Source organism: Lycorma delicatula, chromosome 5, assembly GCF_047948215.1.
Source record: "Lycorma delicatula isolate Av1 chromosome 5, ASM4794821v1, whole genome shotgun sequence".
NCBI classification, from domain to species: Eukaryota; Metazoa; Arthropoda; class Insecta; order Hemiptera; family Fulgoridae; genus Lycorma; species Lycorma delicatula.
Window position 1 is genome coordinate 93923260 of NC_134459.1, and position 60948 is coordinate 93984207.

Here is a 60948-nt window from a genome sequence, read left to right on the forward strand (position 1 = left end):
TCTGTCTTAAAAACTAATCATATACTACTAACTTACTAACCATTAACATTAACAATTAATTTGGGTACTAATTACAGTAGTTTATAATCAAATTAACTGGTGGTGGGTTTTTATTTATATTATTTATGTTGCTATAATATATTTAAACCTAGATTTAAGTTTAAGCATAACTGCTGGTGAATTTATTTGATAAATTTATTTTGATCAACTAAGTGTTCAAAGAATTAACTAAAATCTGATTGTTTGAGGTTAAGATAAATAGTTATTAATTATATGAGAAACAATTTGAGGCGCTATATCTTTTTTCCCTTATGTGGATCATAATTTTTTCCTTTTTTTAAGATGCTCATAGTAGAATCCTTTAATGTAAAATGTAAGAACAAGATTATTCTTAACTGATTAACTTCTTTATCTAAAGTATTACTTTGGATTATTTTTCAGAAATATTTAAATTTATTAACTTTGTTGATTTTTCCATTTTTTGAATTGAATCTTTGTTATTAGTCATGGATTCTTCCTTATTGAAGGAAATTTTTAGCTCTACTTTATTTGTGATTTCTTTTATGTGGTTTACTCGTTCTGGTACTGTGTGAGATTTTTTTAGAAAATTGCAGTGTCGTTAGCAAAGGTTTGACAGTTAATTGAAATAACTTTCAATTTCAGACCCGGTTTTATTCTGTAGTGTGTTCCAATTTTTTTCAACTTCTTCTCCTATTCTCTTACTTTTTCTAAGACACAGTTAAAAAGAACTGGTAATAAACTATCCCTTTGGTTTACTCCTGTTTTAATTTTAGATTCTTCTGAGAATTCTCCGTGAACTTCTCTTATTATGATTCTATTTGTTATAATTGTACAAATGAAATTGTTGTATTTATTTCAGAATAGTTGTATGGTATTTGAAACTATTTTGACCCAGTTTCTATTATTGAAGTTGTTACATCATATAGGCCAGTAATTCTTTCAAGCATATCGCTCAAGTACTCGTTTAATCTATAAATATATTTCCATATTTCTGGTTTTATCAACCCGCAATGCAACAATATTCTTTTGTTTACATCTATTCTGATTAGGTGAATGAATTATTGATACTAATATTATTATAAAAATCCTTTTGCTATTGTTAATAAACTTTATTTTTTCATCTTTATAATTAAATTGTGCTTTAATTTATGTTACTTTTCATTGTGAATCACCTTCAACCTACTGTTGTAGCTCAAAAGTTTTTTACCTTTCATTCTTTTTAATAGTCAATTTAATGTATTTATGTTCTGGAATTGATCGATTCCAAATCTTTAGGAAAGTATTTTCCAAAAATGTTTATCCTGTTTATATTATGTTGATTTGTTTGTTATTCTGAGCGTAAATTCAGTAAACTTTTATTTTCTAAAAATTTTTATCTGTTTCATGCCATTTTATTACTACATTATCATTTTACTGTTTCCCTCTTATCACAGGTTGTATGAGTTTTATCTTTTTTCTAGATATTTAAATATTAACATTGAGCTACAACTGTTTAACCCAGTAAACTGACTGACTGTCCATGAAACATTATATTGCCCTTTATCTTTGCTCGCCTAATAATTTTCAGAAGAGAATCTTCTTCCATTCTTATAGTATCGCAGTTTTCTTTATTAGTTTGTGTAGATAAATTATATTCTAATAAAAATCCATTTTTCCTTAAAGTATATTGTAGAGATTGTTATTTGAGGATAAGGTTGAAACGGTTTGGGTGGCGAAGCATGAAACAGTATGTGGAAGCTTGTAGAATGACTGGAAATGTTGAAAATAAAAGCATAAATTTATTTTTGATTAGGAACTCTCTGTGTAATATATTTTTGAGTGGCATATTTTCACAGTATAACTTGTGACAATAATAATGATAATAATATCTACTGCTCTTTATCGTAATGAATTTGATAAATACATTGGCATTAACTTCATTATAACTCAACATTTTTCACCGTAAAAGCATTCATATCTGCCACATGAATGTGAATATTGTTCTGGTCTTATGCTCCAGTTAGGGTGAATTGTAATAAGATTACAATTCAATGTTGAATTAACAGTAACCAGCATAAATATTTAGTACTTGAGTACAAAACGTATATCAGGTACCATTATCTGTGCTCTGCTTTGCAGTGTACAATGTAAATGGATAACTGAATGTTTCCTGCCTTTGCAGGGAATAGTACATATCAGCAAAAACAAATGTGCTCTGATTACAGAATACAAATGTATATATCTCTATGATATATTACACAATTATGGTCTTGCAAATATTGGTATATATGTTCTGCATGTAATTAATTTCATTGACTGATATGTAATAAGCATAAATATGTTGTAATATTTCAATAAGTGAGTGCGCGACGCGTACACGTTTTCAACCGCGTCGGACACCGGCCGTTTTCTTCGATACGAGGTTAGGCATAAACCGTAAATGTGGATACGCGAATGGTATAAGATGGGTGTTACTAATGTTAACACCCATATGTATTTTTGTGCTGTTTCTTTACAGGTCTGACTGCAGCAGTTTCATCAGCAGTAGTCCTCCCGATTATCCACCCGAAAGACACATTTCGTTTTTTCAAAATTGAATTTTTATTACATCAAATAAATTTTTCCTTAAATTTTATTTATTTTCCAGTTTTAATAGCATTTTTAAATTCAATTTTTAATGAAAATACAGTAACTGTTTTAAAAAAGGTTTTTTTTAATTTTTTTTAAATTAAAAATATTTTTAAATACATAATTTTAAATTATTTTTTATTTTAAACTTTGTTTAAGAAATAATCTAATTTTATTGAATAAGAGAATTTATTTTCATTAAGGGATGTTATTTTTTATTTGTTAAAATAACTTTTCTTTATATTTATTTCCTAATTTTAATAACATTGGTAAAATTAAACATTTAATAAAAATACCATTAATAACTTTTTTTTTAATATAGGTTTTTTTTATTATTCTTTTTAAATAAAAAAATTTTAATTTTCTTTTAATTTTAAATTTCTATTAAGATAATTTTATTATGGGAAAGTATTTTTGTTAAGGGCATCTCATTTTTTATTTGTCTAAGTATTATTTTTTAACATTTAATTAATAATTAATTTTTATTCAACATTAATTTATTTTTTTAATACTTAAATAATAAGCTTATTATTTATTATTCAATAAAGGGGGGATACTCCACCTTGGCCCTTTACCCCATCCAATGAGCTACAGTCTACATTTTCCAGTTCATCGCTTCAGCATCAGTCCTCCCGATATCCACCCACGGGGAACACTACTTTTTTCAAAATTATAATTTTTTAATATTTAGAATGTTTATTTAATTTTTCTTTTCATTAGAATTTATTTTACATTTAACATTTTTATTTTAATTTATATAAAAGCTCATTTTTAGTTATGTTAATCTAATTTTATTAAGTGAATTAAAATTTAACAGTAAAATTAATTATAAAATTTGCTTTTAAAGCTTTTTTTTAATTTAGATTTTGCAGATTAGTTTATTTAACTGGTAGTTAGAAAATAATTTAAAAATTTATGTAATTAATGAAAATTATTTAATTTCTTTTTTCTTTTAATATATACTTTTCAATAAAGGGGGTAAAGTCCACCCTAGCCCCTATTATCCTCTCAGCAATCTTCAGTCATCATCTGCATACTTCAGCAACATTATTATGTTTTTATTATGTGTTTTGTTTGAATCAGGGCAAGCTCAAAATCGGTGAATTGAATTGGTAAATAAGATATCAAAATGTTTTTAAAATATATAATAATTTTTTTATAATTCTTTTCTTTTTCTTTAAATAAGATTATTATAAATATGAAATAATTTCAATTTGAATTATTTGCATAAATAAATCCGTTATATTTTTATACATCTTAATTATTTTCATGTTGTTTCATGAAAATGGATTGCTTATGATCGTAAAAAAAAGAGCAAACCCTGATTTGAACTTTTAGTTTTAAGAAGGCATCATTATCCAGTTCGGCGGTACAGTGGTCTTCTTTGCAGTTCTTCAGCTTCTTATCCACCACTGCAAGTCTATACTGGTGGATACTGGTAGTCTATATCCTGATGTCCAGATGGTTCATAAAAGAGCTGGTCAATCATGTTTGAATAATTAGAAGAAAGAAGACGAATCAACCTGGTTGTTATCGTGGGCTGCAATTGAAGGCCTCTACCACCATAGGGCAATAAAATTAAGGTAATTTATATTACTATTATAATTTAGGGGAAGGGGTAAGGCTGAGAAACATAATGAGAAACATATTTTTTTTTTTTCTATGTGAAATTTTATCATTTTTAAACTAATTAGTTTTTATATCTGGATATCTTATTTGTCAATTTATTCTAACAAATGTATATAATATATATATATATATATATATAAAGAATAAAAATATTTTGATCTCTACAGAGATTTAATTCAATAAACCTGACTTACATGTTTATGTTTCTAAGCATTTTATACGTAATATGAATTTTATTAGTACTAAAACTCATGAATATCATCATCATATCAAAATATTTGCTACATATGGTAAATTTTTATGATTTTTCTTTTTCTTATAAAATTGATCTATAATTTTTGAATTAATGCTATAAATTTTTATTATATTATATAAATATTTTCCAGTTTAACAATCATTCAGATATTTACCCATTATAATGTATAGTTTACATAATAGGTGTGCTGTCGTTACTGTTAGTATAATCGATAGATTTTTTTTTTATTCATATATAATCCAACATATACTAATGAATGTGACGTTACGTACAAGTTTTTAGAATGTTATTTTACATATTGAAAATACTGTTTAAAAAGCAAAACAGTTATGAAAGGTTAATATTTAATGTATTATTATAATATATAATCATCATCAGTGGCGGCTTGCATATAGGCACTGTGAAACTGCAACACCCCCTATTTCCACGTGATATTATTGACAGCATTTATATAAAAAGTTACTAATAAATATAATTAGATATTAAAACTTGAAAATTCTATTCTGTTCAATTCAAAACAGTAAACATAACATGATGTCATAAAGAATACTATTTTATTTCTTTTCATTAAAAAATGCCCATTTTAATATTCAGTCTTCTTTCCTTTGCTCATCAGATGGTGGATTATTCATTATATTAATTTTTGTGGCGTTGATAATCTTTTTTTAAAAATGTATGGCCAATCGCAGATCTTCGAAATAAATCTTATTAATAATCCAACTTTCTTTTTAAATTTGGAATTTAACCTGTAGATTCCAACAATGGAGTAATGCATCAGAATAAAAATAATTTAAACAACTTTTTTCATTTTTTATTTATATTAATTCATTAAATAAATTGTCCGATGCTATAATACTACATAAAAAACAGATAAAATAATGTGTACTTTAGTAACCTTCCTTTATAGGTTATTTGTAACTGATTTTTAAAAATGTTGAGTATGATTTTACGTATGATAACAAGAAATCAAGACAAGTGAAAGTAATAGGAGTAATAGTGCACAAAGTAATAGTGTTCTGATTTCCTACCAAGTGTTCATAAATTCATGTAAAAACAGAACTCATATATTTAATTACAATATTTACAAAATTATTAGTATGCTAAATAACCTGGTAGAAGACATTTGTAATTACTAATTATGCTTTACCAATTGGCAGAGTCACTCTAAAAGATTGTAAAGTGTAGTATATATTATAATTGGACATAATTTTTCTTCCAATTATCCTCATACATATGAGGACAATTGTACACTTGTCCTAAGTTCTCATTCATTATTAATCCTAGTTCAAAATCTTCTTGATCATTTAATTCTCTGTTGGTTATCCAAGAATTTTCTAATAAAAAGTCCTGTTATTCTGTCCACCTTACTAACAACCTACTAAATGTAACCATATACCTTTTCATTTTAAATTATCAATCTTAATTAATCTCAGAATATTTCACATGCAAAAAATGTTGTGATCTTGTAATGCCCTTATCTTGAATAGTTTCCTGATATAAATCTGATAAGCCTATTTGTCTCTGGAATACTTTACTGAAGAGGATATCATCATAATTGTGCTGTAATTTATCTTAAAAGAAGTAAGAAAAAATTCTTCAGTATTCTTTTTAACATTGCTCTAGCTAAAGCTTAAATAGCTTAACTTTTTTTGTTTTTGTTATTCATATTACATAGCCTATTGACAATAACTGCAGATCTCAAGAACTTAAGAAATGACTACTTACTTCTTCTACATGAACATTAATTAGTCTGGTCTCATCCACCCAGATTCCAGCCTGCTATTTTAGCACTCGTGTCTCAATGTCAGTTATTCAAAAGCTTCAATAGCCAGGTCTCATGATTCCTAGAAATAGTATTTTATAAACAAAAGAAAGTGTTTACTTTCTGGGTAGTGATACGATTCATTAAATTACATTTGATGACAATATCTTATATCAGGCAAGTTAGGGAAAGTGAGCAGTGAAGTGATTTTCTTTTGTCTTCTTCACAGTCTAATATACTCTTTTCTATCGGTATTCCAGGCCTTGCAAAATGTCAGTGATATTCAGCATTCATTCTGTTCATTACAGTGACTTATTTTGAAATGTATGTCATTAATCTCAGAAAAAGCTTATTAGTACTGCTTTTACTGCAATTGATTTATGTGCATGACAGATGGTAAAGCAGCATTTACCTATATTTTAAAAATAACTATATTTTAAAAACTAAAATAACCATATTAATATATCCACATTACATTGTGTGGAGCAATGTTTATTGGTTTCTGTTTAATGGGTTGAATATATACTTCCTCCACTTTATTAAACAATGTTTATTATTATAATTTAAACATTTTAAAGCTAATTTTTTGTTTATTTTTTACAGGGAAGAATGGATACTTGATACAAAAAAAAATTGATAATGAAGATTTGATATTATTTATTACAGCAAGTTGATGTAAATAGGTGTCAAGCATAATTATGTCAGTTCTTTGCAATTTAGAGTTTTTTGAAATATTTAGCTGGGATTTCTGCATTGTCTTTATTATTGTGGGCTAGTTTACAGTTTTCATTCTTTATTACTAGGGTTGAGGGTTTATATTTTTGGAGCTGATTTTTTAAGGTTTTGTAGTAGTCACTCAACTGCATTTTAGTGAATTCTTCTTCTATTAACTTCAGTGTATTTTTTTATTCTCCTTAGGGTTCGGTTGGTTTCTTTTCTTTGTTTTACTAGATTTTGGAAGGGTGTTTCTGATTTTTGGAATTGGTGAAATACCATGGCTGATGTCTTTTTTCCACTGTTTTGTCAATTTGCTGTTCCACAGTTGATCATTATAAGACCTAAGGTCTCAATGATACAAATTATATTAAATTTATATGTTGTAATATAATTTGCGTAATTTACTTTAACCCTAAGCACTGGCACAATGTCTGTTCTTTTATTAATGTGGTTTATTTTATGTACTTTATATTTTGTTATATCAATGCAAAGATTTAAATTTTTGAAGAGATACTTCATACCCTTTTGCCAGTTTTCCTTGCACTTTTCTGTTTGATTAAAAAATTAATTTGTCTTGTTTTACATTTATTTACTATGTTTATTATAATACTTGTACTTTACTATTTCATATTTGTACTTTTTTATTATAAGATTGCACTTCAAATTGGTACTTTATTATTGTAAAAGTTGTAGTTTACTATGGTATACTTAAACATTTGTAATTTCTGTATGGAATTGAGGAAATAATTGAATTGAAAAACTGCCAAAGCTGTTTTTAGTTTCCTCGCTGATGAGCTGCAGTTGTGGGAAGCAACTTTAAAAAAATAACATGAATATGTATTTAGAATACGCTCATAATCCGTTGACCATCATAAAGGATGGTTATATTTTTTAAAAATATTAGTACTTAGATTACGATTATAATTATGTATAATAGCCTGATATATGGCTATTTATAATCAAATATATATATATATATATATTTTACTGTTGTACCGTCAACAATTAATCAATCGTCTATTTTACATTTCCATCTTAAATCTAATTGATGCGATACGAAAGTTGAATACCTTTTACGTACACAGCCTCCTTGACATCAGGTACTAAAAAGTGGTAATTCAATATGGCGGGCGATATGGTTGGCGTGTAATGGTGGATGATTGTAGTGGTGCTTTCGTGTTAGTAATTTAACAATGGTGTGGTGACAATAGTGGTGGAATGAATTAGCTACTCGACAATAGTCGTTAATGTTCGGAATGATCTTGGATAAGAATAGCATCCTATTTTTTGCATTGACAGTTGTGTTAAGGTTAAGTGTAGGTAGTGACATAAGCACATTAACTGGTATTCAATCTCAATATTTTTGTATTCTTCTGAGTATTAAATTATTTAATGTCGAACTATAAGCTGACGGCAATTTACAAGCAAAAATTGAGATGTAAATTACGAAATAGTAATAAATTTCTTCAGCCTTCATGCCTTTGTTATCATTGTTGGGTAGAATTCAGATTGCAGCCGTCGTCTGTAAAGGCTCAAATAAAAATGAAAAACACGCCAGTTTCTCACTGTAGTTGTGATGCGTTTAATAAAAGATTTGAAAAAATCGAAGACCATAAAACGACTGCCCCATTGCCACCACCACCTTTACCTGTAGCAATGGTTTCAGATTCTTCAAAAATTTCTGCAACATATAAGTCTGAAACTGTTGCGGAAGAAATTAAGAGACTATGGAAAAATAGAGAGTTAACTGTTTATGGTGAGGAATTTCCATCTCATTTTGCCTTCATTAAATTGAATCCTATTCTTCAGGAAGGACCGAAGTAAGTTATTATTTTATAAAGATCAGTGTGTCTGCACTTATCCACAAATTTTTATTTATGTAAACCTATCATATTTCAAAAATCGTGTTAGGATTTTTTAATTATCTGTGCCGTTTATATTTTAATGTAAAATATTTGTCTTTTTCCAGATCGTTGCTTTTACATTTCATCTCACTTTTATATTTGGAGACAAACCCTTTATCCACACCACCAATCAGTTCAACTGAATGAATGGCAATGAAAGTTTATTAACGTACACTGGATTAATAATGTAGAATTTGTATTTTATGTATGTATCACTGAAAATATTTTAGCTGAATTGTCTCTTGCATTCACTGTTGTATGTATTTTTTTTTTTTGCTCTAAATGAATGTATTGACTTCACTTAGTTAACCTTATAGTTTATTTAAAGTAGTTGCTTTTTGTATTTTATTTACACATTTTTAAAACCTTTACAAACCACCTAAGGTATTACTACAAAAAATTTGAAATTTGATATTCATTTTAGAGTAATTAATAAAATATTTATTTCTGATACTATTGTGTTGTTTGTAAAGGTTCTATTTCTTTACAAAATGCACTATTTTTAATATTTTAATGAATTACAATTTTTGCTCCAGGTAGAAATTAATTTATAGACTAGAGGCAAGAGGGCTGTACCCCTCATTTAATAAAAATAACATCAGTTTCTTTTCTTACAATTAAAGAGTGATTTAAATGTTAGTTTTATTCTTGCTATTTGAAGTTACCATTAGATGAAATTTGAAATTGATTTTATAAGTTGTTTTGAGTGTGGTTACAGATGTATTAAAGCCCTTCCACTATTAGGTTTATCAAAATCTTTATACACATATCTCACATATAATTAACTAATGATACATCCAATTAATCTTTATGGATGCAAGTTAATTTTTATTTTATGCAATTGTTTTTACCAATTCTAAAAATTCATTAATCTTTGAAAATATTTTTAATTTTAATATTTTTAACTTGAAGTAGTCATTGGCATAAATGACTTCATACTTTTAATGCCAATGCTGTCCATTGATTATTTAAATTACCCTTACAGTAAGGATTTTATGGTACTTCTGTTCCCTTGCTTACCAAAGCGAATTCATTACAAACCACTTGTAAGTTGGATTTCATTGATTTGGTCGGATTAGTATTGTTATTGTTTATACATTATATACTCTGACCTTACTTTTGTAAAATGTTAATACATTTTTCTTACTTCATAAAATGTTAATACATATTCATTAAAATCATGTCTGAACTGTAATTAATAATTAGTTTTCAATAATTTTTTAAATTATTTTTTTTTACATTAAACAATCAAGACATGACCCATAATTTGGTTATGATAAAAAAATTTAAAAAAGATTACACTGATAATGGAATTGTTAACATGAGTTATTTATCTATTTACTAACAGACTGTTGCTCAATAAGTTATCTTTTCATTTTGATGATTGTGATGAGAAATGAATGTAGGTGTAACTTTGTCTAATGATGTTACCCATAATCATTTAACTAAAGAGCTGTGGTTTGATTTATGTAAGTAGGCATATTAGTTTCCAAAACATAACTTACCCGTCTAAATTTATTGATATCGCATTTGCTAACATGAAAATAACATATTTATATGGAAAGGCTGTAGATTACTCAGTAGAACAATATGAGGCTCGTATTTGATGTGTATAATTGTATTTAATATGAACAGATCTCATTAAAATCACACTACTATATATATATATATATAATATGTTATTGAAAATGGATATTCAAATATCCCTCTTACTTTTTAACAGCCCTCTATTCTAAATCCAACAATTTCACATGATATTAGTCTAATTTTAGCTTTCATTAACGTAGTAATTTATTTACTGAAGATGTATAAATTAAACTGCATGTAATAGAAAGCCTACCAGAACTACTACTTGTTTTCAGTTGGAAGATTTTTAAAAGCATATAAAAATTTAATGACTTATAGATTTGGTTGAAGTCTCATTTCATAGCAAAACGCATCAAGTTTTGATTTGTGTCATCATTAGTAGTGAATTCGGCCACCAGTGCTGAAGCCATATAAACTAACCATAGTTCAACCACATTACAGATGATAAGTTGTTTGGCTGCAGTTTTATGAAAATGGTTAGAATTACAGGCAGTAAAACATTTTCAGACAGTGTGGCAAGGTGCCAAATATGGGGTAGTGAAAACCCTCATGAAACTTTTTTATTCATGATAGTCCTAAGCAAGTTTTTTTATGCCCAAAGCAGACTTTACGGCCTGTTCTTCTTTCAGGAGGCAACCATAAATTGTATCTTTTATCTGGACATGCTTAAAAATTGTCTAATTCCTCAATTAGATGATGATGATGATGATGACCAAGATGGACACCATTACTTTTCAGCAAGAAGGGGCATCACGTTACTACCACCTAGAAGTCTGAGGTTTTCTTGATACTCTATTCCCAGGTCAGTGGTTAGGTTGTGAAGGTCTAATTGCACGGCCATCTCATTCACCTGATTTCACAATGCTAGATTTTTTCTTAAGGTTTCATTAAAGATTGTTTTATGTACCACCTTTGCCTGCTGATCTTGTTGAGCTAAGACATCAAATTAACACTGTAGCTGAAAGGTAATGCTTGACTTGCTGGCTACAGTCTGGAAGAAATCTGCTTCAGGTGAGATGTATGTAGCATTGCAAATGGAAGCTGTATCAAACCAAAGTGAATGTTTGGTGACCTCAACAAAATCTGTAAGTTATCTAAATAAATTTTTATATGCTTTTAAATTTGGGAAAAAGTCATTTTTTAATCATCCGGTAAATGTTAATGAGAATGGATTAAGTGAACAGTGTTTCAAGTATATGTTTAAAATGAAAAAAAACTGGGAATAGATGAGAACATTTAAATATGTAGTATGATTAATTGAAATGGAAGTTAGAGAAATAAAAAGCAGGATTTTCAATGAAGAAGCAGAATTTGAAAAGATCAAGGAATTGCTTACAGCAAGAAAATTGCCAGTAGTAAGAGGTTTGTCTGGTGTTTTGTTTAGAGTTTAATGTTGTGTGTAGAAGATAAGATACAGAATTAACATTGAATAAATAAATTATTAAAGGCTTGTGAATGATTTCTTTGACATGTCTAGTTTTACTCATGTTTACAGTTCTGGAGGGCCCTAGCGAATAGGTTTATCTACAGACTGATTTTGAGGGAGAAACAAGGTAAAATAAGAATTTATGCAAATATCACTAAATGTATTGATTTTGCCAAAAATTGAAATCAAACCTTTTTAACCTTTAAAATATTCAAGATTTCTTACAATTGGTTGCTGTTTTACTCCGTATGGTAACAAAAAGTAAGCGGAGATATAAAATTTTACATTTTTTGATTGCTCCTCCTTCACTGAAAATGTTTCTTATGTTGATTTTTTTTTGTGGTTAAATTGTATTCTAACCAAAGATCTACGAAAAACAATTTAAAAGTGTTGTTAAAACTTTTTTCAAAATTTGAAATTACTTTCAAAATTGACCATAAAGATGATTTTTTGATAGACACTATTCTGATGTTCAAATATTAATGTTAGAAAATTGATTAATGTTAAGTAATGAATTACAAAAAATAAGACCATAGTATTATTTAAAAAAATTACTGTTAAAAAGTTGTATATGTAAACAATTTATGTAAATTTATTAAATTGTTTATTTATTAAATATAATAAATAAATATATAATATATATAGAAACTTATTCTGACAATGTTGTAATTGCCTATAAGTTAACAAGAGGCTTGCTAACAAAATTATGTTCTAGTGATTTTTATTTATCAACTTTTACATAATTATTGAAAAGATTTTTCAAAATCTTGTTATAAAATATGGGACTAAAATCCAATATTTTTTTATAAAAGTAACTTTTATAAATCTACCCTTTTTTTAATACATTAGACTTCAAATTTTTTAATAAAGGACTTATTACTGAAAAGCTGTACATAAACTAACGTATTCTCTTGTGTTGTCCAGAATCTTAAGAAATTAGTAAAATTAAACATATCAAAATATAAAATTTATTGCATTATCGTTATTAAATTCTATTTCTGAACTATTTTGAATCATTGAAGTGCAGCTTTGGAGCAAAAACTAAAATAATATAGGGATAGTTTACAGATTGAAGAGTTTAGGAAAATGTCTGATGAAAATATAAATTAGAGATGTATTTGAGTAGAAAGTGTATATACTCATACAGATGATACAGATGGTTGACTGGAGGTAAGAGAAAAGACAAAGGAAGGGTTGAGTATACAGCTATTAAACAAGTGATGTGTGCCCAAGGTTGAAAATATGGATATTTATTTTAAAAACTAACTTGACACTAGAAAAAGAAGTACATGAGAAATCAACTCTATCAAGTTATATTTAAAACAATGTAAGATTTTAAAAGCTTCTCAGAAGCAAAAAAACTTTAAGTACATACGTTTCATTTACTACTGTGCTTTTATGATTTTTACTCAAACATTTGATGATTTAATTGTAGGTAAGTTTTGTGGGAGGATATTTTTACTTTTGTAATTTTATTTTTTATTGTAGAGCTTTTCGATTTATAGGTATGCTGTATAAATGTACTATTTGTACGTTTCAAGCTGCAGCATACTTTAGTTAGCTGTTTTAGATTTCTGCTAGCACTTTTATCTTAACCTTCCACAGAATCATTGGTTTATGCTACTTATACCTTTTACAGGCTGAGTTAATTCTCCCCAAACTTTTGTTATTGATGGAGACTTAAATCATTTGTCTAGAAGAAAAATTTCCCCCTTGAGGGTTAACATTATTGCTTTAAACCTTTGGTTTAAAGAGAAATTAAAAATAAAGTTTTATCATATTTAGGTTGCTTTGGGATTAATTCATTAAGAGATAACATTAGAATTTAGTACTCATTAGTTTTACTTAAGAAATATTGTGTACAGTATTATTGTATTAAATATATTTATGTACATTTTTATTTATTTTTTGGTTGATGAAATTGCACAGAAGCTTTGAAGTTTGTATGTGTTAGTTACATATTTTTCTTTTTTAGTTTTTACAATTTCTTTTGTCATTATTACCCACAAATTATGGATCAGTTTTATATCTGGATTTACCTGACCAGTTAAGAACTTTTAAATAGTTTTTTGAAAAGATTGTCATTACTTTTTGAGCTGTGTTGCAATGAGCAAGGTCATGGTGAAAATTCTTTAATCATTTTGCATTTGTGGAACTATTCAATACCTTAAGTCTATAAATGATCATTGCATTTCATTGTTCCTTTCAACTGGTACTAGTGGATGATGTGAGGTGTTTCATGTGTAAAACTACTCATAACATTTTTTTGGGTGGAAATACAGGAGATATATATGAGGTAGAAACAATTTATTATCTGATGATTTTCTTACATAAGGAACCCTACTTTTTTGTACATTAGTCACACTCAAGTTTAATAGGCGATTGTCTGGAATTTATTATACTTTTTTTGACTATTTTTTTCCCTTTTTGATCAGAAGAAAATGATCCTGTTGATAAAAAACTAATGTAGAATTTCATTAACAATATAGCAATCTAATTTCTGTACTATTTGTCTTTTGTCATATTAGTTTACTGGGACAAGAACAATCTTAGACATTTCCTTGGAGTTTTATCCATTTTTATTGTTTTAAAAAAACACAAATAAAGAACTTACAGTATTTCTTCCAGTCTACTATCAAGGTAAACATAAAAACTCAGTTATTTCAATAATACTCTCAGAAATTCACTATTTCAATAACAGAAACTGCAACCCAAAACTGTAAATGAGAATAAGAAAAGTCAGATGCATCAGAATGAAAAATCACACGTTAAGTTAGTGGTTACAAAGGGTAAAAATAAAAATATTTTTTTTTTGCTGCTATATATTCTTATGCAATTAGAGAAAATTTTGTTACAAATACCAATGCTTAATATTTTATAATATCCAAATTAATGTCTTCATTTAAGCTATAAAAATTTGAAGGTGTGTTATTACTTTGTTGATACATTCTTAATTTTTATTGAATAACAAACATATAATAAGAAAGTATATACACCACTGTTATCACAAAAAAAACAGGAACATGTAGTATTTAAGAGTATATATCTATATTTAAAACAATGAAAAAATATGAATTTTGAAATATCACATGAATTTATGAATAATATATAGAAAATGTGTAAACAAAATTAGTAAACCAAGACAACACTATAAGTAAAAGAGAAATGGAAAAAAGATATTTAAAGCAGAAACCTAAGTAAGAAGACTTACAATAAAGTTTTATAGTATGGTATTTGACCCAACAGAAATATTGTAAAATAACACTTGTGTAATTTATAAAATTAAATGTGATGAGCGTGGAACATATTTATACAGGAAGTTAGTTTATTTAAACAAGATTTTGACTGATTTTTTCCAAATATTTAGTATTGCATAATCTTTTAAACTACTATTTAATTGAAAAAATAATATTTAAAGTTGTATTATCAGTTCATCTTAATTAGTTTTTTTTTCAGTTATTGATTAACAATCATTGATGGTTTTTTTTGTAATTGACTTCATAGGATAGGTTTTATTTAAACAAATATTATGAGAGACATTTGTCTTGTTTCAGTTACAGGATAGTGTTTTATCAAATAATTAAATAGAATTGTTAACAAATGAAAGTAAAGGTCTCTTAATATAAATTAACTATCTGACAACTTAGTTGATCACTAAAAAAATGCTCTTGAACACTGAAAAATAACAGTAGGTAGCGAGTTGATATTTGCATTGCAAAGATTGCATGAGGTAATAGGTTTGTGTCTATTCCACATAAAACAAAAGGAACTATTACAACGTTTGCTTTGAAACTGTAACACGATTTCTTTTTGTTGCTCAGACATCAGATATAGAATTAATGAATAAAAAAGAGTAAGTGGTTATAAGTTTGATATTAACATATAAAATTAATGATAAATATATGAAATAAAAGTGATGTAACATATAAAGATTATAAAGTCGATACATAATAACAGAAAAAATTGAATGTAATAAGAGAATGCAGAAAATTTAATAAATTAACCAGATCAATTGTTGCTATTAAGTCACACATCATGTACTTTGAATGTTGTTTTGTTTTTAATGCTTTTTAAGTTAAGTTCTTGAATTGCAGTATGACTTTTGAAAACAATACTATGCATTTTACAATATTGTATTGTGTTATAAATTTCATTTTTTATCCATTTTGCTTTATAAATAGCGTATTAAACGTCATTGTGAATGCACTATAGTAGTATTAATATGAATTTATGACTGATGTTGTGTCTTTTTTTTTAACAGCTTTGATATGAAATTTTAGTCCTTTGTATTCCTTCTACTCAACTGAATAGCTGGTTGGTTTTGAGTCCCTTAGAACAATTTTATTATATTTTTTCCAACTGTGTATGTTTAGTATATATATAAATTCTTATTAAAATTTATGAATCGTTGTTTTTTGACACATACCCATTTACATTTTATTCCTTCAATCTCATCTGTTAGCATAATAAGTGACTGAAACAATTTCAGTTGAGTGTATATGTGTATCGCCAATACAATTACACATACAATAAGTACGTAATTGTATTTTGTCACAAATATATATATGCAAGTGGTCTCGTTTTATTTTATGTTTTTATGGTTATTTATGGTATTTTTTTTTATGGTTTTATGTTTCATTAGGTATTGCATTTTTACATAAACTCTTGAAACGTATGGTATTGATATTTTAAGCTTTTTCGTAGATTGTTTTTAATGTGGTATCTTTTGAACAAAGACATGTTTTTGTATGAAAATTTCTCTTACTCTGTAAAATTTGTTGAAGGTTAGAGCACTATATATTTTTGTTAATCATTTCACTTCCTGAAGGATATTTTTGAAAATTTTGTATCTGTTAATTCCTGAGATGTGTGATTAATTGAAACTCACCCACCATAAAACACCAGTATCCGTGATCTAGTATTCGAATTCATATAAAAGTAACTGCCTTTACATAAGGATTTGAACCTTAGACTTTGAAATCACTGATTTGTCATGATGAGTTAACAACTAGAACAGCTCGGTGAGCTGCCAAATTATTAGACTGAATGTGTAAATTGCAAATGCTTTATTTTCTTAAACACAAAAATAATTTGTAATATTAAGTATGCATTCCCTTGTTCTTAATGAACATTGTAAGTCTGTTAGGAATAGGCATACTTTGCGCAAGATTTTCACATGTGGTCTTGATCACTTTATTATGGTGTCAAACTTGATTCCAATTTTGAATTTAAATTAATTCCTTCTATGGTGTAATTTTTGTTTTCGGTAGTCTTCATTTGACTATACCATATAGATGTTTTCTGTTGGGTTCATATCAAGACTGTTATCAGGCCAGGGAAGAACATTGATCTCTTCTTTCTTTAAAAATTCTTTAATACTCATTACTTGATGGCACGGGACTCCATCACGCATAAAAATGAATTCTTTGCTTGTATACCAATCACAAGTCTATCGTAATGGTTTAGTTTTCAAAACATTCAAGTACTGATCCTGCCTTATAGGTTTTACAACCATTGCTGGGGGTTATTTTTTGTTTTTCTTAGGTTTGCATGCCTGTAGTTCTTCCTTTAAAGTTCTTCTGACAGTCCTATATTCCCTTCTCTTATTTGGTCACTAAGAACCTTGTCATGTTTTTCTGCTTTCTGTTCATTCTAGGACTAAGAATCTTCTTTCAGCCATATTTCCCAATCCATCTGTGGATTCAAAGTTGTCATTTTTTCAAGCTTTTTCTTAATTCTACTAACCAATTTTTTACTTGATGCTATCTGACTCTTGTGTAACATTCTTGCAAAAGAACTTGCACTGTGGCAGTGTTTCTTGGTGAAAAATCAGAATTTTTACCCATAACCACAAAATTTTTACTTGTCTAAAAGTGAGGATTATATTAAAATACCTATAACAAACCCAATAATGAAATGCATAGTATTTTTAATAATAAAAATAATAATAATCACAAATTTAAGAATGTCAAACTTAAAAACACATGTTTACACGCAAAGAGGTGGTTATGCTTGACTGAACAGCTGGTAGGTAGGCAGGCAGTCGCTGAATGCTGAAAAAAGAAGCAGAAAGGCAAACGTATTGGCATACAATATTTAATATGATAATCTCTAATTCATAAACGAATAGTGCTGAAAAAACTTTAGTGAGAACTAAACAGTGATAACAGTAAATATTTAAATATTTGCTAAAAATAAACTGAATTAAAATATGTATTTTAATTACTTATACTTTAACCTTGAAGAAGAGGGGTATTTGTGTATGTGATATGAATTGATAGTTTTATTTGTTTGTAAAAGTTTTGTAACAAAGGATTTATTATACATATTCTTTTGGGTGACTTGTGATAATTTAAGTTTACGTATAGTTGTAGTGTATCAGCAGTGTCTGATGCAGGGTGCAGACTGCTGCTTATGTTAATGTACTTTTAACATTAAGAATACACCTTTTGAGGAAGATTCTTGTGAAGTAGTCAAAGAAGTTAGGACATTGATAAATATAGATATTTAACCTACTAAATTCCTATAATCTAACATTTTTAAAGCATGTGAAAAATGTCATGCCCGAATGGTATTTGAACCCAAAACCTTCCGGATGACATGTTTAACACTCAGGAAATTGGATAATGATGAACATTTTATTGACATTTTGTTCATAATTTTCTAAATCATTTAATTTTACCATTCTCATTTCTACTTATTCTCATTCTTCTTATTATATAATTATTTATTTATATAATAGTTTCTATTTACCAACAATCTTTAATAGTATGTTCGAGTGCTTTTGATAACCTAGACCTTCATACTGACAGGATGGATAAGGTTTACATTATTTTACCTTTTGACAATTGTTATATTTATAATTTTTGTTTTGACAATTCAAGTTAGTGTAATTAATGATATGTGAAGTAAATAATATAACACATTCAATGTTCCTGAGGATGGATTACTACTAATCCAGAAGTGCTCAAACATACTATTAAATATTGTTGTAAGTGGAAACTATTATATAAATAAATTATATATCAGTACCAACGAGCCATGATAAATAAAATTAATTATAAATGATTAAATAATTTTTTTTCTGTGAATTGATGTGCTTCTTTGTGGCTGTCTGTAAAGGAAGGTTTTTAATGATTTACATAGTTGAATTTAATCCAACAATTTTGAAGGATTTTGGTAGTGTTTAAGTACATCATGTTTGTTTTTTTAATATTTTACAGTAGTACATCATTCTTTAGTACCTACTTTTTTCTTAATTTTTATAAACAAATTTCTCTTCTAGTGTAATTTCTTGTTTAAAAAGAGTACATTAAATTTTTGCAAATACTTCACTTTGCCACTTAACTATATTTACATTGTATCATTAAAATGTTTTTGGTAAACTAAACTAATAGTTCCATTGACTTTTAGATAATCTTTAAGGATTAATTAATCCCTAAAAAAAAAAATCAGTTGTTTAGTGATTGAATGATGATATTTGTATTTAAGTTAATAATTTTTTATATAATATTTAATAATTACTTTTTTTATCCCTATTTATTAGGGGTATTGAGGAAAGTCAGCATAATACTAAGTATGAAATTTTCATTTTTCTTTCGTATGACTTTTTCCATTAAGTTTTAAAGTCGCCTGATAGTTTTAAGGCTTGTGTAGGCAATGTAATTTAAGATGAAAAATGAATTTTGTTGATTAATTTGATATATATCAAATTATCTTTGCCAACTTTGGTGGTTTGAGGTCCATACGTAATTGCTTTCCTTATTTGTGTATTGAATGCACTTGTAACTTGTTATATCTCTGGATTACTAAATTAGGATATTTAGTTACAACTATTTTATTACTTACAAAAATGAGTTTTTTAATTTACAGAAAATTTAATCTTAACCAAAAAAGTAAATTTGTTTGTTTTGTATCATCTAATAATATATATAAAATGTTAAGAATTTTTTTCTAAAGCTATTTGTGGTTTCAGTTGTGGGCTAGCAGCTCTAGCAATGGCTGCAACTGCTACACCAAGAAAACTTTCTCTGAATGAATTGTTTATTGAAGCCAAGAGTCAAAATTTTACTCATCAGGGTGAAATGTTTTCTGCTTGTGATATGGCTCGGTTAGCAAAAACTGTAATTCAGCCTTGGTTTACTGTTGAGATATTATCTGGTGGAATGTCTGCTAATTATGATTACATCTTACGCAGTCTGTTTGAGGGTGCTTTGATGCTCGTCCCGTATCCTTTAATATTCATTTATATTTTATTGTTTTGTTTTTAAAGAAAAAATAAAATAAAAAACAAGTTTTGAACTGAAGTATTGTTGTTTTTATAATGTATTCATTAATTCATTGTATTCATTAATCTGTGTTTTCAATCATCTGTGAAAAATGTGCAAAACATTTCTTAATGTGTATTATATAAAATTGTTATATTATCTTATGTAATTAATAATTTTTTTTAGATAGATAAAAAATTTGTTTTCTAAATTATCTGAATATATTTACCAGTTACTATTTTTATACTTAAGGGATAGACTTACTTAAGGGTGGCCACCAGAAAGATTAAAAATTATAAGGTATGTCCTGTATTTTCTTGACCATGTCAAGATTAAGTGATAGGCTATGTAATTTAAAATGAAAAATGGGTTTGTTGATTAATTTGATATTCTGGAAGTTTCCAACTATCTATCTTGACTAATTTTGTTGGTTTGAAGCTCATATGTAATTGCTTTTTGTATGTAGGATGCACCTGTAGTTTGTTATATCTCTGGATATTTAGTTAAAAGTTAAACATTAGAGTAGTACCTGTGCTATATTGTTAGCATTAAAGTACAATCAATCTGCCCTGACCTTGAATATGTTTTATCTCCTACTCAGGAAGGTAATTTCTAATCATCTTGATATAGTGAAACTTCTCGTAACAAACTTATAATGGTATTAATGGATAAAATACTTCTCAATAATGGATCTTTTAAGTAATGGACACATACAATGAGTTTATCTATAAAAACTGTTCAACCAGTTCTGAAAAACCAATAGCAGGAATAAAATTGTTTTTTTCTTGTTTTATTTTATACGTAGTGTGACTAATTTGTGTATTTGTTGTGAATTGGCATGATTTTTTGCCTAGACATTGATATGATTTCAATCAATTCATCATTAGTTATGTGCAAGTGTATATTGTTCATTGAACATGTGTATTTTGTTACAGTATGAACAGTATTTTTTATTGTAGTAAATTTTCTATACATATGTTTTACGTTCAATTTTGTGTTCTTATAAAAATTGTTACAAGAATTGTTACTGCAAGTTAAAACATCTCAAAAATGGAAATGCTTCATATTAAAAGAAACTGTTGCAGTTATAATGTCTACTAAAATGAAAAACTCAGTGTGCATTATATTGCAAAACATTTTGATATTGGGAAAAGTCACATAGGCAATATCTTAAAAAGCAAACCTGATAACCTAAAGTTATTGACTGAAAATGATAATCAGTTAAGCAAACATTCATTTCCTAAAATGCCAGGTCTAGCAGTTGACAATTTGATTTTGAATGATTCTGCAGGTCTTGTCCTAATAACCGGTCTCTGTAACTTTAATAAATAAGAAAACAATGTAAATTGCTAAGAACTCTGTTACAATGAGTTTTAAGGATCGTAGGAGGGGGGGTTAGATAAATTCTGAATTAGACCTAATATTTCATTTACAAATGTTGTGAAATGTCGGGCTGTAAATGAGAATTTGGTGTCATGAGTGAAAGCAAAGGTTAAATGAAATGTGTGAGTAAGAGTGAAAAATATTTTTAATTGTGATGAGACTGGACTTTTTTTGGGCATTGCCCAGTAAATAATGTGTTGAGAGAGGAAAAATGTACAAGGGGGAAGAAATCAAAAGAAAGACTGATTGTTATGTTGGCTGTGAATATGACAGGTGAATTTAAAAAACTAATAATCAGCAAAGCCACAATGTTTTAAGGGTATGAAAATAAATTCATTAGAAATAGAATATATTCAAATAAAAGATCTTGGATGATTAGGGACATGTTAAGTTTTGATCATAGGATGAGAAGGCAAAATAGGAAAGTCATTAATATTCCTGGACAATGCAAAATCTAATGTTAGCTTAGAAAATGTAAAATTGATATTTATTCTCCTAAATATTACTGCAATATGTCAACTGCTTGATCAAGGGATCATTCAGAACTTTTAAAATTTAATTTAGTTGCAGATGCTGATGAGCTTTCTAAAATCATTAGTGTGCTGGATGCAATTTTATTGATTCATATGGCAATAAAGCAGGTTCCTACTACGATTGTGAGAAATTGTTTTGTAAAAGCCGGTATTAAACTACTACAATTCCGACATTAAAAATCTTACTGAACTAAATTAAAATTCTGTGAAACAGAGTGAATTATAAGAACTTAGTGAACCGTTTGGAAACTAGAAAGAGTACCTGAATATTGATGATGCACTCAACTCAGAGGAGGTATCGACTGACATCCTGATGCTGCTGCCTAAGACATATCCAAAATGAATGAAGATGAACCCAGATTACAATAGGACAGAATTATTATTTTTTTTTATTAAAGTATGAACATAGAGGATAGTGTTTTATTCTCAGAAAAACAATAAAAGAAATTTGAATTTACACAAAGTTGTTAACTCATTTTAATTTACATGACATAAATATGCAATGATATCTACACGATAACTAAAGAAAGGTATTTATAGGTATAAAGAAAGAAAAGGTTTTTCTAGGTATCTACTTTTTTATTCCATTTTTTGATTGTTTACTGTACATGAAAAATGAATTTGTTCGAAGTAGATGTTCCAAATTAGTGAAACAGATTAAAAGAATAGCATTGTCTAGTCAAGACTAAGAAAATTCTAGTCAAATGGATTCAGAGTGTCAAGAACTGCGCTAGATTTTCTTCCTTTTTTTTATTTTATACATGAATATTTATAATTACATCACAAAAGATATAACTTTGTAATGAAATAAATATAAAAAAATTATGGCTCTTGGAAAATAAGGTAAAATTTGATATTTTAAGTCAAACATGTGGATTGTGATATACAAAACATATAATGTGTGAAAACACATTTGGTAATATTAAATGATTATATGATGTCAAAAACTTTGTTTAGCATTCTTTTACTTTCTTTTGTCAGGCTAATATTTGCCCTTAATTACTATAGTTAATGACATACTTTGATTAGTTTAGTATAATATTTTACATAGATTTTATTTTAAAAGTGTTTGCCTTAACTTTTCTTTTAGTTATGATGCAGCTGGTAACTATGCTCCATGCTGTAAGAGAGGCCACAAATCACACTGGGCAGTTGTATGTGGAGTAGTGAAGGTTAAAGGTGGTGATCCTGATTGTTATTTATATGCTAGACAAGGTAAAAGTAGGTACATGGCTTTATGGTCATATGAAGAACTTGAATTAAGCAATAAAAATTTACTAGAATTTGATCCAAAACGTGCAGAAGATGGAACAGAGTACATATTGCCTGATGGTGGTGTTGAAGCTGGACTTGCTGGTAAAATGATCATGTTGCATATGATTCATAGAGGACCTGATTTTACATCTTTCTCTGATCTTTGTTGACAAAATGATATTTTGTATTTTTATATACCAATCAAATTGTTTGATTGGTGTATTATTAAACATGTCTGTAGTTCACCTATTTCAGAAATATTTTTCTTTCTGAAATATGAATAGCTGAATTTTGTTTTTACATTTTTTACTTAGGAGTTAACAGAATATTGTTCTAGTTTAATAATAAGAGTGCCTTCTTTCATTTTAAGATTGTGGAAATAAAATAATTTATATGAAAATAATTAAAGTACAAAAGAGACTTAAGTTTACAAAGTTTTTATGTAACATTTTGAGGAATAATTTTTTTTATGCATTTAAATTTAAGTAAATTGTTAGACATTTTTTATAGAATCTGACATTTTCTTAATGGTTTTATAATTATGTATTATTAAGTGATACCACAAATTTATACCTTATATTGGTTTTACATCATATTGCCTTGTAGTTATGTTTGATTCTAGTGAAATAATTTCCTCATGTTGGAAGACTTTTCTTTGTTAATAAGGAATGAAATAATATTTTACTGATGAAAGATAATTTTGTTTAAAAACAGATATATCATACAAGCAAATATCTTAAAATAAGGAACTAGTGATTGCATAATTTTTTACATAATGGAACCAGATGGTGCCATTATGAGAAAAAAATTTTGGCTTCAAAATTATGCTTGTAATTTATAAAATTATGTAAAATATTTTACATAATTTTTTATGCTAAAAAGCTTAAATGTCAGGGATTAAAGGATATGAAATCAAGAAATGTGCCACTCAGTGAACTGATTTCCAAATTGCTATGTGCAGTTCAGTGCGTTCACGTGGAGCAGCATGTTCCACTTTTTAGAAGTTAAATTTGTGATTTCTTATAGAATGATAGCTGTGAATATTGGAAGACTGTATCTTCCAATATTCTGCATAAAGCAAAGTGAAACAATAACTGAAACTTATAATTACTTTTTTTTTAATGGATATATAGATTTATATAAGATATATATATAAGATTTTAGCAGTAAATTTGAGCTAAACTGGTTTCTCATATCTTTTTATTTTGAATTTGCTTTAAATTTTAAGAGAATTAGACAATAATTCAAAGCTAGATTTTCTTGGTATATTTTTTACAGTACTTTAACAATGAAATTAATTAGGTCTGATTATATTATTATTTGAATTTAACAATTATTGCTTATAATTTCATCAATGAGCAAATTTCTCTTCAGCTTGCTTTATCAGGAACTTTGTTTACATAGCAATTTGATTGTTATAAAAATTATTAAATATCTGAATAAAATATAAAACAATGGATTTTTTTTAAATATATCCTTTTTAATATAAAATAATGCATTTTTTTATACAACTATACCAGCAATAAAGTTGGGCTTGTTTTGTTCACTGTAATATCCATGTAGAAATAAATCCGGACTTTTGCCATAATGGTGTTCTTGTGAGGTGGTTCAAATCATATCATTGCATTTAAGTAAGATTTTGTATAATTTATGTTTGGGCTGGGATTAAAAAGTGAAATAGCTTCTTTTTTTAAAATTTTATCTGTATTATGTTTATAAGTTCAGAGTTTTTGAATTTTACTGTACGTTGCTATGCTCCTAATGTTGCAGATGTACTTACGTACAAATTTAAATGTTTGTTTTGTATTTCTCACTAGAAATCATACAAATAAACTATGAATTTCTTATCTCCACAATATGAAAGTGGTTTCTAGTTTTGATTTATATTGTTAGAAAAGGTTACTTTTAGAAGATTCTGTTCAAATTAATAACTTATTTTTTATTCTGTTTAACATTTTACTGAAAACCTCTATGGATAGCATGTAATATTAAAATTACTTTTGAATTATTATGTTTGTTAATAAACTTGTGATATAATATTATTGTGCATTAGAATAAGATAATTTTTTTACAGTTGTTAACAATAAATGATTATAAAAATTCAACTTTTTAATTAATAATAATTCAACTTAACATATTTATGCATGAATATTAACTTATAAATTATTCAATAAAAAATAGTACAGTTACTTGTGATATAAACAAGACTACTAGCGTTAGAATTTAAGAATATAATAAAATATTAATGTGGGTAGAAATAGTACAAACACGAGAGCAATTACAATCAATCTCTTTCTTAAGTAGACCTTATGTGCCAAGTTTCATACTTTAATTTTCTACTACTGACTATTCAACTCATTAAATTTCCATACCATTGAAACTTGTGCACTACTTGCTATCCGGAGATGAGTTTTATTTTAAACTATACTAAAATAAATAAAAAATAATGAATGGATATTTCCACTACAGATAAAATTTATTTTGTATACTGGTGTTGTTTCCCAGACAAAAACATCTTAGTATGACCAATCAATATGAAGCTTTTCAAACTGATAGGAATTTTTAGTATTCTGTAGAATTTATGACAAAGTATTCATTTTAGTGCTTATTCAAAATTATTAATGATTGAGATAATAGCCAGACTCAATCATTACTGTAATAAATTTATAAGCCAGACATAGAAATTATATGCTTCATTTGTAGTAGTTTTTTTTTTTAAGATTGTTACTCGCTGAAAAGTATTTTTTTTTTATATTCAAGGATTTGCTATTTTTGTGGCTACCTATCCAGTACGAAAGATGTAACTGGTAAATGCAGTTGTTTATGGAAAATGGAAGCTAAATACTAGTTTTTCTGTAATTAAATAATACTGAAAAACTGACAAATTTATAGTTGTTAAAGAAATTTTACATGTAAGTATAGTATCAATAAAATTTTTTGTCTGATAAAAACTGATGCTCAAAACAATGAAAATAGCAGTCAACTTGATTTGTTTATAAGTTTGATCTTTTGAAACGTGAAAATCAGTGCTGCTAAGTATGTAAATACCATTAAATAAGACATTGTCGCATTCATTTTCAAATCAACTTTTAGTTGCATGATGTGTACAATTTTGTAAAGCATGACTAAGAATGCAATCATATTTTAAAATTAATTTAGCAAAGGTTTCTTCTTCAATTAAAATGTTAGCGCTAAATTCTTAACTTTTTTAAAAAACTTAATGAAAAACTATCAAGACTTATGATTTTTTAAAACTATGATCAGTGAATGAATGCTGCTTTAAAAACAATTACTTTAGTTTTTTGAAAAAAAATAGATGTAAAAGTTTAGATACAATTTTTTTTCCTTTAGCAGTACACAGAAGAGGGGGATGTATAAGGGAACTTAAGTAAAAAACCAAAATGTACACACATATAAATATGTTTTTTAAAGTAAGTCAATTTTTCTCTTTCTTAGAATGAGAAATGCATCTTGTTTGATGCAAGAATGTGCAATTCAAAACAATAGATGTGACTTTTTATCCAATGAGGTCATGGTTTTAGTAGAAAGGAATACCAAAGTGTGATTACCATCAGTGTAATTCACAAGGTACATCTGGGGGGGGGAAAGAAAACACAATTTGCGATTACTTTTCCTGTTTTTTTCAAGCTAAAGGCAGTCTCCATGATTGTGAAATTAATAGTTTTTTTTTACATACAATCATACTTATATTTTGAATCCTGCTTTTTAGAATTATTTACTGAATGACATACATAACATTACATTACAAAATGTAACACTGTTCCTTCACAAAAAATGACAGTAAGAGTTTCAAACTATAATACTTTGAGTAACAGCTCAATATAACAACACAGTATATATATCAAACCAACATTGAATTTTCTTGTAAAAATAATAGTCAGAATTATAAAAAGCCCTTTAAAGGGATCTGTAATATTTATGAATCTTAATCTTTTTCTCAAAAAACTGGTATCTCCTGCAAGAACCTCATCCCAGTACTCAGACCACTAATGATAATATGAACTGGTAAGTAGAAATCTCCATTATTTTGTAATAATCTTAGTAAATTATCCTAATGTGACCAAATATGTGTAAAAAGTACACAAATTAAGTACACAAATTAATTAATTAATTAAGTACACAAATCAAAAGGCTATGATTCCAAGGATATACTTAGGATTAATAAAAGTCAAAACCTGTTTGCAAGCAATTGGAATGAATATTCTAATTATTAAATTAATTAGATAGCATAGCGAATTTTGTTTTTATAAATTGAGTTTTATTAATAAAATTGTAAAATAAATAATAAAGCCTAAATTAAAAACAAACTTTATTAAACTATGTGAAACAAACTTTTTTTTCTAAAAATAGTTTCATACAATAAAATATGTGACTAAAATTATTTAATTTCTATAATTTTTTTTAATATTCTATTACTCTATTTTATAATACACACACACATATGCACACTCTCTATTCAATATTCTACAGAATATTACTACATTACTTCCCAATGTTAATAACAACCTTAATCAGCTACTTTAATTTAACTAAATCATAAACTGTACATATGTTCACTGCAAGTTAATAAAGTTACATTAGCAAGTTGCACAGTGCATGTTTATCTATTCACAATATAACAGGCTAATGTTCAATTATAGTTTAGTTTCTTCTTTTCTTTTATAATGATACAGGAAACTATTTTAGTGTGAAAAATGCTAACCCTAACTGGGATTTGAACCTTCTGGATTAAATAGATGCTGCCTTTCTGCCAAGGAGGGGTGCCTTTGTGTAAAGCATACTAATCATGTGAGGTTATACTAATCGTGTTTTACCTTAATTTAAATACAGAATTGTTAGTTAAAACATGTAGTTCTTTATTTCATAATTTATTTATTTCAAATTAAATACAAAAGATTTATATTACAAAACTAAAAATCCTTTAGATATTCCAGAAGTGAAACTGCCCAACTGCTTGAAGAAGTAATAACTTATAACAATTTCAACGGGAAAATAATTCAAGAAAATTAAAAATAATATTAAAAGTCTATACACTTGCAATAGAAACATTTTTTTAATGAACAGATATGTTACCAACTTTAAAAGTAAAATGCAGCATTACAGAAAAAAAAGTGAAAATTATTTGCAAAAGTTTGGAAAAAGGGTTTAAAAGACAAAGAATATACAAAACCAATCTTTTACATGCACCACACAAGTAAAACAATATAGCACTGTACAGAGAACCAATATACAGAAAAAGAATTAATATTAAAAGAAATCAATAAATAAAATTTCATGAATATACTACAATTAACAGAGTGTAAAGAGGACCAACCAAAAAGGAACAATATGAAATTTAGACATGAACCTGATTTCAGCCACATTATTGACCCAAAATTCTGCCAATAGTATGATCACCAGTACAAAGACAGAACATTCATAAGTGTCTGAGAAAGTACTCATCAAAAGTTAATATACAAGGGAAATTTCTCTCCTTAAGGTTGGTGAATTTGTCGTTCATGGTCATGCTAGTAATGTACACACTGCATTATTGTCTGTAAGTTGTCATGTTGTAGTATCTTTGATTTACGAGTGAGTTATTACGTTATAAAATGAATAAAAAAATTAATGTTACCGCTGACTGTGAAATACATAATCATACGTTTTTAAACCATCAAAATGTTAAGCCGGCTGAAATTACTAGGCAGTTTGTTTTGTGTACAGTGATAATGTAATGAATGAAAGACACATCTGAAAATGATGTGAAAGGTCTAGAAATAACAGAATTTATGTGCACGATAAAGAACGTTTGTGGAGGACCTCGATAATCACCGAGGACTTGTTGAAACGTGTCTATGATGAAATCAGAAAAGATCACTACGATTTCCGACCTGGCCCTTCTTTCTCCTGATGTTTCAAAAGCTGTTATTGGTTGCATTGTTCATAACCATTTAGGTTTCAGGTTTGTTCACGTTGGGTGCCACACATCTTATTTGGATGGGAAATTTACGATCACCCACCATATAGTATGGACTTCTCCTTCTGGTTACCGTTTGGGAAATTGAAAAAATTTTTGAGTGGTAAATAATTCGTAGGTGACAAACTTAAAAATGCTATAAATCAGTGGCTAAATGGACTGGTGGCAGAAGATACAATGAGGTTATATTGAAGCTGGTATATCGCTACGATAATTGTCTCAATTCATGTGGCGATTATGTAGAGAATTAGTGTAAATTATGTAGTTTAAGAGAAATAAATAATATTTATAAGGTTTTCAGAATAAAGTTTTTTACAATGAAACTGTCTTTACTTTAGAGATAACCTCTTGTAATAATTTTGTTAAGCTATATATATATGTATCATGAAAATTCTGCCTATATCATATATTACAGTTATTGATGTATATACTAGTGTGTTGACAGTCATTTTAAGTTTTATTTTCAAATTTTATCAGGTCAATCAATTTATAAATCTATGATTAAATCTTCAGGGAGAAGTTTTTTTTTTATTTTGTACATAAATAAAATTCTACTGACAGAATAAAATTCTAAATACATTTTTTACATTCACTTATACATAAATTTCATCACCCTGATTCTGCTCAAATAACATAAACTAACAAAAAATGAAATAAAAATATGACTAATATTAGACAAAAAGTTAATATAGAACTATTTCTTACTAAGAACTTAATGAATCAAACCAGCATCACTTGTAGTAGAATGAGATTGATTTTATAAATTGGATTTTTTAAGTGACTTTTACAGAAAAACAACTGCCTATATACACTAAATGTATAAATTAGTCATATATAATAAAGGAAAAGACTGCACGCTAGAGGAATGGTTCATTCATTTTGTGAAACGAAAGTGAACTTTTCTTACAACATGAATTCTTAAATGGGAAGAATTTATTGTTCTATGCTTGTTAATAGAGATCTGCTGATAAGAATACAATGGAAAGGTAAAATATAAATATCAGTATAATGTATTTATTTATTTTTTGTAACATACTCATAAAAATAATTCTACAAGAACAGCAGCTGGCAAATACCTAAACACCAAGTTATGAAGTGATATCTATAAAGTCTAGCTTTTGTTTTTTTTCTTAGAATACTTTTTAGAACTTTCCCTATAATTTAAAGAAAACATTTTAAGACTTTAAAATAAAAAAAATTTATTTTAAAAATAATTTAAGTGATCAGTAAAATCTGTTATGATATTTGTTTTGGCATTTCAGTAGTGGATGACCAACAGCATTCCTTGTTTTCTTTCCATTGGGCAGTCCCTTCCTCATATTCTTCTTTCTTCCATACAGGTACTGTAGCTTTAAGTGCATCTATTCCATACTGCACTGCTGCTAAACTTTCAGCTCTATGGGGTGAAGATATAGCTATAATCACACTTGTTTCCATTACTGGTACTATACCCATTCTGTGAAAAAATAAACAAGACATTTGTTTACTAAACTTAAGTTTTATATTATTAAATAATGTTCAATAAATTTAATAAAAATACCATATTTATTTCACATTGATGTTTATTTAAGTTGTAGATTTCAAATTTGTACAAAACTAGTATTACAGTAGATTTAAAAACACGCAAAAAAATCCAACCTTTATTAAAAGTAAGCGTAGTAACAAAATTCATTAAAACCTTGACTACATTAGTTAATTAACAACTTATTAAAAAAATAATAAATGCAACATTTACATTTTCAAGGATACAGATAATAATATTTATGATCATAAAACATTTGATAGTATCATATATCTGCTCGAACAGATGACTTGCCACAAGTAAAATCCCAAAAACTAAAGAACATACAATAAAACATCACAATTATTAGACATTTAATGATGAAGATCATTGTTCAGGTACTAATCAATGGGTTAATATGCTTTTTTAAACAATAAATCCTTTAATTTTTTTTAAACAGTCCAAGAGAAGTAACATCTTTAATTCTTTTAATGAGCTTATTATAAAAATTGATACCCATACAATATGGACTATACAGTTGAAGCCTGTGCAATGGGTAAGTTAATAAGTAATGATTTGAATATCATGATGACCCACCTTATCACTAAAAAAAATGTATATTTTAAATATATGAATTAACAGTTGATATATGTAAACATAGGGCAGCATAAACAATTTATATTTTTTTAAAAGTGGTCTACTTGATGCCCTGAAATTTGATTTATTCTGACAATTTTTTTCTGTATTTTAAATATATTTTAACTGATAGGAAATATGCCTCGTAGAATAATTGCAAATTTTACTATAGGATAAAAATATCACATTATATTACCATTTTTGTTTAAAAATTTGTCTCCTTCGTTAAACAGCTCATGTTAAAACGAACTCTATTAAGTCTCATAAATAGCTTATGTAGCTGCTGCTCTCAATACAACCTTTTCTCAAACCAAACCTCCAACAATTTCATCAATTTCTCTGATGGAGTCTAATCACCATCCACATTTAACACTAAATCATTATTATTTTTAGAATTAGCTGTAAACTGTATCAGCCCAGTTTTAGATTTAGTGAGCTATAGTACCAATTTTACAATCACTTGCTCTCTTAAATTTGTTAGGTCTTGTTTGGAATTCTCTTTAATAATAGCTGAAATATCATAAGTATACAAAAGCTATCTCTTTCTTTGGAGTTAAATAAAGATTATTCAAGTAAATAATAAAAAGAAGAGCTCCTAAAATTGAACCTTGTGGACCCTAATTTTACTTTTGCCCAGTCTGATTCATAAACATCTCCACCATTGCTCAGGATAGTTTTCTGCTTTCTAAATAAGAGGATAACCACAAGTGAGAGAGTTCCAATTACCCCATACTTTAATAATTTATCTTTAAGTACAGCATGGCTGACACAGTCAAACATCTTGGGACGAATTGCAACATACAGTAGCTGTTAATTTTGACTTGTGCAAGGCTCTGTATATGGTGTCCACCATAGTCAATAAAGCTGAGTCTGAATGAGACCTTAGAAAACTATGCTGTGACTGACAACAGATTGTTTAAAATAATATTTTAACTGTTTTTGTACTATTTTTTCAATTATCTTATAAAAATTAGATAGAAGAGCTATTGGCTGGAAAATGGATGTAGACTTCTTATATAAAGGTTTAATAACCGAAAATGTTGAATTACCTGGAAGGTACCCACTGTCAAGGAATGATTGATAATTTTAAATAAAGCACTAGCAAAAAAATTTACTTTCTTTAATGACAGCTGTGAGTTCTTCAACCTAACCCACTCAATTTTTATTATGCAATGAATTTATAGTATTAATTTCTTCCTTTTTAAGTTTAATATTACCCTGAACATTTTCAAATAATTCCATTGCTCCTTTTTTATAACTTTTAATTTGTAGTCATTGACTACATTAATAAATGCATTATTGAAATGATCAACAATAGTTTTTGGGTTTGAAATGGTTTCTTTCTCATTGATATTCATTTCAATTAACATTTAATCCCAGTTTGCTTTGATCCCAATATGCCATGTAGCTTTGCTTTTACATTTAGCATTGTTTATAAAGTTAGTGTTAGACATTTTCTAGCCTGATGAACAACCTTTTGAAAATTTGATTGTAGTTTTTATAATAATCTGATATCTTCTGATCCCCTATCTCTTTCACCTTTGTATACAATTTTCATTTAAATCTATTCAAAATCCTCTCAGTAACCCAAATAAACTACTTTTTTGAGTATCTTTTTGTACTTCTTACAGGAAAACTGAATAAAATGCTAAAAATTCTTTCTTTCTTAAAAAAAAAAATATTAAAGTTATGTTTAAACAATTTAATTTTAATAAATTTAGTTCACTGTAAAACTTCAAAAAAAATATTAATATTGTTTGTACTAAAACTACTGCCAGTTTGGGATTGATCAGATAAGGAATTCCAATGAACACTACAGTATGATCAGAAATGCCCAACCTGTAGATCAGAAATCTTACTGTTGTAGAGTTTATTTGTTATGATACTGTCTAGATATTACTGATTGGCCTGGTAACCACTCTTATATTCATTTAAAATCATTACTTTCAACAATATTTTGGAAATTATTTTGATATGCAAATGGCTTTACTTTTAATTTTGTTATATTTAAAAAAAAAAATGAATTTAGCTTATTCAAAGAAAGTATGCAAAGTATTTTTTATATGGGACCCTGTATACAGAAAAATTAAATTGTATGCATAAAAATTATTTGAGAGCTAATCATTTTTAAAGTTGACAATTCAAATGTGATGGACTAGAACTGAAGAACTCAAAGTATCTTTCACAAAGGTTGCAGATCTGCTACCTATTAAATTATTTTCCCTAATATAATAATTAGTCAGTTCATAAGTGTTCAAAATAATTAAGAATATTTATATTGCTTGAATTTAACCATTATTAATTAATGTTAACAACAGAAATTCCAGTTGTGGCCTTTTCAGATAAAAATAAATAAATTTTATTGATTTTTTCCTTAACACCACCCTGTATATTTGTATGCAATAATCACTGAGGAAAAAATTCAACTCTAGTAATTTATCTGAGTTAACAAATGTTTCAACTGTAGCTTGTAAATTATTTTTAGTACTTTTAATGTCCAGCTGTTGCCTGAGATTGACATCAGCTTTGATTATAAATATCCTCTTTGATATGTGGACTCATGTTTTAAAAGAATCAAAATTTCAGCCTGCTTAAACCTTTTAATTATAACAGTTATTCTATCAACAACCAATCTTCTTAAACCCTTTTTTCCTAAACCATTAAAATGTAATCCATTCTTAGTATGAAACCTACCACCTAATATGCTTACATCTAGCAATACAACATTTTTAAAATGCAAACAAAAAATTTTGATTTTCTTATTTATTCTGTTTGCACTTCTTTATTAATTAACATATGACTCTGATATTAAGTCATATCTATGCAGAATATTAATTAATATTACATTGGTATCAGTTAAGCTCTGCAGGGTTTTTTCAAAACTTTTAAAGCACTGTAAGATTCATTACAAGCAATATCACTGGCTCCTCCCATAATCACCACAAAATCCTTGGAACTCAGTTGAGCACACTCGACACCACATACCCCAGATTTTCTCCTGGTTTGACTGAACTATAGACATGCGTACTTGAGATTGCTTTTCTCAATCTATAATCCAGCTCACAGCCATGACTATCTTGAGTAAATTTTCTTTGCATCTTAATGAAACACTGACTACTACCTGTATGTTGATGTTTGGTATTTCTCGGGGATTGCTTATTTGTATTGCCTGTACTATTCATGTTGGCTCTTTACCTCCATAACAGAAATCATTTTCTACACTTGCAATGTCACATTTATTTAATGGTTTGATGTCATTAAAAACTTGAAACCTGATTTTGAGTCTTAATCATGCATAACGATTCAGAAACAGAAGAAGATGGAAAACAATATCTTTTAATTTTCTGTTTTAATGCATGATAGAGGAGAAGAATTTAACTTTCTAATTTCTATTTATTTGGGATTTTTTAATTTTAAATAAGTTATCTCTTCTCTCTTCTTGCAGTTTACATAATTGTTCTTCCTTTTCAATTTTTACATTCTTAAGAATTTCATTAAATTGTGAATTGATCTCATAAAATATTTTTAAATTTCTACTTAATATATTTATCAGAAAATTCTAATTTTAACAGAAAAGCACAAGATTAATCAGAATCAAAATTGGCCATATCCAAAGCCATATCTTCAATATATTAATATAGAGATTCCATATAATTCACCATATAAATATTTTTCTAAGTCAATCAAAATGTTGTTTTAATAAAATAAATCTTGATTTTGGATGGCTGAACTCACTGTCTCTGACTTGGCAGATAAGTTACATGATTCACACTGCCAGTCTAGATTAACTTTTGCAATTTTTTTACACAATTTAGTTGTCATATGAGCACAAGAACAATGAGACCACTCATAACAAACACCACAGTGAAGACCATTGTACACTGCATAATATTACAGTATTAATGTATTACATATAATATTATTGTAATAACATAGTAGTGTATATTGTAATATTCACTATTTGCTTTAATCTGAAAATATAATTTATGTGAATCTATTCTATTTATTTAGCAAACATTCTGCCGGCCTCAGTGGCGCGAGTAGTAGCATCTCGGCCTTTCATCTGTAGGTCCAAATCATGGACAGGCATGGCATTTTCACATGCTAAAATCATTCATCTCATCCTCTGAAGCAATACCTAACGGTGGTCCCGAAGGTTAAAAAATGCCAACATTCTAACAGTAAAATAATTGACAATGCTCAATACATAACAGTTAGTAATTGTAACAATTTCAATTTTAGTTCAACAATTGCCAAATAACGATATTAAAGATAACAAAAATCAGAAAATCTATAATGTAAGAAATAAGACAGGAATGGGATTCAGATATTTAAAATCCACTTTATCTTACAATAGGCAATAATTAGATAAACAAACCAGTATTGTATAATTTTTTTGCTGCAGACTAATAAGGAATAACAAGTGAATGAAACTCTGTTAAAAGAAATCTAATATGAATAATTCAAGGAAATCGCAGTTCTTTATAGCTATTAAAATGAGAAATAGATATTTACACAGAATTATAATTTACCTATGATACATAGCTATGTTTTCTATTTCAGGCCACCTTTTACGTATTTCTACACAAACATTTTTCATTGTTTTATATGCCATTGCTTCATATGCATGGTAAACAAGTTCCTTTACCTGAAACAAATTTACACGAATGTTACAAAAAAATTACACAGATCACATCAAATAATCTGAACCTTTGGTTTAATCAGGCTGGTCTGGGTCATAATGAAAATATATAATTATAAAAAATAAATATTGAGGATAAGATAATGATTAGAAATATAAAAATAACTCTTTGGATACCAATATTTTTATAAAAAAATTTCCTAAGTAAAGTTTTCTTAAATTTTTTATTTTAAATCTGCCCCAAAGTAACCTCTTCCTCAAAAATCAAAAAGGGTGTCTTTATTTACTGCAAAATTATTAACCAAAAATTTTTTTTACATCTTCCTAGACATAGTAGTAGTGAAAGTGACCTCAAAAGAATATTTTGGTAGCAGTATTGAGGGTGGGGGAGCTGATCAAGGTTTAATATTACTTTAACATAGTAAAATATTAATATTTTTAAATATTTTAATATTAGAAATTTAAATAGTAAACTTTTAATAATAATATTAGAATAAAATTTCATCATATTCACCCCCTCAACAAAAAAAAAAAAAACATAGGTAACTTTTTATTGGCTGTACATTTATAGGTGGAATTTATTTCTTATTTCTTCCATTTAACATAGTGAACATGGAAGAATCAACAAATTTTCTTGGAAGGTAAATTTGGAAGTGGGGTAGAAAAAAAAATTGATTTTTGAAATATCTTTGTTTAAACAAATAAGATAACTTTATCCCATTGCAATTTTGGGTACAGACATCATACCAACATCTTATTAATATAATTTTCTTAAAGATACTTTTAAAATGATGGATCACACAATGGGTCTTAACATTTAAAATATTTGAGTTACAACCCCCTGAGCCATCCCCCAAGAAGTAGTATAAATTCTATTTCTTGTCAAAAGGTAAAGTTATACAGTATTCCATCTTTTTTAAAATTGTTGAGGGCGTTTCCATAGTTTTAACACAACTGTATATTAGAATACTGGATGGCTGAAGATATCTGCAGTTAGAGGAATGTAGAGGAAACTATATTTTTTTTTTAAACCAGAAAGTTGTGGTCAAACGAGTAAATCTTTACAAATAACAAAGATATTATTTCACGATGACTGGATGAACCAGTCAAGAAAAATCAAATACACATCCAGATAAAGAGAAGGCCTATTTTTTTTTGTGTACTTATTTTCTAAGTGCGCAATTACTTTACTATCAAAAGTATCAAACTGTTATAAAAACTACAAAATCCAAAGATTAAAAACCTTAATGAACTTATTAAAAAATTTTAATAAGTTTTTTAAAAATAAAACACATTTCTTAATGAAGCAATATTACAAATTTTAATTAACTTAAAAAAAAAAAATAAAACTTAAAGCATTGACTAATGATAGAAAAAATTAATCACATGATAGAACAAATTATCATATTCTACAAGTATTAGTTTAATTAAGTTTTTTAAGTACTGTGTAAAACTAGCAGTACCAATTAGAAGAAACTGCATACTATATTTCAGTGTTTTGTCGTAACATAATTAATTACAAAAGAAAAGTAATAAGAAATTTTTCTGCGAAAAACATGATGTAAAAAGAAATAAATAAATGCATATGATAATGATCTTATATTTTTTATCATTTTCATAAAAACCAAATTTACAATTATGCTTTTTTTTCTGAATGATTTTTTTAAATTCTACTATTATTTTTATTGCTATAAGTCATTTAATTATAATCAATAATTGAATTAAAAAAAATTCATTATAATTAATTTAAACACCTAATAATCAATAAATTTAATTATATCAATTAGTTTTATTGTAATTATTAAGTTATAATTTATTAATATCTACTAATTACTGGTAATAAATCTGAACAATTAAAACAGTCATAACCTGTAATTCTTGTCTTGGTATATGTGACAGCTCCTCAAGTGAATATTTTTATTTTATCAGATGAAGCCAGAATAATTGCATTTTAACTCCTAACATACATAAAATAAAATTTCCTACAATGACTGTAATAAGAGAAATTTTAAAGATAAACCAGAATAAAAATTGTTACTTCTTCATTTGTATTATAAAGATTAAATAATATACGTGCTAATTTTGATTTATTATTTACTGTTTACTAAAAATATAAAATAAATTTTATTTAATGAAAATGTGTATCTTCTAATAATGTATTACAGCTTACGGGAATTAGTAAATGTAAATTAACCTTTATACTAGTGTCAATAAAGTGAAACTAAACAACAGCATTTACCAACAAAAGAATTTATATACTATAAAAAAAGTCATAATTAACCACTATAAAATAAACCATATTTAATTTATTATGTTAGAAAGGATTCATATAGAACATTTTCAAAATAAAACCCAATTGCTACTTGAAATGGAGTTCTTCATTGCTACATACGTTGATCAAAATGTTGATTGAAAAATCTTTAAAGAAAAAATAGTACTTGATACTTAAACAGGGTATACATCCAAAAAGGAATTCATTGGAGGTATTTTAAAATTTTTTTGGACAACTGAATTTTTCGAAAGAATACTTTCATCATTTGAACAGCGTTTTTTTTTCAGCAATGATCATTGTAGAGAAAATACCCAGGAACTGAAGAAGCTACTGTGTTAATTAAATTATATTTTATAGATATTAAAAGCAATACAATAATTTTTTTTTTCTTAAAAATCAAGTTAATTTTATATAAAAATTAGTCACTATAAATGTTTTAGTGTTTCAACTATATCAAGAAATTAACAGACAATTGGCTAGTTTTAGGAATGAAGGCATGTTTCTTTTAAAACTAATCAAAATATGCTTAAAATTGCATAAAAAATTAAAAGATACTAAACAAAATAGTAAATGCTGAATGTAATGAATGCAAGAAACATTCACTAGGCAAAGCATACACTCAAAACACAGAAATAATATAAGCACTGCAATCACTATGTGCAACAGAATCAAATCAAATCACTGCACAGAAACAGAACATTCGAGGAAGATATAAACAGTGACATACAGACTTAACAAAAGACCTAAACGCCTCAACTTTAATATATTCAAATAATATGACATTTTTCACAATAAAATCTGATAAGAACATAATCAAATAACAAATACATAACAATGCAGGAAATGTTTTGGAAGCACTTTTACAAATACTTAAAATATTATTCATTTGTTATAAAAATTTAACACACACACACACACACACACTTGCATACATGGGCATATATAAAAAATATAATCAATAATGTTTTACAATGTATAGATGATAAATATTCTAAATTATTTACTTTTAAGCCATCAAAGTTATCCCGAGTTGTGCCAGCAAAAAATGATACTGCACCACATTTTGGTGATTTAACTATGTTCATAACATCATCAAGACTTAATTTGTCTTCAGTTAACTTTAAAAAATCCATAATATTTGTTCGGTGTTAACCTGAAAATTAAGAAATACTAATAAATTACATACAAACAATTAATAAATCTTGTGTTCTGAGAGAAGTAAATAAACCATTGGAAAGTATTATCTAAGTAAAAGAATGAGCAGATTACATACATAAGAGAGACATGTAAAGGAACAGAAAAGAATTCGTTTAAACTAACAACCTCAGTAATAATCAAAGCATACCATCTTTTTTTCTTCTTGACAGTTGTACAAATTGCAATAATATATCATTTAATACTGGTTACACAGTATACAGTATAATACTGGTTGAAATCAATGCATTATGCTCTGCAATATAAAAAATTTATTATCATTTTAAGTATTCTTGAAATTAATTAACTTGCAGAATTAATTTGCAAAACTACTTTCTTTAATTTTATGTGGGAATAACCTGATATATTGTTATAACTACATAAAAAAATAAAATAATAGTAAATGGAACCAGTAGATAGGCAAGAAGAAATCTGCTTCATATATAAAAAAATATATATTAAATACAATTCACTTTATTAATGTATGGAAATTTGTTTTCAAATATCTTTCCACAAAAAATATGTTCTCGGACTCTTGGAATTTTATTTCTTCTCAGAACTTTGAAGGTGGTGTTGAAATAAATGTACCACATCACATATAATGTTAATATGTACCATATCTTTAAGAAACCTACTTATGACCAAATAGTATCTAATATATGCGTGGATTGATGAATAATGACATAACAATAAATTGAAAATAACACAAACGTAATATCAATAATATAATATATTATATGTATTTATATATACACACATTAAATAATGTATATAATATCAATAACATAACATAACATAATAAATTACTCAAATCAGTTTGCAATTAGTCTAATAATTACTGCTACTACTTTGAACAATTTATATTTATCAGCAAACAGGGATATTTTGTTATAATTAATTTTCAATGTTCTTAAAAAGAGTACAGGAAATACATGGAAAGGCTCTCTATCTAAACTTAATTTACAAAATTATACTAGGCTAATTTCATTCTTGTCCATAATTTCTAAAATATCTGAAAGAAATATATACAATAAACGTTTAAAATTGTTGTGAAGAGCATAACATATTGATAAAATTTCAGCATGACTAGTAAAAAACTGGCTAATGTAGCCAGTTTTTAGAAAGTATTTTAACAGTTCTGGTAGTAAAAGATTTTCTTTTCAAGTTTTTGCGATGTCAATAAAGCATTCAATTTAGTTCGGTAAATATTGAAGAAGCATCTTTTTATTACTATTTTATTTAAGGAGTTACTTAAAGTCATACCTACCAATCACAAACAGGCAGCTGAAATTTCATGTTTCATTAAAAACATCTATACAAAAAAAAATGTCATATGTGTTCAAGATGTAGAACATACATATGAAGTGTCCTTGATTCCTTGTTATTCTATTTATTAATGATCTTCAAAATTCTGAACTATTCCTTGCTACCAATCTTAGTAGATGACATAGATGTCGCTGTATCTGAATATAATTATTTAAAAGGACTATAAAAGAGGACAATAGCATATTCACTGCATTGAATAAAAAACAATTCATTCATTGAATGCATTATAACTAACTTTAAACATGCGTAAAATTATTGCTTTATGCTTCTTAGACAGATGTAATATTGCCTATCACATGGAAAGAATTTCAATTAATGATAACTCTACTTCTTTTGCTAAGGATGTGTAATTTGTTAGTTGATAAACTCTCACAGGATGATTAAATTGATTTTGTTTGCAACAAAATTGAACCATATTTTTTTGTTTTGAAGAATTTTAACAAATTCCAGAGCTGGATTCATTATTGAATATTTATAATGCCTACATACATTCTTGACTAAATTATATCATCTCTTGTGGCTTCATTAAAAAGTCATGGCAAGTTTTCAAGATTTTAGTAATTAAAAGTTATCTATGGATTTATATTTATGAATATGATACTTTTACTAAGAAAAAAAACAGCTACACTTTTCCCCTAAAAGCACAACAATATTCATCTCTAACACAACTGTTTTTGCTTAATTAGGCATAATAAGAGTATTAAGAAATATGAAAAAGGGCTCTAAATGAATTTTACCAATTTAATTATAAAAAATTTTTTTTATAAAAATAATTATGGTCAATGAGTGTTTAAACAATTCCAATCAAAAAAACCCTGAATTTTCTGTACCTTTGTTTAATCCACAAATATGTGCTCAAATAAATTTTATTAACTTCCATAGAGTTGTTTATTTTGTACTTATTTTATTATTTCATATCTTCATGTATTTAATTTACTCATTTCATACATTATTTTTAATTATTAAAACAAAATAAACACAAGTAAAATATATACATAAACAATATTTATTTTTATTAATACAGTTGTTGCTTTAAACATTTCATTTTTTAATGTTTAATTACATATTTTGTGATGCAAGCAAATGATGGGGCAGTTCCTTTTTTACATGCGGTACCCTAGCCCAATCAAGATATTACTGATAAGATACACTACTATATATCAACAGAATAAACATCTATTTATTTATCTATAGATAACAATCATGGAAACCACGTTTCATTTAATGTTAATGAACTGGAAATGACGATTTCATTAATATTTAACATTATTAATTAAAATAAAACTAATGCTCAAGTAGAATAATAACTATTTCGATACTACAAAAATTAAGTATGTCAAAATGCAATAAGAAGTTCTACTGCAATTAAATTTAACAGAATTTTCAAAATTATGCCAAAAGTGAGGTTATAGTATAGCTAAACACTGAAATTCGAACTTACCTCCACTCAATGGTGGTATCACCGCAATAATATCGTTATCCTTTAATACCACTTCACTATTATTCGACAGGTATTCTTCATTCAGAGCAAGAATCAGATTTTGTTGTATATCTTCCAAAGAATATTCTTTTACAATTTTACGCAATAATTTATTAACGGAGGTAAAATTATTTACTATTAAATTCCCTTCCTTTTTGCCACTTAAATCTCTGGCTTTGCCGAACAAATAAACTTTAATGCACACTGTATTCATATCGCCATTTCACAAAATAAATCATAAATAAAAACAATTATCAAGATGCATCAGAATAAACATTTATGCAACTGTTAAAACCGAGTACACATAAACATGAGAAACAGGTGCCTGCACTGTAAAGGACAATTTCATAGCAACTAACCTTGGAACTTGAACACTAGCATTACATAATTACATGTAATCAGTTTCGGTAGGCTAGTGTCATTGAGAAAAGTGGTTTGATCACAAGTACTCGCACTAAAGGGATCAGTAGTAATATAGATGTTAAAATAACCTTAATTAATGCAACACTGTAAAAACGGTTTTACTTTTGCTGAATGGTGTTTTTTCAAAACACTGTTTTGTTTTACTTTGCAATTTCTTCTGAGCATATCTCCCGCTCCTACAATCACTAAACAGTCTTGATTAAAAAAGCGACGAGAGCTGCTTTTTGTTTAATACTACTTTGTGTAATTTTAAGGCCCCCCCAAAAAAGAACTACATACGAAAATTAATTCAACTAGATTTTAAAATGGGTGTTACAATTCATGCCATACGTCCGTACTTTATAAAAAAAAGGATTTATACTGGTATCTCACCAAAGCTTAATATATATTACTAAATTTAAGTTTTTATAAGTATTTTTTTTAAACAACACAAAAAATTGTCACTTTTAAAATGTAATACATAGTCCCTAGTCACGTACTTAAAACACTCGAACAGTATAAAATTTAGGTATGAAATTTGACAAAAACAATACAATAAACAAAAACACCTTCCGAATATTCAGTTTCGTATTGCATTACGAGGAATGCCACTTTATAAGCGAATGGATTATAACCCTGGAGAGGTTTTCTAGTAGCATATTCCTGGTATTTAAAGAGCGAGTAGATTTTTATATTGTAAAATAAAAATACCAACTTTTATAAAAGCTATAATAGCTAAAGAAATGTTTTAACATTTTCAGTTTGTAATAAATTACAGATTAATTTAAACTAACATTTACGAAAAAGTAACAACAGCTGAAGGATATTGAAATGAAGTAAATAATGATGGAAAACAAATTACCACGCTGTTATTATTTGCAATTAAATGTTTAATTTTTTAGTCTTCTTTTATCTTTGAGCGTTATCTGAATATTTTACAAATTTCATTCCTAAAGCTACAGGAAATAAAAGATTACCTGTAGAAATAATAAAAAGTACATTTTATATTTCATCTAGAAATATGTTTCCAAATCATTTTTAGAGTATATTCCAATCTCTCATTGGTATTACCATTCAGCACATCTGTGTGCATTTCCAAGTTTTCCCTACAGGAGAATATCCGCGGGATATTACATAAGCTAACATGGTTGTTACGCAGTTATTGGACAGTATCCTAGTCGTTTCCCGTAAAAGAAACACCAAGATGCACTGGTTACAAAACAGTCAAGTTTGGAAGATCTTTATTTCTTTCTTTTTCCTGTTTAGCCTCCGTTAATTACCTTTCTGATAATACTTAAGAGGATGATATGTATGAGTGTAAACGAAGTAGTAGTAGTCTTGTACAGCCTCAGGTCGACCATTCCTGAGATGTCTGGTTAATTGAAACCCAACCACTAAAGAACACCGGTATCCATGATATAGAATTCAAATCCGTATAAAAGTAATTGTGTTAACTAGAATTTGAACTTTAGAACTCTCGAGTTCGAAATCAGCTGATTCAGACCTACACCCACAAAACACATAGTCGCGAAGAAAAAGGATAAGGAAATTCGGTGGGTGCTAGGAAAGGAATATTTTCCTATCGGAGTAGCTTACCGTCTGTAAACAAACATTTACGTAGTTCTCGGAAATAGTCGTGATTTTTATTTTTTTAATAAGGTGTAAACATTTCGCTTTAGTGAGCTTATATTATGATGTCAATTGAGTCACTCATTTACGCACTAAAGAACTCTGAGATCTCGTTGCTAGATATTTACTGCAGCCGGTAACCTATACTGCGTTTAACAGATAATGTTCAAGAATACCCACAACAAGCTTTAATTTGTTAATTGTTTTTATTGTTCGTAAAATCTTGTTGGTCTTTCTTAATTTTCAAAACTATGACACATCCAGTGGTGTGTAGCAAATACTTTTTTGATTTAATTGATTTGGATTTAGATTTTTAGTTAATAATTTGTAATTTTGGGGTTTAGAAATATAATAAATAATGTGCAAGATTATTAGTAACACCTTAATTGTTTTTTTACTCAAAGATTATTGTTAATTTTTTTCATTAGCCTTTTAAGTTTTAATAATTTACTGGTTACAATTTCCATTAAAACAGAACTTTTAGGCTTCAACCATCTGGTTTCTGTTTGTTGTGGTCATTTAATGGTGATGTGTAAATAAATACTTTGATTTTACATTCCTAAAATTTTTGACTTTTTATTTATATAAAGATTATTTTTTCAAATAATCTCTTTTAAGTAAGTGTCAGTTCCTTAAATGAAGTTACTGTAGGACTTGCCTTTAAGTGGTTAGGAAACTCTTTAGCATGTATTTTAATTATATTTGATCAGTGTTGTGCAAGTCAATTAATTATCCTATTTTTCTAAAATTACATTTTTAGAGATCTTTGTAATTTTTATACTTTAAAATTTATGTTCTCTGATTTAACATTCAGTAAAATCAATGCAAATTAATTTTTACACACTTGAGATGTTGTGTTTTCAGTTTGTTGTATGATGTTGTATGGTTTGTTAGTCATTTTTTATTGTATTTCCTGAAAATTATTGGTAATTTTTTTATAATTGGTGGATAATCTATGTATTAGATAATGTATTTTTTGTGATTAAGTGTGTTTATGATGTGATGTATTTTATTAGCATGTTTTCTGAAATTGTGAGTGGATAGCCATTAACCTTCATGTAAAGTTGTGAACATAGTGAAGAATGAAGCAGCAAATCTTACAGTGACTGGAAAGAAAGCAGTCACATTAATAGTAATGGGTCAAAATATAGTAATAATATTGCAGTGTGCAATACAACTTACAGCTAATGAATCCAAATGTCAACTTAGAACTAGCCATAATGTTACCTTAAATCAATGAATTTTACTGACATTAAATCTGTTCTTACAAAAGATCATTAAGTATGACATGATACATGTGATATGAAGAAAAAGTAAACCAAAGGTCTTCAGTATACATAATTTGTTTGTTTATTTTTATAACTTTGTTAGGAAATCATAATGCTATTTCCAGAAATGTTAGTGATGTGTTAGTGATCAATAAACAATATCTAAAAAAGTTTATAAATTTACATTTAAGTACACTTGTTAAAAGACTAGATCTGTATGATTATAATTATAATATTTCTCTGTAAAAGATGAAGAAAAGCAGCTTCAAATCATAAAGATCAATGTGAGTCGTCTCATTCATTTTCATATATACCATTATGAAATGAGAACAGCATTACATACAAAATAAAAATAAAATAATGAATGTTTAAAAAATAATGGGTACTAATTGTCAGCATTCCACCTAATTTATTTTTTAATATGGGCACTTAATAAAAAAGAAAATATTGAACACTAGAAGGTTTGAAAGCTTATTCCTTCCAAGTACCATATATATATATATATATATATATATATATATATATATATATATATATATAGTTTATGTATTTAAGGTTAATTAGACAAGGTTAGCGAAAGTTAGATTAGGTTATCTCTCTCTCTCTCTTTCTGTTTTGCTTCCAGAACCACTAAGGTATTACATCAGAGAATGAATGATATCTATTAATGTAAATGTGTCTAGTCTTGTACAATCTCAGGTCGACCATTGCTGAGATGTGTGGGTAACTGAAATCCAACCACCAAACAACACTGGTATCCTTGATCTAGTATTCAAATCCATATAAAAAAAAGTAACTGCCTTTACTAGGATTTGAACCTTAGAACTCTTGATTTTGAAATAGGTGATTTGTGATAGTGAGTTAGTCATTAGACCAGCCTGGTGGACAGGTTAGTTATCTAAACATAACCTTATGCTCGCCAACCTTGTCCAACATTAAATAATTTTAAAAATCAAGGTTTTTTTAAAGGTTATATAAGTTTTAATGGTTTCTGGGAAAAAAGTATGAAAAAAGTTAAAAATTGGTGGCATCCACATAACTGACAAATAAATTTAGTGGAACTTTAACCGACAAGTACCAAATAATGTCGAAATTAAAAGTATTTATCCTTTCTTCCTTATATTTACTTGTTTAACTGTTTTGCACCCAATACAGATTCCTTGAGTTTACTAAAGCTACTATCAGTAATGTGGAAGCAAGGCAAATTATAATTGGTAAAAAACAATAATGGTAACATTCCTAGTCAAAAATAATGGTTACCCTATAATAGTTCAATCTAAAATCATTCTTAGCTTGTTGCTCTGAACTGTTAGGCAGAATAAATAAAAATGTTAATGCCCCCCCCCCCTGTGTTGAACTGAGTTAAGTGGGGATCATACTCCCATAAAAAAAATTGCATGCACAGATGAAAGACTTTTTTAGTTTAAGTATATGCCCCAGCAATATTTTTTAACTAAAATAAGTCATTTATATTATATGAATTAGAAGACAAATTGTATAAGTTGCTCATCAAAATATATGTTACAGTCTACTATGAAACTATCTTATACGGGTGTATGATATTGGTTTATTTTTAATGAGGTAGATCCAGAAATTGATAGATGGATAATGATAAAGTGGATGTTTGGTGTTTGGAAGATGATATTGTAAATAGAGAATGTATTTACAAAAAAATATTGATGGAAGACAGGTATGGTGTCCTGTTTATACTTTTTGTTGCTGAAGAAAAAAGTCTCATCAGTATTTTAATTTAGTTCTCAAATTTTCATTGTAGTTTTAGAATGCAGTTAAATGTAATGATAACTATAAATAATAAGTTAGGTAAATGTAAATTTCCTGAGAATTTATGGTTTAGAAAAATAAATTTAGAAATGTTTATTCTATATATAAGGGGTGGTTAAAATGTAATGTACACTTTATTAGTGTAACTTGCCAATAAAAAGAGGTAGCCAGTTGAAACAAGTATGGTATAAAAATACATTTATTTATTCATGAAGTTACCATTTCTTGTTGTTGTCACATGAATATCATCACCACAAGAATACAGGTGTTTCCTTGATCCACAACCTCACTGTGTCCATTGGTAATCATCCATAATGAAATGATTACTCTTAATTATATTTCAACTGCCCTTCATATGTATACTTTAATTTTACTAATGAAGCAAGTATATTTTATTTACTAATAAAGCAAATATATTTTATAAATTGTGCTATTAATGAAACATTTTAGTTTTTTTAGCTTATTAATATTGTTACTTTTTTGTATCACTTTATTAAATTTGACCTTGAACTGTCTGAATAATAATTGCTGATTATTTGTTTACTTGCAAGTTGCAGGGAATGTTAATGACAGGATGTCAAAAGCAACAAAATATTCTGCTCGCATTTCACACTTATTTGGAACTTTGTGAAGGTACAGTTCAGATTAAAATATTCAGTAGGCATAAAATATCTAAACTCATTAAAAAGTAAGAATCAACTTAAAATTTTTTTTTTGTATATATATATTTGTTCAACATTTAATAATACTCTTTCTCCATTAATATTGACTTGAATTTTTTTTATTAGTTGAGTATGCTATCAATTTGTATTGATAAAAAAGAAAAAAATCTTATAGGTGTATATATTTATATTTTCAAAAAATAATAAAAATGTATGTTAAATAAAAAGAAAATGAAGCAGATATGAACTATGATAATAGCAAAAGATATGTTGTGGCATTAATTGTTCAAGTATTCATTGTTAAAAATATTGTTCAATGAATATTAATTGGAAGGCTGAAATGAATCCTCTGGGGCTTGCCCCCAACCTCAGCAAGCAGGGTTAGGGATGCTCCTGATATTGAAAACCTAATTACCCATGAAAGAACATCTGGCAAATATTTTGTTCTTAGATTAAGCAGTGAAAGTGACTCACTGGGATCATAGGTGGACCATGCTGGAAGGTAAAAGTTTTGTAAAAAGCAGGGGTGGTAGTCTTTCTTTCTTTTTCCTGTTTAGCCTCTGGTAATTACCTTTCAGGTAATACTTCAGAGGATGATATATATGAGTGTAAATCAAGTGTAGTCTTGTACAGTGTCAGTTCGACCATTCCTGAGATGTGTGGTTAATTGAAGCCCAACCACCAAAGAACACTGGTATCCACGATCTAGTATTCAAATCCATGTAAAAATAACTGACTTTATCTAATTGATTTGAATTTTTATGTTTAGTTTTAAAGCTTTATGAATATAGAGTATATATAATAAAAAAAGGTAAGTGAAATAAAAGTTTTGAATACCATAACGACCAAGAATGTGAAGTATGTATCAAAAGTGTATTTCCTAATGTATTTTTTGGGCAATATGGCAAAAATGTTTTTCTTGTACATCTTAAGGAGAACAAGCTGAATTTTTTTTTGTTTTTGTGATGCTGTTTGCTACAAAATACAAGACTTGTGGGGAAATGTACAACCAAAAACTTTATACTGACCTTACCTAGCCCAGACCTAAGTATTTTATTATCCAGTTCTGATTTCCTGTGATTTCTGGTTCTCCATGATGAAATTGTTCCTTTAAAAAATCTCTTTAGAAGACCTAAGAAAGTAATATAAAAAAATGTGGTATGGATGATTCTATTCTGAAATAAGACTTTCAGGTATATTTAATGGGAAAACTTTTTAGCCAAAAGAGTCATATTTGGAAGGTGGTAAGTGCTAAAACCAGTTATAAGATTTTCTGTTATAGTATGTTAAGGTAGGATTAATTAACTTAGAATATTGCTCACTTTTTGTTATAATTTTGTAGGTGTTGAAAATTACATTTTTTTTTTACATATCTTTAATGTCTCCTGCCCATTTAGGATAACTGATGCTCTACTTTTTTAGAATAGATCTGACGTTCAAAAAAATAATAGTGGTATGCAGTTATTAATTTGTTTTTAACATTAAAAAAATGTTGAGTTATTGTAGTAGGTGATAAACCTTAATAGTATCTAGTAAAGTTATAAGTCTTATGAAGTCCACTTAATTGGGAGCTCTGCTAGAATTATTGGGGCAAAGGAAAGTTATTTACTCTGTTAATGCACTTGATTTTATGAAAATGTTTTGCAAAATTGTTTTTAGGATGATATTTAGCCACACTCTTAGTATGAGTATTTCCTGTTAATGTAGTTTATAAGTAGGATGGAATTGAATATCTTAACAATTTATTTACATTTCTTTTCCCAAACTGGTAATTTTAATGCTTTTTCTCCTTTTCCCCTAATTTCTAATGTAAGATTTGTTAAGACATATTTATCTGTAAATGCAACAGAAAAACAATTAGATATAATTTTAGAAGTTAATATTCTAATTGATTCTGCCAAGTTAAGTGTAGCTATATCTGATAAAGCTATTTTTTCAGTAAGGTAATAACAAGAAATTTTCAGAATTCCAGCTGTACGTTTATTAAGCTTTAGAATAACTTTACTTACTACCTTAGTCATTGATTCAGTTACATTAAACATAAATATTTTGCCTGAATATTGCTGTTCAGAACTCTGATTTGCTGCTCTAGATCAGAGTTTCTCTACCTTATTAAGCCCAAAACCAGTAAAATATAACAAAAGTTCTTTGAACCTCTACTTTATATAGGTCTTATTTTTCTTATCTATGAGGGTTTTACGATATACCCTTAAAAGTAAATCATCTTGAACAGCAATTTTTTATTTAAAAAAAAATTAAACCATGTGATGTAATTATGTTACTTGCTTGGTTGAGCTTGTTGGCCCTTGCAGAGTATCTGGTATCTGGCTCTACATTGTTAAACTTCAGTTGAAATTGGCACTTACGTTGAGATGATTTCTGTATTTTTTTTTTATTTGAAGGAGCACTGAAAATCCTTTCTCAGAAAATCGTTGAAAACTGTATGACAATTTTCAATACTTCTTCAAATAATTCAGTAAATTCACCTTTTGGATCTCACCTTCAGTGAGATCCAAAATTGGGCCAAACCAATATCAAAGAATTGCATTTCAAGTCCATTGTCACTTAAAAGCACAATTAACTGTTCTTTTATCGATAACAAAAATTCGTGATTGCAAGCCTGAAATGGAACGTAGACCCACAGAAAGTTATCAGAACAGTTATTTAGAAATTATGTTGCATAGTATTGAGAAATTAGAAAGTTGTATACTTTTCAGTATCCATTTTTACTTATTTAAATATTTATTTAATTATTATTTGCTTTGTTTGGATGATTTTCAATTTTAGTCTTTTGTGAACCATGTGTCCCATCATTGTAGACTACTTTTTGAAAAAAGCAGCTGTAGATGTACGAATTAGAAACAGCAGCATCATGAATGGTTGTCTCCCTACATCAAGGTTCAATGCTATCAAGTCCATAGTTATCATTCAGAAGGCTAGCAAATATAGTAGTCATTACCTTATCATTATAATGACTAATTTTATGAACACCATCGCATTGTTCTATATACTATGTGCTTTATGATTAAAAAAAGATTGTAAAGATGTGGTGTTAAAAATAATAATTATGTTTGTTTCATTTCTTACTTTTTATTCAATGATTATTCTTTTCAAAAACTAATTCACTGTGCTACTGTATAAGAATAACATTGTACATTAGTATATTTCTTCTTTTTTTTATAGTCAAAGTGTTGTGGGATGTTGACTACGATTATGAAAAAAATTTGGATATAATCTACATAAAAGCAAAATTAAAGAAAAACTCAGAAAAAAGTGATTATTATGTACCTATATCTACATCAGCTATTATTACCCCAGAGTGGATTTCAACAGTTCAAAAAAAAATACTAGGAAATAATCATGATTCATCGTAAGTTAAATTTTCATCTTATGATTAAAAAATCATATCTTTTTTAAAATTAGGTCATCTGTATCAAAATTTTTAAGATAGTTTACTTGTAACTTTCTGTATTTTTGTTTGTAGCATCATCTAAAACCAGTGGTGTAATGAAGAAATAACTTCATTATTTCTTTCTTCATCTGTTGGACTTTTGGTTAAACATCATTGTCAGTATGCACAAATCATCCATATTACATCTGTTAAATATACTTTTGGAATCAATTGTTTGAATCCACTCGTAGCATGATAGTTCATCTTCTGACTCATAATCTTCTTTATTTGCAGCTGTAGCTGGACAAGATTTTTTAAAACAATTTTGAATTGTAGTTAAAGATACATTTTCCACCCCGTTCTCTGTTGATTAATCTGATGGCGTCCAAAACATTTGGATTAAATTCTTTTTTTTTTATAAGCAGTCAAGTAACTAATACCAGTAAAAGTATGAAATGAAGTTTTAGAGTGGATAACACTGTGATCCATCAGTTGTAGCTTTGCAGTAATGTATGGAGGCAAAAATACAATTTATGTTTGTGAGGTTTTTCAGTATTGGTTGTGCTTGATAGTAATCATTTAGCAGTAAAATTTTTCTCTTCTTTTTTTCTCAGTTCACAGTCCCAATTATGAATTTCAGCTTCAAAAATTGTAGAAGTCATCCACACCTTTGTATTGGCGAAGTACTTAAGCAGAATTTTTTTTATGTTCTTAACCCCTTGTACCACACCATGGTGTTATATCCAACACACGTCACTTGGTCTGTAGTATGCGCATGCGCCTTTGGCAGTGGGAGAGGGCCTCAAGGTTGAATTGGGCTTGCTGCTGCTTTTCTCAGGCATCTTGAAAAACTCAGAATTGACAGCTGCCGATATGTTTTCCCCCATCTTTGGCAGTCAGCTGTTTCGATAACAATGTCCAGAAACTGATTTCAGTTCTTATTGTGTGCACTATATATCAGCTCAAGGAAAGAAGGACAAAGACTCCCAAGAATTGAGGGGAAAAAAAAGTTTCAGGGAGATATGGACTCTGTTTAATAAGAATTGTAAGTAGTACTATACCCCTGTCTGAGTACGTCACTATTGATAAGTTGCTGTTTAGTTTTCAGGGCAGATGCTCATTTCGAATGTATGTATGATAAAAGCCAGATAAATATGATTTAAAAATTATTTTGCTTTGCGATGCGAGGACTTTTTATTTTTGCAGAATTCAATATACAGGTAAAGAGAACAGGCCCAATAAAAACTTATTGCTGCCAACGCAATATGTAATCAATCTTTCTGAACAAATAAAAGGTACGAACAGAAACTGTACTACTAACTGGCTTTTATCTTGCGTGTTTGTAGAAGAACTGATGAAAAACAAAATTACTTTGGTTGGTACTCCCAAAAAAAAAAAACAAAAAAGAGGCTGCTCCATTTATCATAAATCCTAAAGGTCTCTCTGTCAGTTTGTCAAAATTCTTCTATGATAATCAGAAAATGCTTGTGTTGTTTGTTTCTAAGAAAGATAGTATGTGGTCCTCATATCTGCTATGCATTCCACAGTTGAAATTAATGAGAACAATAAAAAGCTTGAGGTAATCGTATTTTACAATTGGAGTAAAGGTGGGGTTGATGTATTTGACAAGCTCTGCAGCTTGTCAAAATCAGTCACAATAAAAACAATTGTTGGTCTTTGAAGTATTTTTATGGTGTTGTAGATGCAGTGGCGCTACACGCATATGTTATTCAAAAATTGAATTTTTCTGATGCGTGTAAGACTATGTGTTCTACGTGATCGACTATGCTTTTGGTTTCTTTTATTTTATTTACATTTATATGAATAATAGTTTCGTAATTTTTTCTTTATATTCGGTACATAGTACATATTATAATATCAATCACGATTTTATTTTTATTAAAAACTGTAGCTATGAGGTAAAAAACATGTTTGTTTTTATTTACAATTTTTATTTATAATGCTACACCCCGTATATTATATGAAAAAATGTTTATATGTAATGCTATTTTATTATATTTATAAGCTGAAAGTAAAGAAGCCAAAACATTGAATTTTTTAGATAATAATTTGTTCTATTCATTCATAAATTTGAGACTTCCAAAAAATTGGCTGTAAAAAAATTTTGGTTCCTGCAGTTGAGGTTTTTTGTTGTAAGGAGGTTTACTATATATCTCAAAATAACTGTTTATGCAATCTTTACCAAAAAATAAATCAATATAAACTTTTCAAAAGACTATATTTGATTTTTTCCAAATCAATGTATGTAGTTTTAAAACAAAAAAATAAGTTTTGTGGGTAAGTTCTTATACAATACCAGGGTGTGAGATTTGTGACTGCAATCTATGGTGTGGCACAAGGGTTAAACAACTGGTTTCTGATTTTCCAATGATCAGCATTTTTATTTTTCAGTTCGTCATATTCGAACACAGAAGAGCAGTAAGCTACTTTTGAATGCATTCTGCCAACATATTTTTTCCTTTAAATTTAAATGTATTTTTTGTAATTAATTTATAAAATAAGGCATTTCATCAGCATTAAATATGTCTTTCCATTCATAACCTAATTTTATTAGTGGCCTAGTGGTATTTTTCCCCTAGTCATTTGCTAATGTCATAATTATCTAGGCTGCCTTCTTCACTGCTAATTGTTACAAAAACAATTTGATGTTTATTTTTAAGTCTGTTCAGCAAACTATTGCTACAAACAAACCCTTTGTATCCTAGCTGGTTAGCAAAGTTAGCAAAAACCATCTAGAATTTTCAAAATGGGGTTATTTATGGGAATGTTTTTCACTTCACTTTGAGCTTCGACCAAATCTATTTTTTCATCTAGTTTTATCTTTACGTGAGGCTGAGTTTTGAAAGCTACCCTTAATTTATCATGGTTCTTCCAAATTGTTGATACAGTGAAAGAAGAAAGAGCATGAGTTTAACACATGTCAGAATTAGATCGTCTAATTCCATAATAATTTTTAATAAATGGAAACAATCTTTCTTTTAACATCTGACATTAATTCTGTGCCTCAAAAATTTATCAAAAAACACCCCAACATGCTTACAGAAAATACACACTTCAGCTTGAGTTAAACATATGAATGTAATGTACAAAACAGCAACAACCCCATTTAAAAATTTACTACTCGACTGTAAAATTATTCGCTCTTTCCATTGCCATACTACCAGTATAAACTTCATAATAATTGAGGAGTGGAATTTACCAGAATCATAAATAACCATTACAAAACTGTACACATCTTATTACTGTATTTGGGTTGTTTTTCATTGCTCACTTACTTATTGTGAAGAGGTCATTGCCTCCCTAGGCTAATTAAACACCATTGTTATAACATCAGTATTATAAACACTTAGTACTAATGACTTTAACATTTAATTTCTGTTCTGTATTTTAAAAATCATTCATATTTTTAATTTCTCAGGGAACAAATTTATTATTAAAAAAAAAATAATTTGTTTATTATAACAGACTTCTAATTTCGTTATTAAAACTTCACTATAAATTAATAATATAAGAACCAACCAGTTTGTTTATTTTTGTTCTTTGCAACTGGATTCTCATTATAAGCAATTTCTTTTGTAAATTATGAATGTGAAAAAAGTTAAATTAACAGAGTGTGAGTTATTATGTTTAACCGAATAATATATATATTTTTAATAACAAAAAATAAACCTTAAGAATGTTGGTAATTTTACTTATTGATAACTGGTTTGTTTATATTGGTGTGAATCTTTCTAAAGATGTGCAAATATCACTGAAAAGTTCTCGGTTATCAAAATGATGATGCAATGATTTGTTGAAATTTTAAAACATTCATGAAATCTCAAATGTTTTAGAAATCTTTAAATAAGTTTTACTAATAGTTACTTTACTAATGCAATTAATTTACTTTTTTTTACATCGTAAAATAAAGTGCAGTGGATCATACAATTTTTATGCACTATCTGTTTCAGATTTATTCTAGTAATTAAAGAAAGAGATTCATCTTCAGTGTATTATAAAGTTTCTTCTGGATTGGTCCCACCTCTTTCACCTGAAACTACCAAAAGAAAAAAGTCTTTAGAAGAAAAAAATAAATATTTACGATCTGAATTAAATAAAAGAAAAGCACAGATGTTTGATGAAGCTAAAAATTCATTATTATCTACTTCTACTTCAGTATGTGTATCTAACAGTGACTGTAAAGTTGTTGATGTGAGTAATGAAGATAGCAATAAAAGCAGTTCAGGTAACAAAGATAATTATGGCAGTAAGGATAAGTCCAATGAAGAAATATTTCTTGAAGATGATGACATGCCTATTGAGATAATTGAATTGTAAACTTTTTACCAGTTTTAATAATTGTTTTTTAACAACTTTTATTGTAACATGAGTGTGGTTTTGATTTTAATAGAATCTTTCCAAAATTAAATTAAATTTTCCTGGTAAACAATCTGTGATATAACTCTTTATTATTCTACATGTATGAGTATCCAACTCCAAACTTTAATATAATATCCCATATATATATATATGTATTTATTTAATTATTATAATTTATTATATAAAACATAATATGTATTAATGTTATTACATAACATTAATAAAATTATTCCAGATGAGATATGTTAAGTAATTTAATTTTATTCAGGAGGAAATGAAAACTGGTTTATTAATCTAGAGTGGTTCACTTGAAGAATTTTTGCCATAATTTTTTCTTTTATTTTAAAGTCGTGTTTACCCAGCTTTTTTCTTAAGTTATGTTTTAAATAATTGAATTGAATAACAAGAAATAAAGGAATATAAGAAAAAAGTTAGCAGATTAACAATATAAGTTGTAAAATATGAATTTCAACTGATTAATCACATATCTTATGTATGACTATTTGCAATTCATTCAACTCTATTACCGATGTTCTATATAAATTAACCTTTCATTATTCCAGTTGCTAATGCTCATATTATTTTTAAATATGCTGTAATTATTGAGATTTGTTACAACACTAAAATTAGAATTAGTATCCCATGCAAGGTCTGCAAAAGATACTAATTCACACACTCAATGGCCCATATTATGACTGATAACTTGTTTTGTTGTTAGGTACCAAATCAGTATTTTAAAATTACTTCTCATTTAAGTAGTATGCAACAGTTTCTTCAATTCTCAGTGTGTACAAAGATATCCACTTTTAAATTGGTACTATGTACTATTTTTATACAGATAAACAGCAGTATATTCATATATTTGATTTCTAAACAGAATAATATATTGCACATCATATGCATATAATGTTGCGTGCTTTAGATTAATATTATTATGGCTTGGATTTGGAGTGTAAGTATTCTAAAAAGTAAGCCAAATTATGAGATTTTTTACAGACACATTTAAACATGTGACACATTTAAGTAGTCAAAAAAAATATTTTTATGCTTTTAATATTAAGCTAATATAATGTTATTTAGTGTGTATTCGCATATAAAATATTTTAGATCTTCTTGCACTGTTAGTCTAATTAATTTAAATTTATAAATTTCTAAAAAATTTTATCAAATAGTAAAATATTTTTGTTTTACACAATTTTAGTTGATATTAATAATTCTTGACTTTTTATATTTAAAAAAAATAAAAAATAAATCGCTTTCTGGCAGCAGTTCAGAAATAGAATATGATATACATAAACTTCAACAAAAATTATTAAAGAGAACTGTAATAAAATAGCAAGGCAAAAAAAAACTGAGAAATTTTGGAAAATGGGTTGTGTTTGTATATATGAAAAACAAGGCACTTGGCTGGTGAAAGCTACATAAGTAAAAAGGATAAAGATGTTCCAGCAAACGAAATGAAACCTTCATGCCATGACCTGAAAAGGCAATCTATATTGTCAAGTATCAAAATAAAACTAAGAATGAAGTAACATGAATGTCGCTACATTACCAAAGAAAAAATCCATTCTTTATACTTTTAAAATTAATGAGGCAAAATGTTTGTTAAGTTATGTTTTTGAACATTCTGTTCACATCTAATACTGTTGTTATTAATGCAATTAAAAAACAATACCCTGGCGGATTAGTTGAAATGGATCAATGAAGATGACATACAAAGTAACAAAACTCCAGACCTGGTAATTCAGAATGTGATACAGTACATACATTTTTTCCAAATTGTCATTACTCATGGGTAAAGACAAGCAAAGAGTTTATACTAATATTTTTAACACAAAATTCAAGTTATTTAAGTAACTAAATACAGGCAGGTGTGATGTTTGCGATTCCTATGCGGCAAAACTGAAGGCAGAGTTAAATCCAGTTGAAAAGGAATTGGTTAGTTATAAAAGGAATCAAAAAGTTATGACTACCTTTCTGATGCAGAACAAAGATATACAGTGAATTCTATTGATATCCAGGCTGCAAAAAACCAGCCAGGCTCACAAAGTACTGACTGCTGATTTGTAGGAATGTCTTCTTAATAGCAAGTTTTTATAAAAGAAAGTTGTGGATATTTAATTACACAATATATGATAGTTTAAGTGGGATCGCATTTTGTATGATCTGGGATGAAATTAAGAAAGGACGTAGAAGGAATGAAATAACTTCAGTTATTTTTGAAATAACAATATATATTTAAATAACATAATATATTCTTGAGTTGGGAATGTTATGATCAGCTGATCACATTCCCGACTCGACCACTGAGTATATAACTTTATGTTCTGATAATTGTTTTGAGTAAACAAAAATAGTTTTGATGTGCATCTTTTATATTTTACATAACTATCCATAGGTCCATAGGTAGTGTACATCCACATGGAGGCTGACAAATCTATGTACTGATTGAAAGGACACAAAAAGAAATGGATTCTTTAATGATATAAACAAGGATTTTTTTTTCTCTGTCGATTTCCCCGCCTCTTGGAGCCAGATTCTTGACCAAGTGTAAGCTCAGCTCCAAGGGATGCCATTGCCTCAAACTACCTCAGAAGAGCACAAGGCCTCACCCAGGCAGCCGGGACTCAGTCTTCCTCGGTTACCATGCCTTAAATAAGGGAATTCCAAAAGGTTCCCCTCACTGGGACTCCGGTCTTAACGTCTCGCCTCTAACGAGGAACTCAAAAGAGATTCCCCGCCAGGACTACGGTCTTACTTTTACTTCAATGGCAAGGGAGTCCCCACCCGATCATCAAAGATGAGACGCTGGAGCCTCCCACCCCTCCTGGCTGAGGCTGTCCCTTGCAGATACCACAACGCAGCTGTGTATATATTCATGGTGCTGGCATAGGTGGAATCACCTTACATCCTTGACCTCCAGGTGCATGTCCGTGCGATCTACATGACAGACAGCGAGGTTCCTATGTGCAGTCCCTCCTCACGTGGCCAGCCATACCGTAGGCAAAACAATGACCACTTCAGTCTGGACCAAGACAAAACTGCAGATTGGTAGCAGTTACATCACCAGTATTCAAAAAAATACATTGTATGCATCATGGAACTGAATGACTTAAAAAAATTGCTGTATGATAAGCTGAAGTCATGATCTGTTTATGAAATACTTGTTAATAAACAGTCACTAATGCAAAAATTTGTTCAACTTCAAGTAGAGCAACAAACTACTGGAAATTTTTTTTTCAAATATAAAAATGGTGCAGCTTTAGATTTTATGAAATTAATTTAAAAAGAAACAAGAAAAATGACATAATATTTTCAGATCATTTGATGTTATTAGGAAGAATCCATAACAAATTTCAATGCTAAAATACAATGATATATTAAATCTCCTTCGGTTTTTACCATCTGAATATAATCAATTTTAGCAGAAAATATTATCAATTATAACAGAATATTCTGAATCAAAATGATTCGGAAGATTAGCATAAAGAACCAAATGATGAAAATACATAAAATTATTTATTTATGTTTTCAAATGTTTACGTGTAGTTTAGAATAATTTTATTCCTGTCATTATTTTTTAAATCAAAATATGTGATGGTTTTTTATGTTTGATATTGTTACATTATATTATTAACTTGTTTAAATTGTGAATTAACAATTCTTTTTACAAGATTAGCATATAACATTTTTCATAAACTTATTACAGTATTTTGATTTGATTTCCAAACTAAAAAGTTTATTTCTAATACTTTTTTTTTTGTAATTTAAGATCTTTCACTGCATTTAGTCAAAATAAGACTAATATTTTATTGCTTTGTATGCAATTTTTTTGTAGTTACAGTTTTAGTTCAATTCAACTTTTGGTTTTTGTGTTAATAAGACGTTTTGTGATTTTAAATTTCATTACAAGTATGGAATTCTACTGTTATATATTAGACTAGCTGGGCTATCTAGCCAAAACCTGTACCCTTGGGGCTCAGGTTAGTCCTAGCAAATCCCAGAGCCAACTCAGCATAAGCTTTGTAGTTATCATATATTAAATATAATCAAAATCAAATATAGTGATGCAATAAATTTTTTGAAAATTTGTTGAATTAAAATGGAAACCTCTTTCACGGGTGGTTATTAAAGTTCCGGGAGAACTCGTGATATACTCTGTATATATTTAATTAACAATTAGGAAGATTGTGTAACAGACACTTCAACCTAGGCATTTCATTAGAATTATTACAGCCAATAGGTGGGTAAAAATTTCCCCTTTGCTCTTCTCTTTGGGGTGTAAAAAGAGATTCAGTTTTTGAAAACTGATTTATTTATTGTAATTGTGTAAAAATTCATAACTCTAACTTTTATAAAATTCACTAAAATTTTACAAAATAATTGTAACTGTTTTTCACATGTAAAGCCAAATGTACATTTTTTTTATAGTCTTGATAATTTTTTCAAGACTCGATTCATTTTTTCCCGCCTCACATTAACTGTGTATTACGAAAAATTACTGTATTAAAATATCTTTACTATTTGCTTTTCAGGTACTTTATTCATTTCGATTTCTACTTCCATTCATAATTTAAACGTTAGATATGTACCGCTATCAAATACGCCGTTTGAATTTTTAAAATTGGTTGTACCATTCCGGAGATATAAGTAAATTTTGGAAAAATAACTGATAAACGAATGAACCAGCTTTTTTTATGCAAACGTTGGCAGTGAACATGGTAAAAAATAAGCCGTTTGAATTTTTTAAATTGGTCATACGTCTCGTAGATATAATGGAATTTCAGAATAAAATACAATAATCTTTTTTTTGGAAAAAGTGTAACTTTTTTATTTTTACTTTTCCAGCAATAGCATATATGCTGCTACAACAGCTACAGCTGTAACGGTAAATTACGAGTAGATCAGTCAAAAAAATTAGTCTTTTTTTAAGGTTTGTGCCTTAAGGTGTTTTTTCTCCCCCCCAAAAAAAACAATTAAATAAATTATAAATAATAATCTGCGAATATTTTTTTATTCCAATGGTCCCAAGTCCAAAAATTGTATGTATGTTGGCTTGT

The 60948-nt window shown here is 27.7% G+C and overlaps 3 protein-coding genes across 6 annotated transcripts; 2 read left to right on the plus strand and 1 right to left on the minus strand.

Moving 5' to 3' along the window:
- The first annotated feature begins 8037 nt into the window (after positions 1–8037).
- LOC142325205 (actin maturation protease) lies at positions 8038–25451 on the plus strand. The gene is made up of 3 exons (XM_075366650.1): positions 8038–8812; positions 19885–20136; positions 23183–25451. The coding sequence occupies exons 1-3, from the start codon at positions 8385–8387 to the stop codon at positions 23514–23516; spliced, it is 1014 nt and encodes a 337-aa protein (XP_075222765.1). The 5' UTR covers positions 8038–8384; the 3' UTR covers positions 23517–25451.
- A 2208-nt stretch (positions 25452–27659) lies between these two features.
- Positions 27660–42474, minus strand: Mocs2B (Molybdenum cofactor synthesis 2B). The gene is made up of 4 exons (XM_075366651.1): positions 42336–42474; positions 39379–39527; positions 35993–36108; positions 27660–30779 (listed from the first exon to the last, which is right to left on the minus strand). Exons 2-4 carry the CDS (start codon positions 39505–39507, stop codon positions 30560–30562), a joined length of 465 nt encoding a protein of 154 aa, XP_075222766.1. The 5' UTR covers positions 39508–39527; positions 42336–42474; the 3' UTR covers positions 27660–30559.
- A 1826-nt stretch (positions 42475–44300) lies between these two features.
- Positions 44301–60670, plus strand: LOC142325207 (uncharacterized). 4 transcript variants are annotated; one of them, XM_075366653.1, is made up of 5 exons: positions 44301–44671; positions 48013–48088; positions 51301–51487; positions 55480–55842; positions 60424–60670. In XM_075366653.1, exons 1-5 carry the CDS (start codon positions 44657–44659, stop codon positions 60458–60460), a joined length of 678 nt encoding a protein of 225 aa, XP_075222768.1. In that variant the 5' UTR covers positions 44301–44656; the 3' UTR covers positions 60461–60670. The 4 variants fall into 4 exon arrangements, with proteins under 4 accessions (XP_075222768.1, XP_075222770.1, XP_075222767.1 ...); XM_075366655.1 differs by having other exon boundaries at positions 44302–44671; positions 48007–48088; positions 55480–55720; XM_075366652.1 differs by having other exon boundaries at positions 44303–44671; positions 48007–48088; positions 60424–60668.
- Positions 60671–60948: the final 278 nt, after the last annotated feature.

Excerpts from the sequence above, each read along its gene's own strand:
- LOC142325205 (XM_075366650.1), top strand. The coding sequence starts at position 8,385 with ATGTCGAACTATAAGCTGACGGCAATTTACAAGCAAAAATTGAGATGT. Across the intron at positions 8,813-19,884 it reads ATTCTTCAGGAAGGACCGAA|TTGTGGGCTAGCAGCTCTAG; the intron begins GTAAGTTATTAT and ends TTGTGGTTTCAG. Across the intron at positions 20,137-23,182 it reads GGTGCTTTGATGCTCGTCCC|TTATGATGCAGCTGGTAACT; the intron begins GTATCCTTTAAT and ends CTTTTCTTTTAG.
- Mocs2B (XM_075366651.1), bottom strand. The coding sequence starts at position 39,507 with ATGGATTTTTTAAAGTTAACTGAAGACAAATTAAGTCTTGATGATGTT. Across the intron at positions 36,109-39,378 it reads ATAACTTTGATGGCTTAAAA|GTAAAGGAACTTGTTTACCA; the intron begins GTAAATAATTTA and ends AATTTGTTTCAG. Across the intron at positions 30,780-35,992 it reads AACATAGCTATGTATCATAG|AATGGGTATAGTACCAGTAA; the intron begins GTAAATTATAAT and ends ATTTTTTCACAG.
- LOC142325207 (XM_075366652.1), top strand. Across the intron at positions 51,488-55,479 it reads GGAAATAATCATGATTCATC|ATTTATTCTAGTAATTAAAG; the intron begins GTAAGTTAAATT and ends TATCTGTTTCAG. Across the intron at positions 55,843-60,423 it reads CCTATTGAGATAATTGAATT|GTACTTTATTCATTTCGATT; the intron begins GTAAACTTTTTA and ends TTTGCTTTTCAG.